Source organism: Tamandua tetradactyla, chromosome 26 (genome assembly GCF_023851605.1).
Source record: "Tamandua tetradactyla isolate mTamTet1 chromosome 26, mTamTet1.pri, whole genome shotgun sequence".
NCBI classification, from domain to species: Eukaryota; Metazoa; Chordata; class Mammalia; order Pilosa; family Myrmecophagidae; genus Tamandua; species Tamandua tetradactyla.
In genome coordinates this window covers 15,981,795-16,053,883 of record NC_135352.1, presented here as the reverse complement: position 1 = coordinate 16,053,883, position 72,089 = coordinate 15,981,795, and the positions used below count along the sequence as shown (strand labels likewise).

Genomic DNA, 72,089 nt, shown 5'->3' with positions numbered 1-72,089 from the left:
GAAGGAAAACGCCCCGGGGGGAGCGTCGTGAAACAAGAAGCCTGGACAGAAAGCTAGCAGACGTCACCATGTTCACCATGAGCCTTTCCAGTTGAGAGAGAAACCCTGAACTTCACAGGACTTTCTTGACCCAAGTTATCTTTCCCTGATGCCTTAGATTGGACATTTCTATAGCCTTGCTCGAATTTGGACATCATCACAGTCTTAGAACTGTAAACCTGCAAATTAACAAATTCCCCCTTTTAAAAAACCTTCTGTTTCTGATATATTACATTCCAGTTAGCAAACTCGAACAGCTGCTATAAAAACCTGATGGATCACCATTAACAACAGCTGTTTCACCACCTGGAGCCGAGCAAATCTTCACCACCAATACTTCCTCCACCTTCACTGTCATCGATATCATCTCAGGGTAGGACAGATGTGGTCATTCTTTCTTCCTCGTGAGAACATAGGTTTTATGATTTGCTTTGTGGTAAATGCTATTATCCTTGCCCATTCAAACATCAAGTTTGAATTTAAAATTAAACATGACTTTGACAGGAAACAGACTTTTTAAAACAGTTTTTATGCAAAAAAAAAAAAAAACCCACAGTAAATCTCAAAGCATATTTTAACAAGTAGTTATAGAACAGATTTCAGAGTTTGGTATGGGTTATAGTTCCACAATTTTAGTTTTTTCCAAGATACTGGAGACTAAACAACTAAAAGAAATATCAATATAATGATTCGGGAGTCACTATCTCCTTTGATCTTCTTTTCTAATTTTATTTCTTCTTGATAGATATTATATATTCATGTACCATGCAATCATCCAAAGTGTACAATCAATGATTCACAAGGTCAGATAGCGATGCATTTTTCATCACAATCGGCTTCTTTTTTCTTTTCTCTGAAAAACAACATCTATTTAAAAAAAGCAACAAATTCCAAAGCCCATCACAACAATTAGTTGTAGAGCCAATTGCAGAGTTTGGTATGTGTAACAGTTCCACAATTTCAGGTTTTTCCTTCTAGCTGCTCCAAGACACTGAAAACTACAAAAAAAAATCAATGTAATGATTCAGTAATCATACTCATTTGTTAAATCCTAACTTCTCTGTTACAACTCCTTCTTCTCCTTTGATCCTTCTCTCAATCTTTAGGGGTATTTGGGTTATGCCCATTCTAACTTTTTTCATGTTATAAAGAGGTATTGACAATATGGGACAGGAGGATGGATATGGAGAGGTATGTAAAGAGGTATTGACAATATGGGTTAGGAGAGTGGATATGTTCTTGGAGAGACTGAAACCTCTCGGTTTCAGGGCCTATCTGGCCTAAGAATCATCTAAAGGTTTTAGGTCCCTGAAAAGTAAACTTTTATAGGATCTCAGCTAGAGCCCTGAGTGTTCTGTAAGGGTTAGCAGGAATGGTGTTGGTTGAGGGGTTGGCAAATTGCAACCTCTAGCTGAAGCTTGCATAAGAGTGGCCTTCGGAATAGCCTCTCAACTCTATTTGAACTCTCTTAGCCAGGATACAGACTAGAGTAAGTAAAAACGAATTTCCAAACTGCATTCAAGACAGAGGTAGTTTACAAACTTCTCTCTTTGATCAGCCAGATTCACTTCATTGTTTATTTGGAAGTGATCAACCTTCAAAAATGTCTTTGAAGTGAGTTTGAATATAAGGTTTTCCTGACTTACTCCCCCCACACCTCCCAAAACATCCATACACGCACTTGTTTCTATAACGTTTAGCTCCTTCTCACAGATTTGTGTTATTTAAACACAAATGTATTCTCTGGTTGCCTGTCTCTCAAGGTCTCAGCCTTATCCACTGTTGGAGAACAAACTGGTGATCAGACTTTGCTCTCTAAAGATACAGTGGTTCTAATCTAATAATGACCTGTAATATAAACACAATCTTTGCTTTTAAAGATTATTACCATTAGGTATGACTATGAAGATTAATTTTCTTAATTAACATGTTAGATATTGAGCCTAGCAACACATATTGTCCTTTTCTGAATATCAGTATTAGAAGACTTTAAAAATCCTTCTGAAATTGCCCTCAAAGCCTATAACATCTCTTATTCTATGGTGGCAAACTCTTCCTATTCAAAATGGGCTTGATTTTTCAAATAGGCCTTGGTTAGAGGCAGGCTGTTGAGTAAAGTGAAAAATGAATATTGAACTGCTTTTTTGGTCAAAAACAAACTTAGACTATAATGGAATGCTGTCATCCTCAGTGGGTATATTAAAATTCTGGGAATGACGTGCTGGTGGTGTATTTTGAAAATATATTCACAGTTGGAAAATGGAAAAATAGCCTTGTTTTCATTAAATAACAAACAAGAAATAAATTTCACGTTTAAATTTAAACTTTCTTATGTGACAGGGATTTACTTATCAGTGATTGAGGGTTTAGAGAGTAGCTGAGGGTTTGTGTGTGTGTGTGTGGATAAAAGATATGGAATTTTGAAAGTTAAAAATATTGTTGTAAGAAGATTTTTTCTTATGTGGGCCTTAATCTGAAACAATTCACAAAACAGGACTCTAGAAATATTTTGAGAAATGGCAGGTGCGTTGGAATGTAGGCACAGCCTTCTTACATGACTATTTTGAAAGTTTAATGCTCATTTTAATGTCAAAGCTTTAGTATATTTAGTTAAAAATTAAGTTACTATTTGATAACCATAACTCCCCTATGCTGCTTTTGCTTCCAACTTTTGAAGGGCTGTGGCAATTTTAGAATAAATATGTCTACAATCCTTATGAAAAAAGAACAAGTTATATAATGTGTCTTTATATGGGTTCTAAAGTTCTCTGAAATTTCAGGTGCTAGAGAAATGCCAAATGTTATTATTTACTGCCTGTTCTAGTTTGCTAGCTGCTGGAATGCAATATACCAGAAACAGAATGACTTTCAAAAAGGGGAATTTAATAAGTTACTAGTTTACAGTTCTAAGGCCGAGAAAATGTCCCAATTAAATCAAGTCTATAGAAATGTCCAATCTAAGGCATCCAGGGAAAGATACCTTGGTTCAAGAAGGCCGATGAAGTTCAGGGTTTCTCTCTCAAGTGGAAGGGCACATGGTGAGCACAGAGTCATCTGCTAACTTCTTCTGCTGGCTTCCTGTTTCGTGAAGCTCCCCTGAAGGCATTTTCCTTCTTCATCTCCAAAGGTCGCTGGCTGGTGGACTCTGCTTCTCATGGCTGTGTCATTCTGCTCTACTCTCTCTGAATCGCTTTCACTGTCCAAAATGTTTCCTCTTTTACAGGACTCCAGAAACTTATCAAGACCCACCCAAATGGGTGGAGACATGTCATCACCTAATCCAGCTAAACAGCCACTCTTGATTAAAACATTTCCAGGGACATGATCTGATTACAGTTTCAAGCATACAGTATTGAATAGGGATTATTCTGCCTTTATGAAATGGGATGTAGATTAAAACATGGCTTTTCTAGGGGACACACATCCTTTCAAACCAGCACACTGCTGTTTAGTTTAGATTTTTAATTTAAGCCAAAGCACAGTCCCGGGTTGTTATGCTTATGAAGCTGTGTTCCTGCAACCTCTGTTGATATATGAGTGCCTCTGTGATTTCTTCTGAAGGAAAATGGGGCAGGGAGCCACCTCCCCAGGCTTTTCTGACCCAGACAGAATCACCTGTTATTATCAACCATTATTAAAAAAAAAAAATGGTAGAATTGTGATAAAGGAAGACTCCTATCTGAGTCCATGTCCTCTACTATCTCTACCATCTAATCTGAGAGACAGGGTATGCACTCAAGGGTATATCACTATACCCAAAGCAAAAACAGACATGCATTTCCTGACCTCTTCTGGACCTATAGACTTTGCCTATGTCCAGTTTCTGAGACAAGAAAATAGCAGGAAGTAGTGAAATGTGGGGTTACTGATGATCAGTGTTTCTTAAATGTAAGTCTTTGCTTCATTGCTGTGCAGAGGTTTTGCATCATGCTGGCAGCTGTGAGTTCATGACACTCCATTGATGCTAAATGTTGGAGAGGAATTCCCTGATCTGGCCAGGAACATGATTCAGCTATTTTTAGGGTTTCAGCTGGTGTCCTTATCAAGTTGCACATGATTTAGAAGTAGCTCCACTTTTTTTCTATTGAGATAATTTGGGAAATGAGTGCTAGATGGAATTTTAGTTTCTGTATATATCACCATTCCTGCTTTAATATAAAATGAGTTCATTAAAGTCTCTCTACCCATCCAATATAATCCAGTTGCCGCCTCAGGTTTGGGGGGCTTAAGAAATTATGAAAGAATCAATGAAAGAGATTAGGAATTTTGAATTGCCTTATTAGTCACTCAAAGAATGAACTGAACTTTGGGCCCCCTTGCATGATAGCTTTCAAATCACTGCAGAGGACAGCTGCAGGCCACTTGCCTCTACATCTCCTGAGACACTTGTTAAAATTCAGAATCCCAGTCCCTGCCCAGACCTTCTAAAGAGAATCTCCATAGAGGTAGACCAGATATCCTGCATTTTTAATGTATTCCGAAGTGATTCTTATATATAATAAAGTTGAAGAATCGATGCTGACTAGGGATCCATAGAACTAGGGGTTGGGAACTGAGGTTCTGGACTGTTCCCACCTACAAATCACTCCACATTCATCTATTTTACATATTGGATTTCTCTCTAAGCTTTCATCTAGGAAAAAAAAAACTGTTCTGTGGCAAAAACAAAGACAAACAAGCAAAAATTTAGAAACAGCTACTGCAGCATAAACCTTTGAAGGGGACCTCCTTGTACACACCTTCACTGATGACTTCCTTATGACTACCTGGTTAGAATGCAAACAAATTCATAGGAAATGATTTTGTCCAGGTAACTTCAGGACATAGAAACTCAGTTACTTTGTCTGCTGCTCGGACACGGTTCAGCACCTCCAGCTGCAGCTGATTTGCATAACGTGGTGGGACCAGGAAAGACCCCATGAGTGTTGGCTTGGGTGTCTGGAATTAATGTTCCAGACCCAGTTGCATCCCCAGGACCTATCCCCTAAATAATACTCAAATATGGCTTACAGTCCAGAAGTCCCTCATTTGACACAAAGTTCAGTAATGTGGCCTCAACAAACATCATCACAGGATACATTCCATATGCTAGCTTTTGTTCATAGAATCAAGATACTAAAAGAATGTAAAATGATGATGTGATGGTTAGGTTCTGGTGTCAACTTGGCCATTGATTATGCCCAGTTGTCTGGTCAGGCAAGCACTGGCCTGGCCATTGTGGCAAGGCTATTTCCAGGCTGATCGATAAACTGGAAGGCTGGTGTGGTAGTTAGATTCCGTTGTCAACTTGGCCAGGTGAAGGCACCTAGTTCTGTTGCTGTGGACATGAGCCAATGGTACATGAACCACATCTGTTGCTGGTTACATCTGCAGTTGGCTAGGAGGCGTGCCTGCTGCAATGAATGATGTTTGACTTAATTGGCTGGTGTTTAAATGAGAGAGCACAACATAGCACAGCCCAAGAAGCTCAGTATACCTCATCTCAGCACTCACAGCTCAGCCCAGGCCTTTGAAGGTGCAGAAAGAAATCACCCAGAGGAAAGTTGTTGGAACCCAGAGGCCTGGAGAGAAGGCCAACAGAGACCACCCTGTGCCTTCCCATGTAAGAAATAACCTCAGTTGAAAGTTAGCTACCTTTCCTCTGAAGAACTGACAAAATAAATCCCCTTTTATTAAAAGCCAATCCGTCTCTGGTGTGTTGCATTCTGGCAGCTAGCAAACTAGAACAGCTGGTGTAATTAAATCCTCAGTCAGTTCATTTCATTTGTCGCTGATCACCTCTGTGATCAACTAAGGTGTGTTTCCCACAATGAGATAATCCAAGCAGTTGGAGGCTTTTAAGGAAGAAGAGAGCCTCTTTCAATGCTTTTTCAGTCAGCAAAACTCTCCTGTGGAGTTCAACCAAACCCTTTATTGGAGATGCCAGCTTCACTGCCTGCCCTATGGATTTTGGACTCTTCCATTCCCATAGTTGCATGAGACACCTTTATAAATCTCATATTTACAGATCTCCCCTGTTGGTTCTGTTTCTCTAGACAACCATGACTAACAAGATTATAAGACAATTTTGTGTTGTTTCTGCTTTCCTAAATGCTTTAAATAAGTCTTCCCTATGGTGTCAAATCTAGAAGGTGAATGAAACTAGTGAACTTAAAGACCTTAAAACTATCTAAAACTCATAGAATGTCACATTATAAAAACTCATTAATATGATTCAGATGCATTTGGCAGCTAAAAATTTGAAACCCGAGAAACATGATCTGTTATATGGTGGCTTGGTGTTATGTACACCAGGAAAACATGTTCTTAAACTTAATCTGTCCGGTGGGTGTGAATCCATTGTAAACAGGACCTTTTTATGAGGTTGCTTTAGTTAAGGTGTGGCCCAGCTGAACCAGGTTGGATCTTAATTCTATTACTGGAGGACTTATAGAGGGGGCCACAAAGAGAGAAGCCACTGGAGCAGCCAGAAGCTGGAAGTCAATGGAACCCAACAGAGAAAGGAGAAGATGCCGCCATGTTGCATTTCCATGTGACAGAAAAGCCAAGGAATCCTAAAGCTTGCCAGCCAGCCAGAAAACACCAATCCCAGGAGTGGGCATGCCTTCTAGCCTCTGAAACCATGAGCCGATACATTCCTGTTGTTAAGCCAACTCATTGAATGGTATTTGTCTCAGTAGCCGAGAGACCGAAACACATAGTATTTCACAAACATTAAGTATTTATTAAACATCTACTATATACAATACTTTATATTATATCCTGTGAAAACTATAAAGGAAATAATATACTTGAGTTAGGCCTTTAAGAAATGTACATTCTAACAAGGTGTGGGAGAAGGAATGATTCTCATACCATTTATAACAGTAAGTCCACATATTAGTGCTTCTGTCATTTTATATGAAGAGATGGGAAAGTCAGAGTGCCTCTCTCAGCTCCTTTACTTATACAAAGGTGAGGAGCACTATTTAAACATGCTTCATTTTGCCTGGGGTTTCCTGATGCATGTGTAGTCATGTATACATGTGAGCCTTTCTATTCTCTGGATGTTCTGTATGTTTTGGCTCCTATTTTAATTTTTATCAATTTTTTAAGCTTGTTTTTGGTTTACTGAAGCTGCTGGAATGCAATATATCAGAAATGGAATGGCTTTTAAAAAGGGAATTTATTTCATTACAAGTTGGCAGTTCTCAGGCCTTAAAAGTGTCCAGACTAAGGCATCCATAGAAAGATATTTTGACTCAAGGAAAGCCGATGGCTGTCACAGGGGAAGGCACGTGGCTGGCATTTTTTGCTTGGACAGGCACTGGGAATCGAACTCAGGTCTCTGGAGAATTCTGCCACTGAGCCACTGTTGCACCACCCTTTTTTTGTTTTTGAGTGAATGTCTGGGAATTGAACCCGGGTCTTCCACATGGAAGGTGAGCATTCTACCACCGCACCACCGTGCGTGCACCCCTATGAATGCTTGTTTTGAAGTTTCTTTAGTGAGGGTATTTATTTAAAATGCTGTTAGTTTTTATTTGTCTTAAAATGTCTTTCATATTCTAATAATAGTTTTGTGAGTATGAAATTCTAGTTTTCAAATTATTTTTACTCAACATCTTGAAAATGTTATTTCATGTCTGATGACCTCTATACTGGTTTTGGGTCAAATTCTTACACCTCTGTAGATGGGATTAGTTTCTTTCCAACAACTTTTAAAAAATTATTTTCTTCATTTTTTAAATTATTCAAAAAAGCCACTCCCCATTTAAACATCTCAATACTCTCCTTTTGCAATTTATTAGGATATTTATAGTCATAGCTTTTTCAAAATTTAATTTGCTTTAATGTGTTAGGCTTTTTTACTATGAGTATTGGAAATTTTCAACTGTGATAGAAAATTCTTAGCTGTGTTCAATTGAGTATTGCCTCTTCCCCAGTCTAGTATGTCGTTCTGAAACTCTAATGGGATATATGTTATACCTACTTACCTTATCCTAAAAGATATTTAATGTTTCTTAAAAAATTATTCTATTTTATTTTCCATTTCATTTCCTCTCTGTGCTATGTTCTGGGTAATTTCTTTAGAACTATTTTCCAGTTCACTAACTGGCCTTTAGCTATGTCTGCTTATAACCCAAACATTGAGTTTTGAATCTCAATTACTATAGTTTTAGTTTTTAGATATTCTTTTTGGTTCTTTTCAATTCTTCTTGTGTGATTTTATAATCTCTCATTCATGATAGCTTGTGTTTATGTGTGTGCTTTGATTTTTGACACCAGAGTTATGTTCCTTGGAACTTTACTTATGGTGACTTGAGGCCTTGGTTGAGGTGAGTTCCTTCTACCTAAAACTAGGAAGGCACACCCAACCTGGGGCCACTTTAAAATAAAATCTAGGTTGGCCTTGAAGATTTGTGCCATGCCCCCTGTACCTTGCCAAGCTGTCAGAAGCAGTAGCTTGAAATCACCAGGTTTTTTCAGTGATTCCCTAGAGAAAACACCAGATTCAGTGCTTATTTACCTATATGCATTTCTCCTTTTGGATAACTTTTAACCTCCAGTGATTTTTCTTTTCTATCTTGCTCTTGAATGCATTTAGAAAAGTTCTTTTAAACAATTAAAGAAACAAAAAACCAGCAATTTTTGTTATTACCAAGAGAATAGTAGACTACTGTATCTCTTCAAAAATATTGCAAGTAACAGCAGCCTCTAATCTTATCAAGAGTTGAGCTGTAGTTTCTAATTCCTTCCCCCCAGACACTTCAGATTCTCACCTCTGTGAGGTGTATGCTAAAATACTAACTGAAGAGCAGTTAAAACACAGGGCAGAGAGGAAGCTGGTACTTGCCTAACAGAAAAGCAAGGGACTCCACCTCTGCTGCTGCTGCGAGGGCTGCTCTGGTCCTGCCTTCCTGTGCTTGCCTGATGCAGAGGGATATGATATGAGTCCAACATCTATGGCACTACTGAAATCACTTACCTCGTGCAATTTTATAACCACATTTAAAGAATGTATGAACTTCAAATTGAATGACTCTAAGCAAATGGAGTTAGAGTAAAGGGATAATCTGGTGAGATTTCTGAGAGCCTCATGAATTCACGTATGTGAACGCAGGGTCTTGGGGGAGTGTTACAGTAATTTGAGGCAGTGATAGCCAGTTTTAGATCTTTTGGAGCGCTTTGCCCTGATGTTTAAGTGCATGATGATGCACTAGGTCTGTGTTCTATAGCAATATGTCTGAAGTCCAAGGGGAATGGATTATCCATCAGGGGACAGAAAAAAATATTAAAGCTCTAGTTCTCACTATTGTAGCTCGACCTTTTACGCATTTTATTATTTCAAGTGCTTTGTAATATGTGGAATGTATTAGTACACTTTCCATGTGTGTTATTTATGTAATCATAAATGTACTCATAATGGGGAACATGTCCGCAGCATTTATTGGCAGGATAAGGAATCACAGAGGGTCAGAGACCCTGCAGCAGATCAAGATAGCCTTTTTCATGGTTTTGGATTTGGACATAATTAAGATCCTAAAACCTTACAGCAAGAATGTATCAAAGAAAAAAAAGTCATGAAAGAAAATGTTGAAGGAAAGGAATGAAAAGGATAAGCCCTACCACCCCAATACCAGAAGAAAGGAAAAGGGAAATGAGAAAGAACGTATGGTTACTAAGCCTCAATATCTTTCAGCTGTCTCTGCTTTGTTTGCTCTACTGGTTCTTAATAATAGCCTTGGCGGCATAAGTCCAACCAGCAGCCAATGATAATCATGTGAGTGTTTGCACTTGCAAGGTACAGTCATTTCTGGAAGAGGGCTTTTAATTGCTCATTTAGTTCACCCTGAACCATCTCTGGGTTTCCTTCAAAGAAAAATAGTATTTGGCCTTGACCCAAACATTTTCTCTGCTGTCTGCAAGAAAGCTGAGAAGCTGAGTTAACTGTACTTCCAGGACACGGTTTTTGTTTCTTTTTTTTCCATCATCAATACGTATTGAGCATTTAGTGTGTGCTAGGCACAACAGAACAGTCAGAAAACATTGTCCCAGCTCTTGAGGAGCTTACACTTTGAAAGGAAAAAAATTATACCTCTTTTAAAATGGTATTTTGCTTGGTATTTTCTGTAAGGTACTGAGGAAATTGTCTGTAGTGTGAGCTCTGGATATAACTTGGTCACATCATTATTTAGGGAAGGGAGAAAGAGGAAGGATTTAAAAGCAGACAATGATAGACCATTCAAGATACGCAGTGTTGACAGGGAGATAAACACAATCCCATCCACTCAGGAGAGATAGGATGAGAGAGGTCGTTTGTGAGATGCAAGCAAAGTAGGGTAGTATCATAGACAGTGAGTGGAAGCAGGAAGACTATGTGGGCTCTTTCTGAGTATATGACCACCTAGTAGGAATGGTGAGTGATGAGACAGAAGAAGGCTAAAAAAGAAAGGTAGTTCTGTGCACCTGGCAAACAGAAAGCACAAAGGATTAAAACTGAAGGCAATGGATATGTCCTAGAGAATATTAAGCAGATAATCAAAAAGTATTGGCAAAGTCCCCAGAGGGAAGGGAGAAAGAATATGAGACTATTAAATCTTACCATCAGGGAATCCCCTGACACTGTGCCAAACTTTTGGAACACCCAAATCAATAGACCATGTCCTTGATCATGAGGCTTACTCTTGTGAAGCTTACGTAGGTAGCAGAGAAGCTTAGACTAAAAAGATCAAAAGATTAGATTAAAAGCTTAGACTAAAAATACTATAGGCATGCCTAAGAGTTACTTCTGGAGGACCTCTTTTGTTGTTCAGATGTGGCCTCAGTCTCTCTAAGCCCAACTCTGCAAGTGAAATCATTGCCCTCTCTGCTACATGGAGCATTGCCTTCTCTGCTACATGTGAAAGTCTCACTGGCGACATGGGAGATGACTCCCAGGGATGAATCTGGCCCTGGCACTGTGGGATCAACAATTCCATCCTGACCAAAAAGGGGGAAAAGAAGTATAACTAATAAAGTATCAGTGGCAGAGAGAGTTCAAATAGAGTCGAGAGGCTACTTTGGAGGTTGCTCTTATGCAAGTTTCAGTTAGAACTTGCTACCTATCACAACCTGCCAAAGCTCAGCCAGGACCATTCCAGCCAATCCTAAAGAACACTTAGGATTCCATGAGGGTTCCATGCACTAGAGTAACTTTTCAGAAACCTGCAACCCCCAGATGGATTCCTGGTCCAGAAAAGTCCTGAAATCTAGAGGGCCCAGCCTCTCCAGAACATCAGATAGTTCCATCTTCCTACCCCATATTAGTGACAGCCTCTTCCAATATCAAAAATTTAGAAAGGCCATAGCCCAAACACCCCTCAAGAAAGGGATGGAAAGATCAAAGGCGATGGTGGAGATAGGATTTAACAAATGAATATGAGTGCTGAATCATTAAATTGATATCTTTTTTAGCCTCCAGAGTAGCTAGAAGTAAAAACTCAAAATTGTGGAATTGTAACCCATCTCAAACTCTGAAATATGTTCTACAACTAATTGTGATGCAGTACTTTGAAATTTATTGCTCTTTTGTATATATGTTATTTTCATAAAAACAGAAGGGGAAAAAAAGGTTGATTGTGATGAAAAAATATTTAAGCCTCCTAGCCTCCTATGTTCTGAAGCAGCCAGAAGGGAAAAAAATCTGAGAGGATCATATGGTAGCCCATGACAAATCTGGGATCTGTCCCTTAACTACTTGTTAAAGAGTACTTTGAAAACTACTGGTTTTTTATTTCTTTGCTTTGTATATATGTTATACTATACAATAAAAAAGTAAAAAACCAAAAAAAAAAAAAAAACAAAAACAAAAACAAAAAACTTAAGGCAGGCTACCATGGGTATCAAAAAATTCTTAAAAACCAATCGTGGAGTCACAAAACTTACAGTTAATGCTATCTATATACCACAATGAGCCAAGGACATTGTGGCTTCTGGCTTCCTAAGTTAGAAAATGCTATATATGCCAAATTTAAATGAAACACATTACTTTTATCCAATAGACAGTCACCTCTCCCCCAACAGATGATTTGGGTGGGAGGAAGGAAGAAGGGAGTGAAAGGAGAATGGGACTTAGTTGGGGTCAATTGTCACATCAGTAATATTTTTGTCGTTATGATAAACTTTGCATTTAAACTTGGTAAAAGCCATTACCTGCCAAAAGGCAATAAGGAATAAATTTCCCTAAATGTCCAATTTCTTTTAGAGAAATTTCAGAATGAAAAGACAAATTTACATGGAAAGCTTCAAAGAATGTATCTGAAAAGTCTATTAATAAAACTTTTGTTCCACTTACATCAACTTAACACACGTGTTCTTAGCAATAATGCTTGGATTGCTCATGAAAATTTCATAAGATGTTAAAGTTAGACAACATCAAGTTATTTCCCTGTTACCTGTTTTTTTTTTTTTTTATGCTGTATGGCGGAGTCACATTGATTCTTTTTCCATGTGAGTATCCTGTTATTGAAGCACCATTTGTTGAATTTTGTTTGTTCGTTTGTTTTTGTGGGTTTCTTTGTTTGTGTGGGGAAGTGCATGGGCTGGGAATCGAACATAAGTCTCCCACACGGCAGGTGAGAATTCTACCACTGAATTACCCTCACATCCCACTGTTAACTATTTTTATAGCACATGCATGTTAGGCAAGCATCAAAAAAAATTATAAAAGCAAAAACAGAAAAATACACATTTTTTTTATTTTGTTTTGTTTTACTGCTGTGCTCGATATATATGACATAATGGATATCAAGCAACTCATTTGTACTGCCTTATTACTTATACATTTGTTCTTAGGTTGCCTAAAACATTTAAATACACGTAAAATGAATGCAGCAAAAATAATGAAAGCAAACAGCAGCTGACTTTACAAATAACGGATATTTGTGGCTGGAACCAGTCAAGCCTTTTATCTCACACCAGGTCAAACCAATATGTAGGCAGTTTTCTTTGCTTAGACATGGAGCAATTTTAATATTGGCCCTTGTGAAGCCACCATGTACCCAAAGTACTATGCCAAACATTTGTAACCTGTATAAAAATTCCACATCCTTATGTTTGCCTCCTCAAGATGAAAGCAGATAACTCTCTAATTGTTAACTAGCTCTATTCCCCTACTATTTCTTTTATTTTTATTTTTTATTGTGAAAATAGCATATACACAAAAAAGCAATGCACTTCAAAACACACTGCAACAATTAGTTATAGAACAGATTTCAGAGTTTGGTATGGGTTACAATTCCACAATTTTAAGTTTTTGCTACTATCTGCTCCAAGACACTGGAAACTAAAAGAAATATCAATATAATGATTCAGCAGTCATACTCACTTGTTAAATCCTATCTTCTGTATTACAACTCCCCCTTCTCCTTTGATCTTTCTCCCTAACTTTAAGGGTGTTTGGGCTATACCTATTTTAACTTTTCCATGTTGGAAAAGACTGTTGATAATATGAGATAGGGGAATGGCACTAGTTGATGCTCTGGAGAAGCTGGCCTTTCTGGGTTTCAGGACTTATCTGGCCTAGGAACCCATCTGGAGGTTGTAGATTTCTGGAAAGCAATCATAGTACATGGAACCTTTGTAGATTCTCAGATAGACCCCTTAGGTGCTCTTTAGGGTTGACAGGAATGGTTTTGGTTGGGGTTTGACAAACCATGGTAAATAGCAATATCTAGCTTAAGCTTGCATCACAGTAGATTACAGAATAGCCTCTCAACTGTATTTGAACTCTCTCAGCCACTGATACCTTATTTTGTTATAATTCTTTTCCCTTTTTTGGTCAGGAAGGCATTGCCAGTCTCATGGTGCCAGGGTCAGGCTCATCCCTGGGAGTCATCTCCCATGTTGCCAGGGGAGGGTCATGATTTACTTGCAGAGTTGGGCATGGAGAGAGCAAGGCCCTATCTGAGCAACAAAAGAGGTCCTCTGGAGGTGACTCTTAGGCATAATTATAGGTAGGCTTAGCTTCTCCATTACACAAATGCTCAATAAACTTCACAAGAGCAAGCCTCAATATCAAGGGCTTGACCTATAGACTCAGGAGTCCCTAATTTTTGAAACAGTATCAGGGGTTTTGCTGGTGGTAAAGTTAAATAGTTCCATATTTTTTTCCCCCACCCCTCAAAAGACTTTGTCAATACTTTTTGATTATCTGCTCAACACACTCTGGGATTAATCCAGGCGTTTCATTGAGCTATACAGAATTACAAGCTTTCATTTCCACTCTGGACTCCATGTGTTTGGGTTGTTTAAATGATCTATCCAGACAAGTTGAGTTACTCCCCTAATAGTACACATAAAAAACACATAGGAAATACAGAAATTTAAATAGAAGTAATAGAAATCTGTCATAAATTGCAAACATAATCTATTTGTGGGACACCACAGATGACAAATGGTCTACTGTGTAAATTTTAGAATAAGGCAGAAAAACTTGGGAGAATTTTCCCCTCCTCCTGTTTCAGCTCTATCTCCTTGGGAATCTGATATCTTCAATGTCAAGTTGTCTCTCAGTAATTGTATTATTAGTGTGTTGTCTTTGTATGACTTTTCACTTAATGTATCAAGTTCAGCTAAGGCTTCATCAAAAGCTGTCTTTGCAAGAGAGCAGGCTTTCTCTGAGGATTTCAGAATCTTCAGAATCTCATAATTGAACACAGAGAAGTTAAGGGTTAGACCCAATCTGGCAGAATGCGTTGTCTGCATTTCCTTTTTGCTGATTTCAAATGCTTCTTGGTATTCTTGTTGTGACTGATCCACAATTCCTTTCTCGTCATCACCATCATTACCTTGGCCAAGTAAAGAGAGTAGTCTTCTTTCATTTTCAATTAGAAGACTTTGCTCTCTGCTTGTGAGGCATTGGGAAACAAGAACTTTTCTAAAAGAAACAGTACATCATTGCAGATATCTTAAGAGATATCTTAGCTTTCAATATTCTCTTTGTATTCTTGAGCTGTCTGCTGTTTTATCTCAGCAACTTCTGTCTTTTGCTCAATACTTGAGACACCAAGACACTCTTAATGTGTAGGAAAGCCCATTAATTGTTTTGCTTGAGAAGATATTTTCAAATTTGAAGTGTTAAATTCCTTTCTGAAAGGGGAAAAACCTGTCAGGGAATTGTCTCCCTGCAGTAACTGGGTGGAAAGAAGGCCTCTTTGAGCTTATAAAGAGAATAAGAGCCTCAGTCCTTTCCTGCTTGGCTCCCATGAGGAGTGCAGAATTTTAATGTGAAGCCCCTAAATTGTTCAGAAATCAGAGTGGCAGCTTCTCAGCAGTCCCTGCAAAGAGTCAGTGCTTGAAACTCAGTGGCAAACATACGGGCGCAGAGGGTTCTTTGTCACCACTAGGCATTTGCCGAGAAATGTGGGGTGAGTGAAGGGGAGGGGATGATTTTTTTGTCCCCCATGGTACCACAAGGAGACGTTATGGCTGTGCAGGATGCTGGAGAGGAAGGAGGGTGGGTGGGCCTAACCCAGTTAGTTTACTTTTGGTTAGGTCTTGAGGCTACAGAAATGAGTAAAGCGGCTTCTCTTCCTGGAAGAACACACACACACACAGTACAGAGCTCCGTGATTTCATTAAGAATTTTTGACAAATTGTAAGTGCATTTGGATGTATGTATTTTTCTTTCCTGGGGTGGTACTCGATAGATTCGAAAAGGCCTGCGACCTTCAAAAAAGGTTAAGAATTACTATTGTAGAAGAATTAGAAACCCAGAGGTGTTTCTTGGGAACTTTTTCATTCAAAAGGGACAAAAGTTCTTCCAATTAAATGGAATTGTGAAGGGCATGCAAAGTCAAATACATGGACTTGGCAGATTTTTGTAGAGGTCACGGACTCTCAGTCTTCTTAATAAAACACTCCTAGGCAGATGGAGGTAAGGGCATTGGAGGTGGTGCGGTGTGTGTGGGGGGGCGGATTCCATCTGTAAAGATTTCTAGGCTTTTTGTTTGTTTAAAGTTCATTTGATAGCTGATGATTTCTAATTAAATAAAAATTTATTAAATTCCAGCACGAGCACCATCAACAGAAAGAGAAAGCTCCATTCCAAGTGTTTTCAAACTTATCCTTTCCTACACATCTTCAAGGAAGAAGAAACCCCAATAAAAAATGACACTTGTAGAGGGAAAAAGCATTTTAGTAGTTAAGCCTGCAGACTCAGGATAGAGTATTTGGCCTCTACTTAAACTCAGTTTTCTCATCTATCAAATGGGGATAATTAAAGTCTGCCTCATGGGATTGCTGTGACTTAAATTAATGTACGTAAAGTTCTTAGGATAGTGTCTGGTTCGTTGGAAATGCTCAATAAGTGTTTTCTTGCATTTTTTAACTTTACTTCCCCCCTCAAATTCCCTTTAACTTGTTCCTTCCCTCCATTTCGTAACTACACTGTGTTTTGTGGTCGCTGACACGAGGAAGGGATGTGAGGGTAAAGATGAGAGGCAAAAAAGGAGTCTATGACTTCTGAGTTTCAAAAGATAGACACTGAGGAAATGCTGCCAGGACAGAGATGAGAGTTTGGTAGATTATCAGATGTAGAGTGGGAAAAATGCCCCCTCCCTGCACCCCACCCCCTGCACACTGGCTAGAAAGGGATGTCACAGCACATTGGATGGGGCAGTCAGGAGGACACAGATGCTGGTCGGTCCCTGAGAAAGTGGAACCTGTTTCCCATGTCAAATGTTAGGGATGCTGGAGCCAAAAAACAGTTAAACGAAAGTTAAACAGAAATGACCAAACCCAACCAAGTCTACAGAAAATTTGCAGGATCTGAGAACAGAGGGAACCCATGCTCTATCTAAATCCCTGGGGAAGAGGCAATGATGTCATGGTGTGCCTTGGCAGATATGGCCCGAGACAGCCTTCCTGAGCTCCCTGGACCAGATCACGGCCCCAACTTGATTCCTAAGTCCCCAAGAGCAGCAGAGAGAAGAAGCAAATGAGGTCCTCCTAAAGCCACCCAGGTGGACAGTGATGTTAGATGAGGGGTGACTTACCAACAGGAGCCAAAGTGAATAGATGATATTGGGGATGAGAAAAGAATCACCCTCATTCATACACTGCGAGAAACCCCTGGAGCTCAGATGCCACCCTAGGAAAAAGGGACAGCAGGGAACTTGGTTCTGCTATATCAGAAAAACAAAAAATGAAAATATTGGAGGACTTGAAATTAAACTGAGTTATGAAAAATCAAGGTGCATTTATAAATTTTGCACATGCACATCCTAGCAGACTGAGATTCATACCTGCTCTACCTGTTTCCCCCATGACTCAGTCACTGCCCGCATTCACCACTGGCAATGTACAAGTCATCGGGGCATGTCTCTGCTGCCGGGCAAGGCCCAGCAAAGATGAGAAGAGGCTGGGAACGTGGGAGCAGCTGCACCATGAGATCACAAGTGTAGCACCCTGGAGTGGGGAGGGGCAGCAAGTATGAAGGGAAAGTGGGGTGGGGGGGTACTCCTCAGGGGGCTCCCCCTTTCAGTTGCCAGACCTCCATTCAGTGCAGGAACTGCAGTAATAGCCAAGCCTAAAAGACTGAACTCCTGTATTCCTGTTCTGCTCCAGCCAATATGCAGCTAGAGAAACATTAATTGGTGTCAGCTATAAAAAGGCACTGATTGTGTCGGGTGTTGGGAACATCCCTGGGTTGAGTAAGCCATGGTCCCTGCCCTCAGAGTGTGTCCTGTCCATTCCAGGCTCGTGAAGAAATTCATTCAGTGTTAAGAGGGAAGTCACCCTGATGGCAGTATAAGAGAAGGGAGGTTAGTCATTTGTAGCACAGGAGCAATTCCTGGAAATGAGGACTCCTAAGCAGATTCTTGAAAGATGAATAAGAATTCACCCAGGGGTGCATGGGTAGGTCAGTAGGAGAATTCTCACCTGCCATGTGGGAGACCTGGGTTTGATTCCTGGCCCGTGCACTTAATCAACCAATCAATCAACCACACACATACACACACACAAAAACACTCTACAAATGGTGCTGTGATAATGGGATATAATGCAATGTGACACCCACTGCACAGCATACAAAAAAAAAAAAAAGGGAATTCATCCCACCAGGCAGAGAGGTGAGGAAATAAATTCCAGGTGGAGAACTGGCCTGAGCAAAGGCACACGTAGCCCCTGGAGCAGAGTGGGCACAGAGAACATGCGGCATCCCCCCGTGGGAATGTCAGGTAAAGAAAGTCACAGTGTAGAGAGAGGTGAGGTTGGAGGAGCAAGTTTGGGTCAAGTCTTTCATGGTTTAGGTATCAGAATTAGGATGCGGATTCTTTCCTGCAGGTAATGGGGAGCTGCTGCAAGGTTTCTGGCAAGACAGTGATGTATCAGGCTTACATTTTAGAGAGATGTATCTGGCAGCATTTGGGGGACAGCCGGAAGCAGGTGTGAGGGTTAATATGGGTCTGCAGTCTCTCACTCAGCAAGGAGCTCCTCTAAGGTCCCAGATCAGAACGAGGGCTTCGCTGACCCATACATCAAGACCGCTCATAAAAGGAGCTGGAAGGGAGGCTTCAGACTAGTCTAGGAATACTCTGGGAGCAGACATATCTGAGCGGGTCTGGTCCTTAGGCTGGCCTCTACTGACTGCCAAAAACAACACACTGCTCCCCTGGGCCTCCAGACCTCTGCCCTATTTTCACCTCTGGCAGCATCAAGATCGTAGAAATCCCTAGCTTGCCTGTGTCCTGACCTCGTGGCTATGTAGAGTTCCCAGCTTCAGTCCCTCTAGTCATCGCTGTCCAGCTGCACCCCCTCCCGGTCTACCTAGCAATGAAGTTCTTGGAACGGGTTGGCAGGTCATCTAGGTCATCAGAATGGGCAAGCCCCTGCTCTTTGCAGAGCTCCCAGCCCAAGTCCCCAGCAGGCTACAAAGTTTCATAAGGCCTTCAGAAGACTCTTACTTAGTCCGAACTACATTTGCATAATTAACATTGTACCTGAGGCTTCCGTGGATTGCAGTAACTTGATATACCGCCTCGCCTCGCCTCTTGGCTAAATGATTTGGCTTGCGGCTCAGAAATACTGTTCTCGGTTCCAACCGGCTTTAGTCTGGCTGCCTCAATTCATTCATTATTCATGCCTGCGTCTCAGATTTTCAGGTCCTCACAACAACATTGGCTGGGAAGTGAAGGGGTAGGATGGAGGGGGAGAGCGTGTGGGGGGGATCACGAAGATGATCATGTTGAGGAGGGTGTTGGGGGCACGCAGCAGTGGGGGATAGCTGGGAAAGTCGTGACGTGGGCATGGAAAGGTTGAAAAGGAATAGGAAAAGCTCTGAGAGCTGAGAGAATGGGGTGGAGAGAAGGGTGGCGTTGCCCTGGAAAAGGGAATTATGTGACATGAGTACAAGATCAAAATGCAACTGTTGTTATCAATTAAATTGGTTTATCTCTGCAGCACAGTGCTGAGCTGCAAAAGAGGAATTGGAGCTGGGTGTAAATGGGCAGATGAGCTCACTGTGCAGAAGACCTGGGAGGGAGGAGACGTGGTTTTGAAATTGTCCTGCTGTTTTCTTAGGCACCATGATGATTCCTTTTCAACAGTAGGTCCTTTCCCCTATCCCTTAACCCCACCTTGTTACTCTTTAATCTTTACTTTGGGTAGCTTGGCCAATTACGTCTATTGTTTCAGCAGATTCCACTGAAGCTGTTATCCTAATGACTTCTGCACTGGTTAGCTAGAGCTTGGCAGAGGAAGCTGGACAGTTGAGGGGACAGAGCTGACCCAAAGGGTTCTTGATCTGACAGCAGCAAATCCAGCAGTGTGGTAGGGTTCACTTGTTGGAGAAATATCTTCCCCAAGGGCTTCAGCAGGAGACTTAATTTATACGTACCATGGAATTCATATGCGTGTGCACTCCATCTCCGCTTCCTTATGTTTACAAATTTTCTTTTGATGAATGAGAGTAAGCACAGGAATGATAGGTGTAGGACCAGAAATAAAATAAAGTACCCCAGTCATGACAACCAATGCCAGCCTGTCAGGTCAGTCCTACGGACTCAAAAACAACGGCAAACATCAAATTAAGTTGGGCAGTTACCTAAGGGTAAAATTTGCAACTCCTTATCTGAAAGAGGGACACTGGAAAGTTAATTTTGTTTAAAAATAGTCATCCTGAGGGTGAATTGTTGAGATTTTTTTTATGACTTCCATGGGCAATTTCTCTACTCTCTATAAAAGTTTTCCAGGTGGAAATCCTTTCAAAGTTCTATAATAAAGGAGAGTCACATTTCAGCCCACATCTGCAAACTCTTGTGGGAACTTAGAGTCCACTCAAGAGACCTATTGTGCACTGATGCACAAAACATTACCTGAAGACTGAACAGGTATTGCTCTCCAGGTGTATTATCATTTCAGACGTGATAAATAAAAATTCCTATATCTCATCATGCATTTTATCAGCATAATGACTATCATTTAGAAGTCTGAAACATAAATATCTATATAATTTTATATACATATAAAATTTTAAAAAGGTTCTCTGTAGTTAAAGAGGCTAGGAGCCATTGGCATTGAACTTTGGGCCTTGATGACCAACAAATTTCTATTTTGGTGTATTTCTCAAACTGTTTCTGAGAAAAATCTTGGTCTTCTTCTGTGTGGATTCTTTTTTTGGGTGGGAAAGACATATATTCAGGTACACTTCTTTGTTAGACTCCTTGGTTTTCATAAGATATTGTGAAAACAATAAACTTTAATCAGTATTTCTGAGTGTCTGTATTCCACTTTTTTTTTGGCTTTTATGAAAGAGATTTATTAAGTTACAAGGCTAAAGTTCTAAGGCCATAAAAATGTCCAAACTCTGTTATTCAGAGAAAGATATCTTGACTCCAAAGAAAGATCAATGTCTGTCACATGGGAAGGCACATGGCTGGCATCCGCTGTTCCTTGTTTCTTGTTTCATTACTTCTAGCTTCCAATTCCAGTTCCTCTCTAAGCCTCTGTGGGTCCTGACTTAGCTACTCCAGGGCAAAAACTCTGGATTTCATCTCTTAGCTTAGCATCTCATGGAAAGACACATGGTGATGTCTGCTGGGCTCTGCATCATCAAACTTCTGTGTCCAGTGTTTGCTGTCGGCACTCCAAGCATCACCAAATGTCTGCGCTGGCTCTTAACTGTTTCCCTCTCCATGAGCTCTTTTAAAGACTTTAGTAAACAAATTAAGACCCACCTTGAATGGACAGAGTCACAGATCTGTTTAAATCAAAAGTTCACTGCATTCCAAGATCTTGCCTCAAGATCTCTTTCTTCCCTGTGTTGTTCACAGGAAACTTCTTACTTGACACACCCAAGCTCAGAGATGCTCTAAGCTAGACCATTTATTGTGCTTCACAGTTCCAGACCCAGTGATTGTTATAATAGGTGAGGACATGACACCAAGTGGGGACAATTTAGACCTCATCTATGGATTTTCTAAATTTGATATGGACAGTATAGCTTTCTTTCTTCTTGCCTCATAGGTTATGAGTTGTCTGGAAAGCTATCTGGCACATATTAGATAGCTGTTTCATTGTCATCAGGGTGTACCCTAAAAGCTGCTAGTAGGCATGCCTTCTCCACAAGAAGGAGCCTGAAAGAATGAAGCCAAGCAAAAATAAAAGCTGAGTTTAGAGGGGAAGAGAAAAAATGGTACCATTTAGGTGAAACTATCCTTTCTGTGATCTAATTACATGAACAAATAAATCCCCTTTTCTGGGTGTCCTAGTTTGCTAGCAGCTGAAATGCAGTATACCAGAAATGGAATGACTTTTACAAAAGGGAATTTATTAAGTTGCTAGTTTAGAGTTCTAAGGCTGAGAAAATGTCCCAGTTAAAACAAGTCTACAGAAATGTCCAATCTAAGGCATCCAGGGAAAGATACCTTGGTTCAAGAAGGCCAATGATGTTCAGTGTTTCTGTCTCAGCTGGAAGGGCACATGGCAAACATGACAGCATCTGCTGGCTTTCTCTCCAGGCCTCTTGCTTCATGAAGCTCCACCAGAGGCGTTTTTCTTTTTCATCTCTAAAAGTCGCTGGCTGGTGGACTCTCTACTTCATGGTTCTGGGGCATTCAGAAGCTTTCTCCAAAATGCTTCTTCTTTTATAGGATTCCAGTAAACCTATCAAGACCCACTTAGAATGGGTGGAGACATGTCTCCATCTAATCAAGTTTAATACCCACAATTGACTGAGTCATATCTCCATGGAGATAGCCTAATTAAGTTTCCAACCTATAGTACTGAATAGGAATTAGAAGAAACCATTGCTTCCACAAGATTGATTAGGATTAAAACATGTTTTTTTCCTAGGGTATATAAATCCTTTCAAACTGGCAAACTGGGTTAATCTAGTTTGAGTTGAGATTTGGCCATTTGTAGTCAAAAGTTCTAACAATACAGGTAACAATAATATTTGGCGAATGCTTAGGTGTGAGAAAGGGGAAAGAATGAGGGATGATGCAGGAGTTTCTAGCCATGTAGAATCAGTGACTGAGATTGAGAGAAAGAACATGGGGACACATGCTTTGGAGGTGATGATAATGAGTTTGAGGACTGTTGCAGTTTCCTAGGGCTTTTGTAACAAGGTACCACCAGTTGGTGGCTAAAAACAAGACATTTGTTGTTTCACAGTTCTAGAGGCTAGAAGCTCAAATAAAGGTATTGGTAGAGCCATGATTCCTCTGAAGCCTGGAGGGTTCTGGCAGTGGGTACTGACCTTCTTTGGCTTGTGGCATAATTCAACCTATGCCTCCATCATATGGTTGTCTTCTTTATCTGACTGTGTCCAATTCCCCACTTCTTATATTGATACCAGTCATATTAAATTATGGCACACCCTAATAATACAGTTTGACTTCAGTTTATTACATATTCAAAGATCCTATTTCCAAATAAGGTCACATTCATGGGACCCAAAGACAGAACTTGTTATAATTGAATCCATAACCAGAATGTTTGGTTTTTACCATGTAGACCTGCCCATCAGGTGCTTAGAAATATGGATCAAGAACTCAGGAGAGAATTCAGAGATGGAGGTATTAGATTTGATAATCATGGCAATCCAGCTGATGCCATGTTACTGGATAAGGTAGAAAGTGAGTCTGAAAAAAGACAAAAGACTTAGCAAGGAAAAGAAATGAGCAATAGGAGCTCAGTGAGAGAAGACAAGAGAATCAGAATATGTAATGTGACAGGAGGCAAAGGAGCATAATTCTAAGAACACTCTCAGTGACGGAACACTCTCAATGATGAAACACTCTCAGTGATGAAAAGTGATGGATGAAGATTTAGAAGATGTATTGCAATTTACAAGTAGTTTATTGGTACCCACTGAAATTAAAAACTGGATTAACAGGAGCAAAGGGAGACTGCACAGGCTTGAGTAATGGATGGACAATGAGAAAGTAGGAAGACAATAAAAAGAGGAAAAGGTGTGGAAATTCCATAGTTTCAAAGGAAGCAGATTACCCTCCCCCCTTTTTAAAAAAAGAATAATTGAGATTTAACTACATTTGTATGCTGAAGAGGAAAAGTCAAAGAACAGAAAAAATAAATGTACATCAATGGGCAATGACTGAAGAAACAAGTTAAAAGAAGAAGTGATAATGGATAAAGGAAGTAGCTATAGGGAGGAGAAAAAAACTATCTCCTTATTTAACACAAGAGGAAGAGAGAAAATGAACATGACGAGCTAGAGAATATTTGATGTAGATAAGCGAATGATAGTTGGAACTCTGTCTGATGATTTTGATCTTGGAAGGTGTTTCAGTTTGCTAAAGCTGCTGGAATGCAATATACCAGAAATGGGTTGGTTTTTACAATGGGAATTTATTAGCCTACAAATTTACAGTTATAAGGCCATGAAAACGTCAAAATTTAGACATTAAAAGAAAGATGCCTCAACTCTAAAGAAAGGCTGCTGGCATACGGGGTTCCTCTGTCACATGGACGGCACATGGTTGACATCTGCTCGTCCTTCCCTCCTGAGTTCCATTATTCTCAGCTTCCGATTCCAATGGCCTTCTCTTTGAGCATCTGTGGGTCTTTTCTTAGTGTCTCCAGGGCTTTTCTCCCTCTGTCTCCAAAATGTCTCTGGGCATTTCTTTCTCTCTTAGCTTCTCCTGAGGTGTTTTCTTCTCCCTCTAAATGTTTCTGAGCTCTTTTGGCTTTTACTGTCTTTTTATCCTCTCACAGAGGATTCCAGTAAAGATGATTAAGATCCACCTTGAATTGGTTGGGTCATATCTACATGGAAACAACCTAATAAGAAGGTCCCACCCACAGGTTTTCACTTAAAAGAATGGATTAGAAGAACATGGCTTTTCTGGTGTACATATAGTTTCAAACCAGCACAGAAAGTATATGGTAAAGTTATGTGCTGCCTGAAAGGTGGTTGAGGGAACTTAGAAAGTGTAGGAAAGATTTGGAACTGCTATGAGGAACTGATAGTTTATTTCAAAACTTTGGAGCAGGCGGGCCGCGGTGGCTCAGCGGGCAAAGTGCTTGCCTGCTATGCCGGAGGACCTCGGTTCGATTCCCGGCCCCAGCCCATGTAACAAAAACGGAGAAACAGAATACAATAAAACAAGAAAATGTTTAAAAATGTTTCCCTTTCTTCCTTCCTTCTATCCTTCCTTCCTTCTCTCTGTCTTTCCTTTAAAAAAAAAAAAAAAAAAAAAAAACAAAAAAAAAAAAACAAAACTTTGGAGCAGCCCTGTGGTTAGAAAGCATAAATTGGCAGTGGATTCAGTCAATTGCTGCTGGCAGCCAAAGAAAAGAGATGGCCAAACACCAAAGTTGCCTTTGCCCAGCCCAACGGAAGGTAAGAGAACAAGGAAATCTAGTCTGCTGATGACTCTTACTGAGTTAAGGAAGCAGATTTGTCTCATTTATCAGCTTGATGTCAGGGACTTGTTACTTTCTGTGGGTGCAATGTAACACAGTTCTGGCACAAAAGGGATATGCAATAAAGATGTAGTTCATTGATTAAAGAGGCATTCTTTGACTTTTATGGTGTACTGTTCCATCTAAGTTCAATTCTGAGACACGGGAATCACTTAATTTTCTTCTCCATATTTGTTTTGGCAGTCTAAATAAAAAGAAAAGCTTTTACTGAAATCATCGCTCTGTTGTGATAGGGCAGTGATGGAAATGGGAAAAATGTGGAGTAGAAATTCAAGAAAAATAAAAGTGTCGTAGGGAAGGAACTGGAAGAGTTTAGCATGTGTGCATGTTCTAAGTACAAGCGCTAAGATTTTGAGGTGAAGCAGTACGTGAGTCTTACAAAGAAAGAGATGGTGGTCAAGGAGATCTGGGGAATTTTCCCAGGATGGAGCTGTTTTGGGGACATGGGACTTTCAGTGCTGAAATGGGAAAGTCCAAGGCAAACCAGGGCAGTTGGTCATACTTATATGTGGGGAGAAGCATAGACAAAATATTCAATAGCCATTTCTACTTAAATCAAGTAGTTTCAGAACTTCTAAAGACTTTGTGGAAAATGGCACCTAGGGAAATCCTATGAGAAGGAACATTGATATATATTGGCAGGCTAAAAATTGCTGAACCCAGAAACTGTACATATTTTTAATTTGGGCTCTGCAGAACATTTCTAAAGCTTCCAAGTAATTGATTTGGAGCAAAGAACATAAGACTAGCTTTTATGATGACATCTTGGTTTGTGGCTATTCTATCCTATTGCCCCATTTTTCAAAGATAGTATTTTTATTAGGACCTGAAAGTGTGGATCATAAGTCTACTTATCAGCCTTCTTGCAATATGATCTACACCATATTCTCTTTTCCGATCTTTGCCCTGCTGTGCTGGTTTGAAACTGTAATGTACCCCCAGAAAAGCCATGTTCTTTAAATCCTAATCCAGTCTTGTAGGGGCAGACCTGTTGTTGGGTGGGACCTTTTGATTGGGTTGTTTCCATGGAGATGTGACCCACCCAATTGTGAGTGGTGCCTTTTGATTAGATGGGGATATGACTCCACCCATTCAAGGTGGGTCTTAATTAAGTTTCCTGGAGTCCTTAAAAGAGCCAACACAGAGAGTAGACGTTTGGAGATGCAGAAGATGCCATAAGCTCCAGGAGATGCCAGAAGCTGAAAGAGCCATTTGAAACCAGAAGCCAGGAAGAAAGGACAGCAGATGTCACCATGTGACAAAGGAACCTTGGACAGAAAAAAATCAGCCTTTCTTCAGAGTCAAGGTATCTTCTTAATGATGCCTTAATTTGGACATTTTCACTGCCTTAGAATTGTAACTTGTAACTTAATAAATCCCCTTTATAAAAGTGAATCCATTTCTGGTATATTTCAGCTTTAGCAAACCAAAACAACTCACCACATCCCATCCAGCTGAGGGAACACTGAGCTGAATTAACACCATCCTCAGGTGAAATGTTTGCAGGTTTCAAAGGACAAAAGAACTGGATAGGGGCTGATGAATATGCTGCTGTGCTGCTCTAAACCAAAAGCTGAATAATGTGCGCTAACATAATAAGATCATTGTAGACAAAATCTGTCTACAATGATAGAAATATAATTGTCTTTAATTTCCAACTTCTCATTGGTTTCTAAGCATCTGAAATGAATGAAACTTCCTCTTGGATCCTCCTTAAAATGGATCATTTAATTCAATGAGTTTAAGAATTCAGTGGTGGTGGTGAGTAAATGGGTGTTGGGGATAATTGTGTTCAGAACTTCCCTAGGGAGGTATGGAAACTACATGAAACAGCTGAAGAAGGAGTAGTGGAAAAAGAAAACTCAAAAACCATGAAAGCAAAGGAAAAGGTGGTAACTCCCAGGATTCTGAGTTGATTGTTACTCTAATGCATTGTATCATTTGCACAAATTGCATGAATTACTTATTGATTCCTTCGCATTCCTCAATCTTGCTCTGAACCAATGGGTCTTAACTTTGGCTGCACATTGAGATCACCCGGAGAGATTTTAAAAATCTTATACCTAGGTGCATTTCCTAGAAATTCTGATTTAACTGGTCCAGGCTTCTAATGTGCAGTGAAGAGGGACAGCCGCTGTGCTAAATTTTGAAGAAATGGCCTAGGTCAGTGGTTCTCAAACTTTAAAGTGCGTGAGAATCACCTTGAAGTTTTCATTCTTGATTTTTTTTGGAAGTCATGTAATTTCTATCCTGGGTGTCACACATCCCAAAAAGCATGGTGCTCTGGGGGGCGTGCCAATCAGTTTGCATAGAGTCCCTTATATCTATTTTCACTCCCAACCAGCCAGGAAGGCCTTTCCCCTCCTTTTCATTCCAACTTGGAGCACATCTGCACTCTGGTCCTCTTCTGATCCAACAATCAGAAACCATAGTGCCTTTCGAAACCTGCTTTGGATTTGAGACTCAGCTTGCTACCATTTGTGGGGCACTTAGTCTGCCAGAAATCGTGCTGGAACTTCATGCACACCATTTGATTTAATACTTATGTCAACCTGTAAAGATAAGAATTATTATGCCCATTTTAAAGATAAAGAAACGAGGTCCAAGGAGGGTGATTTGCCCCAAATGTTAGAGTCATTAAGGAGCAGAGATAGGATGTGTAACCTGGCTTGGCTCCAAAGTCCACCCCTTTCCACTCTACCATTCTGCCTCCCAGCCTCAGGTGGAATAGCATGGGGGAAAGGAAACTCTGGCCACAGCTAATAAATGATCTGGCTTCCTCTCCCATGCCAAGCTGACTGCCAGGCAGCCTTGGACACTTTGCTTGCCATACTGCATCTCCAAGCTTCAGTCTGTAGATCCTTATCTGTGAAATGAGTGGGTTTGATCAGATTGGGAAGGTCCCTTTCAACTTTAATGTTTTAACAGTCTCTCTGAGACTAGTGCAGGCTTGACCCCTTCTTGGAGACTCTCCCCTGCCTGGTAAGGATGTGACGTGTCCAACAGGTCCGTTTCCAAGGAGTGTACTCTCAGGGATAACCCAGTCAAGCTCCTGTGGCGCCATTCAGCCAAGGTAGCTGGGGGTTATGTCAACTTCTCCAAGAGTCCTTTGATTACAGTTTATAGCCCAGTTGTAAAATGTCCATCCTCTAGCATTCAGTTATTAGGGTGGCTGAGGTTTGAAAGCTGGGTCATCTGGAAACCTGAGGGAGAAGAAGATGGAAATTGGCTAAGCTCCAATTCATGGACCACCATTGGGTTTCAGTTTCAGGACAACAGCCTCAGCTTTCTGCAGCTGTCTCCCAGAGCCATCAGGGAAGGGTCCCTCAAAGAGGTTGATCTTACAGGCTTTTATTATGATTGTTAGTAGTATCTGGTTACTGCTACTAATAATACATAAAATCATGAGCTACTTTCCTCTAAGGAAACTAAATGTGACCTTAACTTAGGAACCTTGCTGTTGACACTTTGGTTCCAATGGGCCTCATTCCACCTGTGTAATGTGAGAGGAAGGGGTGAGGTGGATTCCTGATCTCTGAGCCTTTCCAGCTCTAGTATTCACATTCTCTGCGAGAACTTTATAACTCATTAGAGGGCAAGCTCAGAGGGATGGGTGCCAGGAAACCTGTTTTGAAACAGCCAAATATTATAAAGATGTTTTTAAGTGTCACTATCATCCTAAATATAATATTTCAAAAATCAATAGTTTTTTGAATTTTAAAACCTCCTTTGTAGGAATTTAAGGCATTCCACAAACATTATCTCATCTGTCCTCACAGTGACCTGATACAGAGGCAGGAGAATGAATAAGGAGTGGGGTGGTCAGAGAGAGGGCAGGAAAAAGAAGGGAAAGGAGCAATTTGGCTCAGGTTCAAAAGAACCCAGAGAGGCTTAGCAAATCACCCCAGATCACACAGTTATCGGGAGGCCAATGATGTTAGAACTCAGGATATTTGAATTTTCATTCATTTTTCAGCTTTTCAAGCAACACGGTGGTGGCACTGGGTGATTATAGCTTCAGAAAGGAAAGACTATGTTGTTAAAGTTACAGGATGGTGTGGGCTCAGCCATGCCTTGTGAGAGGCTTTTTCTCTGTGAGCGCATTGTTGGGTTGGGTGTGTCTGTCTGGGAATGGGTCCTGGAGAGGGCAGTCATGCTTTGGCGGAAGCCGGGCTGGGGTCCATTATTCTCCCAGGTTCTTGCTGTTTCTGGGCAGCTGCCAACAGGGAGCTTTGGGGCTTTAGGTTATAAGGCATGTCTCAGTGGAGAGGAGGGCTCGTAAGTGCACACTCAGAGGCAAATGGTTTCATGTTCTAGAAATTAAAGCTATCTTGGTGTAGGCTGCTTAGGTGTGTGTGTGTGTGAGAGGGAGAGAGAGAATGAGAGAGAAAGAGAGAGAGGGAGAGACGAGGGGGCAGTTGGAGAAGTTAGCAAAGTTAATAAACTGCATTTATTGATTTTTTTCCAATTTGGTGAGCCTTTTAAGAAGATGATTTTTCCTGATGGAGAGGAAAACAGAAGAAAAACGTTTTCATGTCAATTTATGCTCTGAGATTAGATTCAGCCTTTCAGCTACTGGAAAAATCCCAACAAACTCTTAGGAGGGAGAAAATGTCAGTGTTCCTGGTGTTAAGCTTGGGTCCCCAAGGCTGGGGAGCAATTATGCATAAATTGTGATTAAAAGACAGAAATGAACCTAAGAAACATTCTAACAATTAGAGCCAAGCAAGCAGGATAACTGTCACTTATAACTGGAATGTCCTTTTCAAAGCATATGGGGAGGAAGGCGCTACTTCTGAGTGAAAAGAGCGTATGATTAATTAGCCCAGCAATCTCCACTTTGTCGTTGTTTGGTCTCTCACTGAAAGCAATTGGAAACACAAGGTTGACATCAGCCTTGCTGTTGGGCTGTGGTTTCTTTGCAGTCAGCCACGTTCGGCTGGATCAACAGGAAGGCTGAGAGAAGTTGGCTCCAGATCCCCTTCCATTATTCCCTCAATTTATCAAGAATCTGCTCCGTACTAGGCGTAGTGTGGGGCCTGGTGGCGTAGAGATTTAGTCTTGGCGTTGTCATTGGTTCTGTGAAAGGAGTGCGTATGGAAAGTACAACGAAGTTAGTGACTGGTCGGTTGGCAATGTGTGTGAGGAATCAAGAAGGGCTTTGGGAAGAGGTGGCATCAAAGCTGGGTCTATAAAAGATGACTGAGAGCTCTGGGGGCAAGGCAGCTTAGAACCATTGAAGAGAATGGGGGACCTCTGAAGTGAAGGTTCAGACTCCCCACAGATTCATTACAAAATGGTTAACAGACGCAGTGAGATCACTGGGAATTTGTACTTGCTGAAGGGAAAGACTGGTGAGTTGGCCATGGATCCTCAGAAGGGAGGAGGAAGTTGAAAAAATAATGGAAAGAAAGAAAAAATGATGAAAAGAAAAAAATAAATGAGAAAAGTTGAATGGTAAAGGAGTATTATGGAAAGATTAAGAAACCCTAAAAGAACTACAAAGTGGGCAGACACCCACTAGATGCTCAACAGACAAGCTTTCCAGAGTTATGACTAGGACCACCTGGACTTTACGAAGTGGGCAGACACAGGCCAGGTGCTCAAGAGACACGCTTTCCAGAGGTACAGCTAGGACCACCTGGCCTTCATCAGATAGAAAACCTCCTAAACAGAACTAGAATAAGATGACATCATCGAGGCTGCATGGTCCGTAAAGACAAGATGTAATTTTCTTTTTATCTGTTTAGTCTGGTTCCACTGCCCAGTGGAGCTGTGTCCCCAGAAGGACAGGAGCCCCTGGATAGACCCAAGTGGTAGCAAAGTAGGCTCAGCCTCTGTCCTGTGCCTGTAACAACCCCCCACCCCCACTTCAGTGGCCACAAGCTGGCCATGATCTGGTCCCTCCTGGATGGCAGGAGTCCCAGATGACAGAGAGGCCACCAAGAATCTGCCACCATGGAAGACTCGCTGTCTGCTTTCTCTTCTCTCCCCGATCAGGTCTATCATGGAAGAATTTGTCCTAGGACATAAAACCACCAAATCAGGTGGGCCACAGTGGCTCAGCAGGCAGAGTTCTAGCCTGCCATGCCCTAGAGACCTGGGTTCGATTCCCAGTGCTTGACCATGTAAAAGAATGAAAGAATCACAGAACTTCAGCATGAGAAAGATGCATAGGAATCTCCTAATTTAGCAATCTCCAAACTGGTTTGATCACCCTAAGCAATAAAAATAATTTGAGCGTGCAGCCTTGATTTATATAAATGTATTCACTAATAAGTCACATACTTTTATTTCTGTAAGAATATTTTTATTTTAAAACATACACAGAAACTAAAATTTAGAAAGAAAAATAAATAAACAGGAGTGGTAATATTTTCTTTCTGTACCCTAATGAATTGTCTTTGCTCCCTCTGGGGTATATGGGCCCTATTATGGAAACAATTCATCTAATTCAACTGAATATGTGAACCCACTCTGTAACTCTTTTCTAAAAGGAGATCGAACCTTTCTTGGAGCACACAGAGGGACACCCATTCCATTTTTAGGACCTCTAGGACTTCCCTGGTCACTGTGCCCCAGTAGGGCAAAGAAGGGTCTTCCACATGGGGCTGCCCCCAGGGTTTGGGAATGCACCAGGGATCTAAGCATCCTCTGAGCCGCAGAGCTGTGAAGACTGCGGGAGGGTCCTCTCACTGCCACTGTAAATATTATCGTTCCCTCTGGTATGCAGAAGAACAAGAGGAGCAACTTTTGCTGCTTCCAGGTGGTAGGCAAACAAAAATGAGAACTGGGTAGGAGGAGCTGAAAGAGTGTCTGGGAAAAAAAAAAAGAGATCAATAAAACCTCACTGGTGTGCAATATTTACTCTAAACAGCTCAAGGCTGTTTGGGATAAGGAAAACCATCAACATAGATCAATTCTTTCTCAGTGACTGTGGGCACAGGTGTTCCAGAAGGAAGGGTAAAGATGGCAGATGTGGTGGGGCCAGGGATTAGATTCTGATGATGGTGAAGTCACTGTACTACACTGCCCAGGGCCCCCTGCGATTTTAAAAACACACATTTCAAAATCCTGTATTGCCACAACGCATGAATCTTTTGAGACTGTGGACTTCCTCAATTCTTCAAGAGAGTTTTTCCAAAGCACACAAATATTAGCGATGGTGCTGGTTTGGGGCCAAGAATCCTTAACTGACAAAATGCAGCAAATCCTGGTTAAGATTGAAAAAAAAAAAAAAAGAACTGATTGGAAAGATTTCTTCATTTGGCCTTTTGCCAGAGTATTTGGCTCTCTTCCAACAATTGAACCAGTTGGGGCTAGAGGAACTTTCTGGCAATTAAGGATGAACTTCTCTTCCTCCTGCCCCATCCCACCTGATTTTTTTGAATGGCAGGCTAACCTGGATTCTGATGCCAGGTTTAAACCTATTGTGTCTTTTAATTTACTCTCTTATTATTAAATAAGGAAAGAACAGCATTACTTCTGAGGTGAAGGCTTCGTGTTGGAATCTGCTCCAGGTCTGGGGAAAGGGAGACTATCCAGGATCCAGGGGAAGAGATAAAACTCAAGGGGAAAACAATGTAGGTTAGAGTTTAGGGGTTGGATTGTGGTGACTATTGTTTTTTGTCTGCCTGGAAAGCTTTTCCTAACTCTCTAATTCCAGAAACATGTCCTGCTTCCCTGACCACAGGGTAATGCGTACTGTAGATTTGTTAATCAATATATCCCATCTTCGTGGTAATAGTGATTGGCCTGAGATTGGGCCCATGACCCAAATAGGGTCTTGCCTAGGTCTGATGTCAAGTAAGCTTCTGGGGTGCTGAGTAGGAGGGTATGAATTTGGGGCTTTTGGCTACTATGTTACTTGACATGAAGAGACTTCTTTAGAATGATGTCAACAAACAGAGATGAGAGATGAAAGGATGAGTGCCTGGGAAGAGAGAATCCTGGGAGTGTGGAGTCAGCCATGACTCTTCTCTCTCCTTGCATCCCATGTAGAATCCATCTGAATCTCCTTCCATCTCCATCTTTGAAATATAACCAGCTTCTGATGATGTGATAACATCTCACTGTCTCCACCATAATGACCTGAAGCCCAAACAGCATTGTATCTTTCCTGGAAAACTACACTAGCCTTTTACTTGTCCTCCCCGCTCTGCCCCCCCACAGTCTATTTCCAATACAGCAAAAAGATCATTAGGTGATTGTGATATCCTCTCTTCTGCTCAAAATCCTCCATAGGATTACCTATTTCACTTGGTGTAAAAACTGAAGTATTACAATGGCCGATGATCCTCTGCAACTTGAAGCTCTGCTCTTCCTTGGAGCTCATGGGTCCCCTCATTGTTCCTGGAACAGAACACACACATTCAAGCTTAGGGCCTTTTTGCTGGCTGCTCCTTCTGCCTGGAACACTCCATAGCTCCTCCCTTACTCCTGACAAAACTCTGCCCAATCTCATCTCACTAGAAAGGGCTTCCCTGACCCCAGCCCTGGACTTCCTTCACCACCTCCCACCTGCTTACCATTCTCTATCCTCTGGCATGGCTATATTTTCATTTCTGCATGCTCTGTATTTACCTCTCCCTCTTTGATTGTGATTTTTATGACAGACGCTGCCTACTGAAGGGCCTCCGAGTGGGTCCTTGGAATCCTGAGGTGCTGGTTCCATCTGCCTTCCTTCCATTCTGTAGGTCATCCCAGCAGCCTCCCCAGCTGCTTGAGCTCACCAGTTCGCTTATATGCTTAAGCCAGTTTAAGTTGGCTTAGAGTGATGCCATTTTCAAGGTTGGAAACTTGTAGCAGACCTATACATCTCTCAAGATGAAATAAATTGATGTTTTGTCAAGCTTTTGATGGTGGTTCACCCGAAGTACTCTCAAGATGCCAGTAGTTACTTTTAACACAAATTTAATATTTTTCATAAAATTCTTTATTCCTGAATTGTATGCTCTTAAAATTTTTGCTACATTCTTAAGCCTGTGTTTTAGGGTCACAGTGTCCTATGGGAAGTTATCTTTGAAATTAACCCTAATTCAGTGAGCAAATGGGCTTTGATTTCAAAACTTCTGTTTAGAGTCAACTTTTCAGATGAGTAATTCCTTTGCAAAATGAGAGAAGCTCCGGTATTAACATTCCATATCACCTGACATTGTAGGGCTGAAGTAGGATGACCAACAATGAAGCATCAGGGATCATCTATTTTTTTTTTAGCAATGAGTATGCCCCATGCCCACCTCTGAGTATGGATTTCCACCTTTGCTGCACATCTGAATCATCTGGAGAGCTTTTGAAAATCCCTATATCCAGGCAGCACCCCAGATCAATTAAATCACATCTCTTGGGTTGGAACAGACACCACGACCACAACAGAATAGCAGTAGTAATGTTTATTGAACATCTTCTATTGCCAGGTTCCATGAGACATGCTTTATCTGCATTATTTCACTTAATCCTTACAACACTTCTGTGATGTGGTATCATTACTCTCATCTAAACGGATGAGGAAACAAATTCAGGCACAGAGAAAGTAAAAAATGACCCACGGTCTTATAGTGTTGAGATCCAGTTACTAACCCAGGTAGTCTGATGCCAGACCTTAAGCTCTTTCATTATTTGGTTTTTATTTTTATACAAAATTAAATACACATAGTTTAAAGAGTCAAATAGTTTTCCAAGGTACATTACTAAAAGTAACAGTCTATCAGTCTCTGTGCCAGTTTGAAACTGTTGGGTACCCCAGAAAAGCCATGTTCTTTAGTCTTGATTTAATATTGTAGAGTGGGATCTTTTGAATAAGTTATTTCCATGGAAATGGAACCCACCCAATTATGGGTGGGGCCTTTTGATTAGGTGGTTTCCATAGAGATGTGTCTCCATCCATTCAAGGTGGCGCCACTTACTGGAGCCCCTTAAGAGGGAACCATTTTGGAAAAAGCTTCAGAGCCAATAGAGACATTTGGAGACACTGAAAGAAAATGCACCTGGGGAAGGTTTTTGAAAATAGAAGCCAAAGGACCAGCAGATGTCAGCCACATGACTTCACAGCTGACAGAAGTGTTCCAGATGCCACTGGCCTTTTTTTGACTCAAGGTATCTTTTTATGGATGCCTTAGTTTGGACATTTTTATGGTCTTAGTACTGTAAATGTGCAACTTATTAAATCCTCTTTATAAAAGCTGTTCCGGGCGGGCCGCGGTGGCTCAGCGGGCAAGAGTGCTTGCCTGCCATGCCGGAGGACCCCAGTTCGATTCCCGGCCCCAGCCCATGTAAAAAAACAAACAAACAAACAAAATATAATAAAAAATAAGAAAATGTTTAAAGATGTTTCCCTTTCTTCCTCCCTTCCTTCCTTCTATCCTTCCTTCCTTCTCTGTCTTAAAAAAAAAAAAAAAAAAAAGCTGTTCCATTTCTGTATATTGCATTCTGGCAGTATTAGCAAACTAAAACAGTCCTCTAGCACTTTTTTCATAGACATATGTCTATGTCTCTATTATTATGGTATGTAATTCAACTTTTAATTTCTTAGTTTTAAAGTTCCCACATGGAAGATGAGGGCATAGTTTCCACTGCCATGTATCCGTCGCTCCTCCTGATATAGTTGCTTCATACTTTTGATTAGATGCAACTTGCAACTTGCAATGCAAATTACATTATTACAATAATTACATTATTTTGACTGTTTAATACTATTTATTATTGAGCTATGTAGTGTGCTCATTATGTGCTATTCTTTCCTTTGGTCAACAATTCTTTTCTTGTTTCAAATTTTAGTCTGTTGTTATTTCTCTGAGACTAATGATTTTTTTTAATAGGGGTGAAATTCTCATGTCCTCACATTGTTTCTGTTTTATCCATATTGCATTTCTTCTGTTTGTTCTGGAATATGCATTTTATATCTGGAACTTTCCTCAGATGTTCTGTGAGCCTTGGGCATTTGCTGATTGGGTGGTTAAGTTCAGAATGGCAACTGTGCATGTGCGGGAATACAGGGCACGTGTCTATGCTGGCTGTAGGAAGGTCTGACAGTGTTTCTATGGGGAATCATGATGGCAACATCTCTGGGTCTCTTCCCTTAGGCTGATCATGTTTCTTAAAGAAGAATCTTCCAGTCTCCTATCTGGCGGGTGTGACTCTGGAGTACAGTGGAGGGGAAAAGTTGGGAATATTTTCGCAAATCCTCCTCTTTCCAGCTAAGTACTCTAAATACACATAGCTTAAAGAATCAAATAGTTCTCCAAGGTTCATTACTAAAAGTAGTGATCTGTCAGTCTCTGTGTGTGTTTAAAACTGTTGCATACTTCAGAAAAGCCATGTTCCTCAGTCCTGATTTAATATTGTAGGGTAGGAACTTTTGATTAGGTGTTTTCTATGGCGATGTATCTCCACCCATCCAGGGTGAATCTGCTTACTGGAGCCCTTTAAGGGAGAACCATTAAGTGGGCCTGGTGTCTCCCAGTCTGTTGATCACCTTTTTACTTCTTTAAAGAATAAATCTCTGGTCTTCTGTGGGGGGGGGGGGGAGGGAGGGGGGAGAGTTGGGGTGTGGAGTTGGTGAGAGAATCTGTAAATCTGACTGCTGTGCAAGCAGACTTTTAACCAACTGTCCTCTTTTCAGCCCCTTGTTTGTTCTTATTCCCAAAGGTATCTTGTGCTACCAATTCCTAAGGCTTTTCAAGGTGCTGATTATAAATTGGAGTTATTTCTCAGCTTTCTCCCCTGCTGACTTAGAATATATCTTTCTAGCATTTGTCCTTCGGCTTTTAAAAAGTATTGTATCTATATATAACATATATATATATATATATATATATATATATATATATGCACATTTATTTGTTATATTATCTTCTGTCCTAGTGCCCTTACAGAAACCTTCTACCCTCATTTTATCAGGGTTATAAACTGGAGTGATGTTAAATGCATGTGGTCAATCGCCTCCTTAATGGAGGAGTCAGCTCTTAATCGCTGCCTCTGTGAAATGATAGGAAATCTGCTGTCTTCCCACAACTGAATTTATATATGAGCACTTTCACAGTCCTTGTTTCATGTGCTTCCCACACCCTTGTTGGATAGGTCAGGAGGCTTCCGTATGCCCACAGTGCAGGTGAAGACGACATGGCAACAGTAAGGCACTTAGCCAGGACCACACTGCGGGTCTTCTAACTTCCAAGCCTGTCTCATTTCCACACTCTCGCACTGTGAACAGGACTATAGTAAGGCAAACATCTGAGACCTGGAAGGGTGGTGGGACTGAAGCCACCAGAGATGTTGGGAAACCAAGGTTCTGCTTATCGACTTGATTCAAATTTCAGGTTCTGTAACTGAGTCTATAAAGAAGAGAAATAGAAGAGGGGAGCCTAGTATAAAACTCTTTTATTCCATTCTTACCTTTCTTTGTCTGCTCCAACTGTTAAGGTAGCTTAACGGTTGGAGCAGATAAATGAAAAGATGTCCACATTTGTTATAGCTACACAGCTTGGCTACAAAAGCAGGGTGTGGATTCCAGACACTGGAAGGATGAGTAGAACAGTGAACTTTGTTCCTGGGCTGGAGAAAGATGCTGCTTGAAAACTGAAATTGGTCCACAGGTTGGAAACTGCAGCTCTTGAGATCAGTGGGGCCAGTGGTTTCAGTTCATTGTAGAAACACTGGCCATCCCCATTGATTCAACAGTCCTTAGAATCCATGGCTTAAGAACATACATCTTGTGCAGTTGACCTTTGAAAAGAGAATTGGGCAGCTTTGGCTACCCCATGTGCCCATAGTAGCCTTGCCACACTGCTTAGGAACATCAGCCCAATCCAACTCTATGGCCTAAATGATAGAAAAAAACTAAATGATAAAAAGAAATCTTAATTATGACATTGAGTGGCTTAGGCTAGCTAAGATGCATGTAGAAAATCACCTTATTTCATCTCTCTGGTGCATTAAAACCCATTCAGTAGTTAAGTTCATCCTCTGTCACTGGATAAAAACTCATGCGGTTCAGGTAACTTATCCTTTCTGTTAGTAATAACAGTCCTTCAGGTTCTTTAAGTCCCAAGAAGAATCTCATGTCAGAAAGTAAGCATTTCAGTAATTAGAATGTCCAGTCCATTAGAATCATTGAAACTGAAACCTTCATCCAAGGGCAAAGCTTTTCTCCTTCCGTGGTTTGTACCTGCCTGTAGCTCAAGACCGGACATTAGGCCAGAGGCCATGCTGGGCTGCTCATCTGTTGCCCACCTGGGGTTTTCCTTCCTCCTGCCTCATTACACTAATCCTGGCTTCTTTGAGGTTGGAGTTGCGGGGGAGGGAGGAATCGTAAGGGACCAGAAGGTCCGTTTTGATGGGCACAGACCTCGTGTGGGCCAGATGGCCAGTTCTGCTTCTTTCTCTTTCCAGCACATTCTGATTGGGGATATTCCAAGGAAGGCAATGTGGTTTCTCAGGCTGGGTCCTTATGACAGTCCCTCCCAGAGTCTTGGGGTCTCTGGGTGTGACCCCCTCTGTAGGATCCCATTGCCCCTCAAGGAAGCCCTCTGGGCTGGGCTGGGTCTCCCTGGGCCATATGTGGCCATTGTGCAAAGAAGCTTCCCTGCTCTTGCTCCCTGCTGGGGGAAGTACATCTGGCCCTTGGGGAAGTCCCTCTTCTATCTTCTTTGGCTCTTCCTCTCCAAGTCAGTGGTCACAGCCTCTGCCTTTTGTCCTCCCCCAGCAGGAATCAGGGGCCAGTGTTTGTGCTCTTCAAACTCTAGGGGGTAGAGGTCAAAGTAGCAATTCTGTCCCCATGCTCTGCTGTATTCCCAGCAACACCTTACAAGGCCTGAGGGAAAGGAAAGGCCCCCACCCTCTTCCGTGGTGGTGGCAGGAAGCATGCATGCTGCACATGGAGAGTTCCCTACAAATAGGCCTCCTCCAAGTTCATCTTTGTGTATCTGGGTGAGTGATGGTGTCTGGCTCTTCTTTTGACCACATTGTCCCTTTATGATTCCTACACTGGCCTGGCACTTGGGGATTTGTCCTTGGCCTTTGATAGCCATAAGAGGCTGAAAAAATATACCAGATGTATTATGCTCTAATCCTCAGAACTGTGAATGTGACTTTATATGACCCCCCAAAAAGTGATTAAGTTAAGGATCTTGAGATGGGGAGATTATTCTGGATTTACCATCTGCCTAGAATGCAGCCTCAAATATCCTTCTAAAAGGGGAGCAGAGGGAGGTCTGTCATACACACAGAGGCAGAGATTGCAGCAATGTGGCCACAAGCCCAGGAATGCAGGCAGCCCCTGGAAGCTGGAAGAGGCAAGGAACCAATCCTCCCTTAGAGCCTTCTGAGAGAGCATGGCCCTGCCAACACCTTGAGCCTGGCCCAGTGATATCAGTTTTGACTTGTAGCCTCCAGAAATGTGAGATCTGTTGTTTGAAGCCACTGCATTTGGCGTAGTTTGTTACAGCAGCCACAGGAAACTAATCTGGGAGTTTCAGCCAAAAGTAAGGCAAAAAGAATCCCATTTTAAACCTTGTTTTTAAAAGCAATCATTTTCAAAAATGCATTTTTATTGACACATCTTTACACACATACAGTGCATACATGGTGCACAATCAGTGGCTTACAATATCATCATATAGTTGTGTATTCATCACCATGATCATTTTTTAGAACATTTTAAAGCAATAATATTTAAAAATATCTTGATGCCTCTTAAAAGGACTAGTTAGGGTGGTGCAATGGTGGATCAATGGCAGAATTATATTCTGCCATGCTGGAGAACTGGGTTTGATTCCTGGAGCCTGCCCATGCCAAAAAAAAAGGACTAGTTAGTTATCTCTCTTGCAATTAATAGTGATATATTTGACTTTTAATGCATGTGGATCATGCATTAAAGGAGCATGATTTGACTAGCAATAGCTCTGCATTTGTTATTGTCACAAACTGAGTGGCAGCAGGGCTTTCCTGCAGTTTCTTGGCACTTTCTGGCCCCTGTAGTTCTTTCTTTGAAAGAAACTTCTTCATGGTTCAGTTCCCATGTGGCATCCTTGACCCAGTTATGCTTATAGAACATAACTGCCTATACATGTCTTCTTCTTTCCTTAAGAGCTTCAACATTAATTTTCCTCAAGGAGCTCCCAGTGATAATAGGGCATGACCTGCCCTGTGCACCCCCTGGAAGAGAGATTCCCAGGTTATAGATAAGAGATGTGATTTGATACCTCTGATGATGAATTGGCTCCTGGTCTTATTCCCATTGACTCATAGAATCATAGAAACTTAGAGATGTATCAGAACCTGAGGCTATATCATCCCACTCTCAGAGTTTACAGATGGGGCCTCTAAGATGTATTGATTTCACTTGCTTAGTGGCAAATGAAGTCTGGGACACTCCCAGGCCTGTACTGGCTGCACTCTGTGACTCTGTCCCACTCTTCCCCTCCCTGGCCTATTGCCTCATGTCCAAGGAGGAAGGGAAACCTGGGGTGAGAGACGCATTCACTCATTTAACAAACTGTTAGGCACCCACCATGTGCAAGACCTCCTGAACTGGGTGCCAGAGTTATGAATATGAACTAAACAGGCTAGTGAACTACATGTGACCTTCAGATCCCCCTTTTTAAGTTAAGATTCCTGTGGCTTTCCACTGTATATAACAGATAAAAGCAGAACTGCTTTGGTAGCAGAAGCTCAGGGGGGCGGGAAGGGGAAGGGGTAGAGACTAGGGACCTGGATGCCCACATACTTGACACCTCTGATCCCCTGACAGCCCCTGAGGGTCCCCCCAATTCCTCAGACTCAATGGTTTATCAGCTTGGAAAACAACATCTTAGAGCCCAGCCCAGCCCAGGCGGTTAGTGCAGACTCTGGGTGAGTCTGCCTAGTTTCTAATCCTGGCTGTACTGCTTCTAAGCTCTGGGCACTTGTTCAAATAACTTAATCCCTGTTTTGGTTTGCTAAAGCTGCTGGAATGCAATACCTACAATGGGTTGGCTTTTACAATGGGGATTTATTAACTTAGAATTTGCAGTTCTCAGTGTGTGGAAATGTTCCAAGTAAGGTATCAACAGTATGATATCTGGACTCTGAGAAAGGCCACTGGTATCTGGGACACCTTTGCCACCTGGGAAGTTAAATGGCCGGCACCTGCTGGTTCTTTGCTCCCAGGTTCCATTGTTTTCAGCTTCTGATTCCAGTGACAGTTTTTTTCTGATCATCTGTGGATCCTCTCTTAGCATCTCTGGGATTTTTCTCTCTCTATGAGCTCTCTCTGGATCTTTCTGGGCTTTTTGTTTGTCCTTTACCTCTCATATAGGACTCCAGTAAAGGATTACGACCCACCTTGAATTTAATGGGTCACATCTCAATTGAAACAATCTAATCAAAAGGTCCCACCCACTATAGTTCTGCACCCACAAGAATGGATCCAAAGGACATGGCATTTTCTGGGGTATATAATAGCTTCATACCAGCACAATCCCTCTATGTCTTAATATCCGCATCAATAAAACAAGGACAGTACCTAACACTAATAGTACCTTATTCCTCGCTCATTGGAAAGATTGCATGGGTTAATTAACATAAAATACAACAGTACCTACCCAGAGTAAGCACTCAGAATTTATTGGGTAATATGGTATATATATTTGGGAATTTTCTTTCAACTCTCTATAGTCCCACATGGCTATTCTCATCCTTCAGATATGGATGGAAGATGTCAATAGGGAAGAGTTAAAGTTTAGGAAAATTCCACTCAGCTTCAAAGCCTGCTGATGAATGCATATATAATTCCTGCCTTCTAATGGACAGCACTGAGTTTTGGCAAACCCTGAGCACTGATTGGACCAAAACCCAGTCAAGGGGAACAAAAGGGAAGCCATTTGTGGCTTCACCATGCTGCTGCCAGGGAACCAACTTCTCTTTGCAAATTAATGACCAAGGAGTTAGAGGGAAATTGCTCTTATTGGGGGTTATGGCTTTGCCACCAGAAGAGTGGTTTTCCTATTTGCTGAGCCCTTAGCCAAGATCCCGCAATGACATGAATAAAAAAAAAGGGCTGGGAGTGGGTCAAAGAAAACTTTGGAGATGGGGTTTCAGTAAGGGGTTAGGGTCGAGGATGGAGAGGAAAGAAGGGAAAGAAGGAAGTCTGGGGCAAACTCTCAGGGGTAGAAGGGGAGGAGGTGAAGAAGAGTGAATGGGTCTTCTCACTAAGGATAGCTCATCTTCCAGTACAAATTTCTTGCTCGAGGCCCTGGGGACCTCTGGACAATGGCAAATAGATGCGGCTTGGAAGGCCTGCAGTTGATTCTGGGGAAGCGGCAGTTGGTGGCAGGTATAGCTCAGGGGCTGGGCACCACCTGCACTCCGGCACCCATGCAACTCACCTGGCCCCTCTACTATTACTCAATCCACCGATGATATCTGCAAAGTCCCTGGGGCTCCAGACCCAGCTGATAAGAAAGGCTGACATCAGACCCAAGGAAGAAGTGCCTCATTTTTTTCAGTTTCACCAACAAGGCAGCATGAGGCAGGCTTTCCTGAGTCATAAAAACTGTGTGGAAAGTGAGACTAGGGTGAGCATTCCCTGTCCTTGCCTGGGGATCCTAGCATCTGTCGTTCCACATCAGATGGATGAGTCCAGGCAGTGGGAGGAGGAGAAGAGGAAGTGTGGGTGCTTTGTGCTCAAATCTTTCACCTGCTAGAAAATAACCTAGTAACCCCTTGGCGAGGATAGCTGTTATGTGTAAAAGGAGAACACGAGAACAGCAGCCAGGGATGAACTAACAAGAAGGAAGCCTAGCCTAATATTAATCAGATACTTACAAAATGCCAGACATTGGATCTGGCAATTTACATATTCTTTCTAGTTTATCCTCCAAGAGGATGTTTCAAGGTTGGGGTAAACACTCATTTTACAGGTGAAGAAACTCAAGTTCGCTGAGTTTCAATCACCTGCCTAAAGCCAAATGGCTGCAATTCAAACCCAGACCCATTCTACTCCAGAGGAAGAGTTCCTTTCAAATACTGTCTTTGAACTGATGATGAGGGGCTGATTGGATTGCAGATGTCAGGTCCTGCCCCTGGAAATTTTGATTCAGAAATTCTGAGCTGAGGCTGGGGAATCAGATTTTTTTTAAAGACCCCTGGTGTGCCAGTTTGAAACTATTATGAACCCCAGAAAAGCCATGATTTAATCCTGATCCAATCTTATGGGGCCAGACCTATTGTTTAGGGTGGGAGACTTTGACTGGATTGTTTCCATGGTGATGTGACCCACCCTGTTTTGGGTGTGACATTTGGTTAGATTACTTGTATAGATCACACACAATTATGGGTGTGTTCTTTTCATTAAGTGGAGGTGTGACTTGTTTAGTGGAATCCTTTAAAAGGAGGAACATTTTGGAGAAACCTCAGATGTACATGCATACACAGATGTCTGGAAATACAGAAGCCCCTGGAGACATAGTTTCTTAAGAGCCCAGCAGACATTGCCATGTGCCTTCCTTTGAGATGCTAAGCAAGCCAGAACCCAAAGTTTGTCCCAGAGGAGCTAAGTGAAGGCCCACAGAGAGGAAGCCACTGGCATTAGAAATTGGAAGCAATGGAACCAAGGACAAGGACCAACAGATGCCAGCCACATGCCTTCCCATGTGACAGACATTGGCCTTTCTTTGGCATTAAGGTATCTTTCTCTGGATGCCTTAGTTTGGACATTTCTATGGCCTTAGAACTGTAAATTTGTAGCATCATAAATTCCTTTTATAAGAGCCATCCCATTTCCAATATATTGTATTCTGGCAGCTTTAACAAATCAAAACATTTGGTGATTCTGATGCCCAGTCTAATCAAGGACCGGAGCCTTTTCCCATGCTGTCCCCTCTCAGCAGCGCCTGTGACTGCTGGCTGAAGCAGCTTTGGTTCTTGTAAGAAGCCCTTAGACCTATGGGAAGTCCATCTTTCAAATCTGCTTTGACCCATTGTAACACCCCAGAAGTCTGGCTTTTCCATTGGAAAGACCTTGGAGATCTGGTCTACCTGCTTCCCAGGGGTCCCTTGAACAGCTTCCCTAAAAATGAGGACCCTATGTCTCCACAAACTCCATCAGGATGTCTCCATTTACCAAACACTTCTGTCCCTGGCAGGGTTTTGAGTGCTTTGCATACATGAACTCATTTAGTCCTCATAACAACCAGATAAGGTGAGCATTATTATTGCCCCTCCCCCATCATATAGCCTGTGAGAGAAGTATATTAACAAATTCCACAAATGGCACCCCCATTTTAACAGATGAAAACATGGAGCCACAGAGAAATCAAGCAGCCTGTTCAAGGTCACACAACTGTAAGTGTCCAAGTCAGGATTCTAACCTGGTATATTTGGTTCCAAAGTTAACCACTCAGCAATGTTGCCTCTTTGGTGATTGCAGGTTTCCCGCTAAGATCTGCAGAGATGGCCAAGTTCAGAGCCTGCCTACCAAAGTGGCACAGAGAGCATTAAAATATTAAGAAAAAAAAACCAAAGAATTTTGCTACTTGATATTCATTAGGCCTGTTGTCTTTGTCTCCTTAAATTTCCATTTCTCAAAGTAATTCTGAGACCATGGATTCAGAATCATTTAGAGTTATACAGATTCTCAGAAATCCTATTTTAATTTCTTGTCTGATGTGGCCCTATATTTTTAGTAAGTACCTCAAATAAATCTGATGCTTTAAGATTTGGAAAGCACTGTCCTAAAATCCAGTCCCTTGTTGAATCAAAATTATGCATCAAAATAATATTTGTTTGTGAAATTGATAGCTTTCAGAGTTCTTTTAGGGTAGCATTTTTGTTTTCTTAATTGGATGGTGGGGAAAAATGGATCCAATAAAAATTCATGGGAATTCAATTAAATATTAGAAATAATAGTTTAAAAAAAAATTGCCTCAAGATTTCCACAATGTCAAAAGCTAAAGAAAATTTGGTCTGTCCAGAAAAAATTTCATTTCCTTTAGAAGAGTGGATTCTTACCTAGTGCAAACTTATAAAACTCTTTGGCGTAGGGAGACATATTTTGTTACCCCTTCCCTGTTTATCATCTTCCCAAAGATCTATAAATTAAAAAAAAAAATTATAGGTTCATTTGAAAACAATGGAGAAACTAGATTAGCCTGTTAATGTTACTTTTAGAAATCTGAGTCTTAAAAACAATGACTAACTGGGTGATTGTTACACAAGAGGGTATGTTTGTCAAAATTCACTTACACAGTTGTGATTTGTGCACTATACTGTTTATAAATTTAACTCAGTAAAAAAGAAATATGCATGGAAAAAGCAAAAAAACCCTTAATGACTACTTTAAGATAATTCTACTACTTAAAATTTCTTCTTCCGACTTATCGTAAGAAGCAAGATATGTATGTGCACCCATTTTTTTTTCTGATTTTGTTCTCACTTGTTTAGTCCTGTGCAGAAGTCAAAGGAGTAATAGCTAGAGGGGCTGCTGAAATATTCACCAGCTTAATGTTACCTCTGGTAAGAACAGATGGGCATGGACTTGCTATGCTTTCTTTTGTGTTCCTCTTAAAAAAATGGAATGCAGTATGATTGTTTCAAAGAAACAGTTATGTACCACATCAAAGGCCCTAACTGTAAAACCAACTACCATCAAAGTTCCAGGCATCCCAAGGTAACAGAGCCTGGGTGAAGGGTAAGACTGCCTCTGTGAGATTATCTGTCCAGGGAACAACCTAACCAACCACATCTTGCTGCTTTCCATGTTCCACCAGCTCATCATCTGAGAGCTTAGACCATGAGTGGGTGAACGAACACCTTGCAATAATCCATGATCCTAAATGAAACCCAAAGGGCTCTGACTTATGGTCCTGGATGGAGCTTTCTCTTTAACAATAGTAGCTTTGAAGATCAAAAAATGGGACAAGTGTTGATTCTCATATTCAAGAAAATCTCTGACCCCTAGATTACTCATGGGGCAGGGGACCAATGCTGACTTATCCACCCCTTCCTTGACCTCCTTTCCTGGGAGGAAGCTTACAGGGTGGACAGGTGCTGCCCAGGGCTCAGGGATAAGGAGAACACAGGACTGAGGAATAGAAGGCCCAACCAGTAAGGTGCTGCTGTTTTTAATGCTTTGCTTAGGCTAAGGGATTTTTCTTGGACATTCTGAGCTAAATTGCATAACAAGGATTGCCATATGGCAATTGCAATTTCTGTTCCAACTTTGGGTTACTCCAAATCTTTAGCAATTTATGCTCCCAGTTAAAGGGGATTAAGAAGCTCAGCCCTCTGATGACCATGAACATTATTGGCCTTTCAGAATCTAACAATGATTATTAGGAACAATTTTATGCTTTTTAAAAAATCTTTTAATTCCTGGCACCTGGAAAGCAGTATGAAATTATGTCTCAAGAACTGTTCACATGCTTGATTTCAGGAGGACAGTGACCTCCTTTCAAACTCAGGTGTTCTGCACACCTGTATGATGAGATCCAGATTCTCAAAGAAACGATGTGATCCAATGTCCCTGAGGGAATTAAGAGGGACTCCAATAAAAGTAGATAATTAGCAATTTTACCAGTAGATGTCAAAACACCTGGAAGATTCTCAGTTGGTTTTGGATGCCCAAGTAGAAATCTGATTCAAACGATTTCCTTAGCACATTTGTGAATTGTGTGCACATGTGTACCAGTGTGTATTATTTGCTTGTCACTGCACTACAAGTTGTTTGGGCCCCGAATCTATCTTTTCAAGAGTAGGCAGGAGAAGAGTGCCTTTATGCAGCAGTGTGGGGCCACCCCTCAGGGTTGGTTTTCTGTTTGGTTTAGTTTTTTCCTCCTGAGGTTTTGAGGAGAAGATCAAATGGCCTCTGGATTATCTGACCTGTGAGAAAGCAGACCTGTGGCATCCAAAGGCCAGGGCTCATCTGACATCAGCTCGGCAGTCCGGACACAGAATTCTCTCTCTGTATAGCCAATCTCTCCTGAGAAATGCAAATGGCATGCAAGCCCATAGCCTCTGGAAAACTTACTGGGGCTCCTCCTAAGAAAGAAGTGACAAATGGCCCAGATTATCAATTCAAAATAAAGTCTATTAAATGACTACGCATAGGACCAAGCCAGATGGTCTACCCCAGGTATAAAAAGAGGGATTTTTTTTACCCTCCATGGATTTATAATCTAATATTTCACACATAAGGAAAGGATGAAAATATAGGACACTCATTCTTCTCTGGAGTTTAGATGTTAAATATTCCAGGCAAAAAATATGGGAAAGGAAGCAGCAACTTGGGATGTGAAAATTTGCATCCCGTCACTTAAGAACTCTGGACCTGTGTTCTGTTTAAAAGTGAGGAAGGTAATTACATGCCCACCAAGTCTCCCTTTTGGCTCTGGCCTTCTGAGTCTCATCTCTAATTTCCAATGCTGGTAACAGCATCAATTCAGAAAGCACATGGATAAATAATAGTCTAGGAAGTACTTAAGTCTTCATCACCAAAGGCATCATCTCATCAGGGGTGGAGGGAGCCCAATGGCAGACTCTAGCACTTTATGCTAGAAAAAAAAATCTAAGAGAATCCCTAGGCTTTGAAAATAAAACAGGATGATGGTACACTTGGCAGATTTTTTTCACATCTTCACCAATAGGCAAAGGAATACAGGAGGACATGTAAAGTGTCTCGCTCTTTTAATTAGGTTTCAAGGAGTTTAGCCACCAGTACCTGGTGTTCAAATTGTCCTCCCATCCTTCATCCCTCCACTTTGGTGATTGGCCTCAAATTTGTGAACTTTGAAAAGTAATAGGCAAGCATAGTAGAGAAAAAAAATCAATGTCGGGGCCAAATCAACACCTACTGTGGGTCAGTCCTTGGATAGGGACTAAGTGGTGTGAGGCGGAAACCGAGTCTCCATATCAAGTGCTACCTTGACATCTGGGTGTGGTGGTTTGAAGCCATTATGTACCCCATTCTGGCTTATATCTGTCCTGTATCCCAGAAAAGCTAAATTCTTTAATCTTCATTCAATATTGCTGGGTGAGATCTTTTTGATTGTTTCTATAGAGATGTGACCTACCCAATTGTGGGCGGTTACCTTTTGATTAGATGGTTTCCATTGAGATGTATTTCTACTCATTCAAGGTGGGGTTGCTTACTGGAGCCCTTTAAGAGGGAACCATTTTGGAAAAAAAACTTCAGAGCCCACACAGCCAGAGACCTTTGGAGATGTAGAAGGAGAATGTCCCCAGGGAGGCCTGATGAAATGAGAGGAGAAAGATAGCAGATGTTACCATCTGTCTTTCCAGCTGATAGAGATGCTCTGGACACCTTCGACGTTTCTTGAATCAAGGTAGCTTTCTCTGGATGCCTTAGTTTGGAACTTTTCATGGCCTTAGAACTATACACTTGCAGCTTAATAAATACCCCTTTTTAAAAGCCATCACATTTCTGGTATATTGCATTCTGGCAGCTTTTACAAATGAAAACAACCCCAGAAAAGGCCGTGTTCGTCTTTTTCTTTTTAACATTTTTTTTTTTTTTGGTGAAATATAACATGTACACAAAAAAAGTGATATATTTCAAAGTACCTTTAAACAAGTAGTTTTAGAACAAATTTCAAAGCATGGTATGGGTTACAGTTCTACCAGTTCAGGTGTTTCCTTCTAGCTGCTCTAAGACACTAAAGACTAAAAAGAAATGATTCTGTATTCATACTCATTTGTTAAACTGTCTTCTCTGACACAACTCTTCTTTCTCCTTTGATCTTTCTCCCACTCTTAAGAGATATTTTGGCAATAAAGCCATTGTATGCTGTATGGTGGGGTTCACATTTCATTCTTTTTGCATGTGAGTATCCCATTATTGCAGCAATATTTTTTGAAAAAAATTTTTGGGGGAAAGTGCACAGGCTGGGAATTGAACCCAGGTCTCCTGCATGGCAGGTGAGAATTCTACCACTGAACTAGCCTTGCACCCCAAGGCTATGCTCTTTGAATCAATTCCTGAGGGTACAGACCTGGTATGGTTGGGATATTTTAATTATATTATTTCAGTTGAGATGTGACCCACCCCATTCAAGATGGGTCTTGATCTCCTTACTGGAGTCCTTTATAAAAGGATAAAGGACAACTAGGAGAATCCTAGAAAACTCAGAGAAGGCTCAGAGAAGCTGAGAGACAAGGCCACACACATAGAAGCTGAGAGAGGAAGCCACTCAAGCCCGAAGCTGGAAACAATGAACCTGGGTGCAGACTCCAGCCATGTACTTTCCCATGTGATGGAGGTGTCCCAGATGCCAGCAGCCTTTCTTCAGAGTCCAGGTATCATCCTGCTGATCCCTTAAGCTGGACATTTTCACAACCCAACTACTGTATATTTATAAGGTAATAAACCCCCATTGTAAAAGCCAATCCATTTCATCAGCTTGAGCAAACCAAGAGGTCTGGTATCATTGCAAAGACCTCCATTGGCCTAACTGCAAGTTCCCCTCCCCGTTTTCCTCTGCAGATAAGGTCCCCTCCCCAAACAATCCTCCTTATCAAGCAGACCAGGTACAGTGCCCGCTTATCCCCTAAGAGAGGGCTTGAGTTTCCTGCCAGCCCCCAAAATTATTCAAACACACCAATGACGTTTCTCTGCGGGAATCAGGGGCACCTCTACCTCTTGTTACTACAGGGTCCGCTTCCCACAGACCCTGGTTGTCCACTCTGTTCCCGAGTTCAACCCCCATGTGGTCTTGCATGGCACAGCGCCCTCTTCCCTGGACTGAGTGTATGTGACTAACCAGCTGCTGTCAAGCCCATCTGCCCAGTGCAGGGGTCATGTCTTCAGCCATCCTCATAACCTAAGGGCAGGAAGCCTTGCCTCACCAATGGGGTGCAGAGGAGGCAAACAAAACAACTAGGAAAATGTGTGTCTATGTTCTCAAAGAAGTAAACTAAGATTCTCCTCCCAATAAAAAGGCTTCACAAAAGAAATCTCTCTCACTTTCTACCATAGCATCTCTTTGTGAAATGCAGTTAGAGCTCAGTTCACATTGAAAGTGCCTTCACAACCACGTAGGACTATTTTTGCCCATTCCTAAAAAGACCATATGCTCTGGATTATAATTTGTAAATCATTAATAAATGACTAGTGTACTTATTACTCAGGAATAAGTGTTTATTATAATACATATTACTATTCATTTAGAATTTATTGCTATTTTTTACTTATTACCTAGTAATGAACATGTAGTAATAAATACTTAATACTTTTACTTCATACTTAATATTAAGTAGTAATACTCATAATAACAGTAGTCATAACGAGTAATACATAACAATAGATACTTGAGTAGAGACTTAAGAATAATAATAAATACCTAATATTTAATAAGTAATAAATACTTAGTCATTTATTAATGATTTAAGTATTTGCTACTTGGAATAAATAGCTTCCAAATAAATTTTCTTCATGTCATCATACATTTTAATTCTATTTACAAATGAAACCCATGAATTTAAATAAAACATGATTAAATGAATTTTGTCTGGTATATTGTATTTAGACTAGACAGTGACCACTAGAATCACTCCCAACCCTGAGATTCTATGCTTCCAACTTATATATCATTATTTTAGAAATATTTGATTTTTTATTAAACTTGTTATTTTGAGTTAATTATAGATCATATGCAACTGTAAGAAGAGATGCTTTAGAGAATTGTCACATGATCTTTTTCTTTTTGCTCTGGAAACATCTTTCTTCCTGTCCAGTTGGGGTACAGAAGTCGGAATTTCTAAGAACTATTTCTGCTCAGCCTTGTTGTTAGAAGAAAGTGCCATACCAGGCTCTATACACCTACCGCTTCTAAGGGAATGGAGGATCTCCACCAGACAGAGGTAGGTGATTACAATTCTGAGAAGTACAGCTTCATACCTAAAAAGGAAAAGACCTGGAGAAAGGAAGAATTTGACCACAAGGGAGTGAAGTGTCCAGACAGCAAACCACTCCTGGACACACTGTAGATCCATTTTAGACATACCAGAAATGTTGTTGACTGGCATGGCCAAGGGCTGGTACCATGTCTGGACCTGTCACATAATTGGGTCAGAAACTGGTTCCAAAGGAAGATTTTCTTATATAAAAAATGTTTCCAGAGGCAGAAAACATCAACTGGATATATATTGGACCTACCACAGCAGCTGTAGCAATGCCAGCTTAAATTCCGTCATGGAACAAAAGCCCAGAGTTTCACATTTCATAAGACACAACGGAAGCAAAGTCTGAGGAATTCTTGCTGATATCCTTCTCTACATTAAAAGACTTTCTAATTAACTTCTCCAGGGACTTACTCATTAGAAATTGCTCCAATGTCTTCAGCTATCAACTTTTAATTTTTTCTTACTCAGTTTTACATATATGTAATTATCAGCCAACCTAAAACACAAACAAACAAAAAAATCTCCCAATTGCTCTCCATCCTTCTAAAAGTCAAATTTCTTGAAAGAGTCATCTCCATTTCTTACTGCTACTTTCATATTTTAATTCACTCTATTCACAGTGAAAAGACCTTACTGCAAATCATTACTTTTTGTGGAAAAACATCTTTTTATAAAATAGTGCTAGGAATAGTTGGTGGTTGACTTTGTTTTAATGTCATAATTTGGCAAAATTAGGAGTTGTGGATTTTTTATCTGCCCCTCCCCACCTGCACATTTGATATTGAATATGAGTTTCTGTTGTTTTATTTTGAGAACTTAGTGGTCTATAAAATAATATATATTTTAAAAATCTTATCTGTTCATTAATTACAGGTCCACATTATATATTTTTCCTTATATATTTAATATATTTATATGTATTAATATTAATACTTATTGATAAGGCATTTGTAATAAAATTACCTACACAATGTTAAAAAGAAACAATACAGAGAGACCCCACATACCCTTTATCCAGTTTTTCCCAATGCTAATATCTTGCAAAACTATAGTACAATAGCATAACCAGGAAATTGGCCTTGATCCAGTACAGATTCAGAATGTTTCATCACTGCAAGGATCCTTCATGTGGCCCCACTATAGCCACACCCACTTTCCTGTTGAATTGCTAATACATTCTCCACTTCTATAATTTTGTCATGTGAAGGCTGTTACTTAAATGGAATCATCCAGGAAGTAACATTTGGTGACTTTTTCACTCAGCCCAATCCTCTGGAGATTATTCCAGATTTTTGCCTGTATCAGTATTTTAGTGCTTTATGTAACTGAGTAGAATTTCATGGTATGGATGTACTACATTTTGTTTAACCAATCATCTACTGCAGGACATCTGAGTGCTACAGTTTTGGGCTATTACAAATAATGCTGCTCCAAACACTCATGTAGAAGCTTTTGCATGAACAGATGTCTTCATTTCTTTAGGGTAAACATCCAGGAGTGCAACTGCTAGGTTATATGGCAGTTGTATGCTTAGATTTTTAAAAAACTGTCAAACTGTTTTCATGAGTGGCTGTAACATCTTATATTCCCACTAGGAATGTAGGAGTGATCCAGTTGGGTAGTGTCACTGTCTTTTTATTTTAGCCATTCTGTGCTAAAATGAAAGGCATGCAGTGATATCTCGTTGTGGTTTTAATTTCCATTTTCCTAGTGACTTAAGGAGATTGAACATTTTTTCAGGTGATTATTTGCCATCTGCATGTCCTCTTCAGTGAAAGGTCAGTTTATGTCTTTTGCCCTTTTTCTAATTGGATGGTTTGTTTTTTAGTGGTTAGTTTTGAGAATTCTTTATCTATCTAGATTTGAGTCCATTGTTGGATATGTGGTGTTTTGGTTTGCTAAAGCTTCCAGAATGCAGTATAGCAAAAATGGTTGGCTTTTAAAAAGGGAATTTAGTTAAGTTACACATTTACAGTTTAAGGCCAATATAATGTCCAAACTAAGGCATCCAGGGAAAGATACCTTGACTTAAGAAAGGCCAATGGGTCCAGAAAATTCACCTCTGTCAGCTGGGATGGCACATGGCTGGCATCTGCTGGACCTTTGGTTTTTGGTTTCAAAAAGTTTCTTCTGGGCCATTTTCATTCTGCATCTCCAAACATGTGGGTCTCCTGTTGGCTCTCAAGAGACTGTTCTCCATGTGTCTAAGTTTCCTCCAAAATGTTCTCCCTTTTAAAGGACTCCAGTAAGCTAATTAAGACCCACCTGGAATGGGTGGAGTTACATCTCCATCTAATCAAAAAGTTAATACCCACAATTGGGTGTTGTCACATCTCCATGGAAACAGTCCAATCAAAGCTTTCACCCTAAACAGTAGTTTTGCTCCACAAGATTGGATCAGGATTAAAACATTGCTCTTCTGGGGTGCATAATAGTTTCAAAATGGCACATGCAGTTTGCAGATATTTCCTGTCAGTGGCACATGCAGTTTGCAGATATTTCCTGTCAGCTTGCTCATTAATCCTCTTAATGAGATATTATTGTCTTAGAAAGCAAAAGTTTTTAATTTTCATGAATTCTTATGTATCTATTTTTACTTGGCCTAATTCTAGATCAACATAGGTTGTCCCCTATTTTTTCCTAAAGTTTTATGGTTTTACATTTTATATTTAAGTCCATGATACATCTGAGTTAATTTTTGGATAAAGTGTAAGACTTAGGTCAAGGTTCATATTTTGCCTAAGAGAATTGTGGTAGGCAAATAGGAGTCTCTTTACTGACAGGTGGAGGTAGAATTCCTGGTATCTCACTCACCCTCCATTGACACATGGAGGTATGAGTGTGTATGCGCGGGGTTCCTCATTACTGTTGGGTGGAGTTGAGAATTCCAGCTCCCCAGGTTTCTTCCACTGATACCATGTTAGGAGTGGCCTCATTATTGTTGGGCAATCTTGAAAGTTCTTAATCTCTACCAGCTTCCTTTGATACCAGCCCAGCATGTAGAAGGAGGAGAACCTCACCTCTGCCAGGTGAGAAGCAAGGCTTGGTTCTCCACTACGTCTTTCTTGACACCACAAGGGTCTTCATTATTGGCTCTTCACTTTGTCTTCTCTGACTACTGACTTGAAGAGTGCTGGGATGCCTTATTACCTAGAAGCTCTAGATTCCCACTCAGCTGTGGCTGGCACAGGTGGGGGTAGGATCTGTTTTCTTTGTGGTATTTGACTGGAGTAAAGCAGTTATTGTCTAAAAGTTTTCTATCTTGCTGGACTGCCTCTTTCCTGGTACTTTAGCTAGAGAAAGCAGGGTTTTGTTCAGGAGCTCTTTTGCCTGTGCCTGATGGAATTTCCAGGTTGCTAGCTTTTTCAGCAACTCATCTGGAATAGATGAGGTCAAAAGAATACCCAAGGGGGTGGGCCACGGTGGCTCAGCAGGCAAAGTTCTCACCTGCCATGCCAGAGACCAGGGTTCAATTCCCGGTACCTGCCTACACACACACACACACACACACACACACACACACACACACACACACAGAAAACCCAGGGAGCTCACCATCTTTTCATTCCTTTGAATCTGAGTTCCCCAGCCTATCTGCCTTGTTTGTTCTCTCTTTCAGAGTCCTCTTGTGTTTGGTTTACATATAATGTCCAGGGCTTTCCAGTTATACTTAGTGGAAATTATAGGGAAAAGACATCTATTTTATCTTCCCAGAAGTGGAAGTCTCTATGATGATTTGTCTTTTAAGTAGTCAAAACTGGAACAACGCTTTCAAGGTGTCTCTAAATCTTGATCTTTTATTCATTTATTTACTGAAATATTTGTTGAGCACCAGTTATATACCAAGCACTGAACAAGACAAATAAGATCCTTGCCTCCATGGAGTTTACATCTTAGCGGTGAGGCGGACACTAAACAAGTAATTACACAAACAATTATTCTAATATGGTCTGGAATATAAAGGTCAGTTTATCATTCATGATTCTCAGCATTGCTGTGATGAAAAAGCATTCATTAGGTGCCTCATTTCTCTGAGCTGTACAAAGATAATGCTACCAAATGTGTGAGCCTAGTAACTTACTTAAGAAACAATTTTAGTCTCGGTCATGTTCAGGAAGGTAGCTTTCTTTACACATTTAAATATCACGTCAATGAAAGAAGCTGCTGCCAATGTGTTATGACAAAACTATGTTTAGTTACTTAGTATTTACCCCTTAGAACAAGCATATGATTCCCAACTCTCCACTCCCTCCACTCAAACTGCCGCACCCCAGCCACTAAAGAAGCTGATGTCCTTTCACTCTTCCCCATTTCTAAGAATAGCATGCCTCGCTACCTTGCCATTCCGAGTTCCAAATTCAAAGTTATTTTTCTCCTTCTCTTGCATCCACCTTCTTCCATCCAGGCCAGAGGCAAAACTGGTGAGCTCTACTCCCCAAATATCCTGAATCTGAGCCCTTCTCCCCATCTCACTGTTGCAACCCTGGCTTAAACTACCACCCTCACTGGTCAGGACCGCCACCCCCAACAGCCCTGAATTTGTCTCCTGCTTTAGCCCCTGACCCCCACAATCCTTCTCCACAGCAGCTGAGTGCTCCTTTCAAATCTCAAGCCACGTCATGCCTCACCCCTGTTATAAGTCCTCTGATGCTTTCCCATCACCCTTAGAATAAGAATCAAGTGTCCTACTCTGGATTTAAAAGTCTGACTTGAACCAAGCTCTGGTTCTCTTTGGTTCCACTTTCATCACGAACCACAGTCCCCTTTGTTCACCATAATCCATTCATTGCAGCCGTTTTCAAACACCCTATGCTTCCTCCACTGTAGGGCCTTTGTACTGCCTGGTTCCCCTGCCTGGAATGTTCTTTCCTGCTAACCTTTGATGGCTGGCTCCTTTTGTTTTTTAGATCTCAGCCTAAATGTTACCTCATCAGGGAGACCTTTCCTGACCATCAAACCTAAGGTAACCCCTCAGCTACTCTCCATCAGGTCACTTAAAAAAAAAATTCTCTGCATGACATCTATCATTGTACAGCCTTTTTCTTGCTTATTTGTTTGCACTGTACTCCACCCAAGTAAAATATAAACTCCGTAAGAGAAGAGGCACATTCTCTTTCTTGTTCGTTGTCCATAGTGGGTACTCAATAAACATTTATGGAACTGATGAATGGGAAGTCCTGAGCCCTTTTGTCATTGCTGTGGAATATCAGGTGATGGAGAATAGGCTCAAATGGCCAAGAAAAAAAAATCAGAATCAGTAATGGTTAGAATTTACTAAAAGCAACGTTCTGAGACAGTAAACTATCACGGAAGGAAATGGAATCTCTTTGTGTAGTGATTTTAGCAGGGTCAATGTCTGTACCTTGTACCAAAGCTGAGCATGGATAATTTCAGAGTTGAGAAGGGAATGTTTCACAGGAAAATAGTTGCCAGGATCTGGCAAATAGTCTCTTAACAGAAACTGAGTAGGCTATTTCCTCAGAAAGGCCCGTCTGCCATGATAAAATACAGTACCAGGAACAAAAATTAGCCAAAATTATCCAAATCAGCGTGGCCAGCATTGTTAGGTCATGGGTCATATATTTAGCAATGAGTTTAGCAAAAGCCTCTTTCAACAAATCAACACTCTTCAGGGATGTTGAGAGGTGAAGGACAACAAAAGAAAACATTATCAATGTCTAGCATTTAATGAGCATTACTTGGACCAGTCACCCTTTCTAAGGACTTCATTATGATTAATAATATAATGCCCTCACAGTCACTGTTGTGTACATGACACTGTTCCAAGTACTAGGAGGTGAGGGAAGGATAAGACCTAACCCATTCTCTCAAAACATGAGCAAGGTCATGGGCTATTTGAGAGAAGATTCAAGTCACACTTGTAGACATTGTATGATTAAATTCCAAAATGAAAAAAGAAGCATGGACCAAGGGTTCCCATCTTTGGGGTCCCAAGAACATTTAAGACTCCCAAAGAACATTTAAATGTAGTTAGGAAGCGGTACCAACAATTACCCATTAGCTGAATAAATAATGTCTCATTCATACTTGTACTACTCTTTTCAAATGTATACAAAAGATGTGATTATGAAAATAAATAATTATTAAAAGTAGCTACTCAATTCAGAGAATAAGAATAAGAACTGGAATTAGAATAAAAGAACAAGAATAAGAAGACAAAGAAGAAGAGGAGGAAGGGGATTGCTCAGGTTTTAATAAGCATTTTAAAAAGAATAAACATTTTTTTAAAAATGTTTATTAGAAAGTAAGTCTTTCAGAGAAGCCTTTAAAATATTTAATTCATTTAAAAATAATAAACCCATTGCATGTTAACATAACATATATTTTTAATGAAAAATAACTATATTTTGCAATCTAAACGATTAGGAAGAATGTCATTATTTTGCAGTTTTGCAAATCTCTGTAATGCACTTATTAGAAGACAGATAGATTTTCATAAGCTTCTCCATTAGTCTTACATAATCTGTTATTTTGGATGAAGTGGATAAAGAAAATTCAGCATCACACAGATACGTTGTTGGAAAATAGAGGAGATTTCAATAGTCATTTCAAATAATTGCATATATTCTTCTTTTATACCAAACTCAACAAGAGCTGTTTTCTTAAGGGATACTTGCAATGAGGAATCTGACTTAAAGCAACAATTGTTTTTGTACTCAGTAATCATGGGATAATGAGAGTATAAAATGCAAATAATGTTTTAGTATTGTTATGGAAATCAACTAATAGATTTTAAAAGTACATCACTAAGGCATATGTAAAATTTTTGTCATGGGAACAAAGGTTGGGAACCCCTGGCTTCGTGGTGTACAGGAAAGCAAGAAGTTGATGTGAGCTGAAGTAGTTAAGAAGTAGTTCTTCATAGAAGAAGTAGATATTGAGCTGTGATTTATGTCAGTTAGCTAATATTGTTTAATAAACCACCCCTAAACCTCAGATGTGTATCATAATAAACATCCTTGTTTATTCATTACTCAGGGTTGCTTGGCAGTTCTGCAGATCTGAGTTGGTCCCATCCAGGCTCACTTCTGCATCTGAGGAAGGCTGTGGCCATCTAGATAATTTCAATGATCTGGTCTTGGTTGGGCTTCCTTTGAAGTCTGGAGTCTTGGCGGGAACCACTGGGCTGACTGGGCTCTGCTCCATTGTCTTGTCCTGTCCTTCAGCAGGCTAGCCTGGGCGTGTTCTTATGATGAGGGAAGAGGAGCAAGAGGCAGAGTGGAAGACTGCAAGGCTCCTGGAGGCCTAAACTAGCACCTGGTGCATCATTACTTCCCCTGTGGTCTATTGGTCAAAGCAAGTCACAGCACCAGGCTACATTCAAAGAGTAATGAAATGCCCTCATTACTTGATGTGGGATATGGCAAAGTCACATTGCAGAGAGTGTGGCTATAGAGGGGGTAAAGAATTGGAACTATTTTTGAAACAGTCAGTCTACTACATTATTAAACCAAGTAGCTGACTTGATCATACAAGGTTTACAGTCACTTCTAGTCTAGCAAGAATAATATGTTTTCTTGGTTGCACTTAACAAACAGCAGTGTAACATGGGTGAGGTTTTCTATTCTACAGTGAGACCCTTTCAGGTATCTTAGAACAAAATGGGTAGCAATGTGGGGATTTTGAGGCATCATTTGGCATAACCAGAAGGAGGTCCTTGGTTCCATAACAGTGTTGGATATTGCAAGGAAGTGGGAAGGGGAGCCAGCAGTTGTCTCATACATTGCCACATCTTTGCCACTATTATGGGACAAAGGCTGTGGATTCTTTCGCCTGATGCACTCAATAACCAACTCCTGAGACACTGGGGTTTCAAAGAGAGAAAGAGTTTATTACTAGATGCACAGTAGGAAAACAGATGGCCTATTGGCCCCAAATCTGTCTCTCTAAACTGCAGTAATCCTGATAGTTTTATCAGAGAAAAAGATGGGCAGTGTTTAGGATAATGAGCACAGTGGCCCCAGATGATGTAATTAGAGGTGATCTAATTACTGAGCATGCACAGAGGGATGACACGCTTGGTCATTGGTAAGAAAATGGCAGAGTATTATAATGAGGTCTAGGTGATTTGTATGTTAAAGTCTAAGCTACTGCACATGTCAGGTGGGCCTATTTTGGTTAGAGTCAGCTCATTTATCAAGATAACTTTGACTTGGGGTGGGTGGGCTCTGGGCTGACCCAAGACCATTCATTAATAAACATTAGGGACTGCCTTTAGTGATTACGAGACTCTAAAGTTGAAAAACTAGATAAATGAGTATAAGGGAAGGTTAGCCAAAAGGTTTTTTTTGCAATCACAGGGGTAGAAGATAAGGACTATATAATCTTTATCAGAGATCAAGTCAGTTGTATTACAATTTAGAGATTTAAGGTATTTCCCTCTGTCTACTCCAATACACACGAAAGCAAAGAAGAATATTATAAAGTGATTCAGTGTCAAAATCATCCCTTAAATCCTGATTTCTCCGTTACACCACCCCCACCATAGAACATCTTTCACTGTTTGGAGTTCTGTCTTCTGCCCACTCCTCAGGAAGGAGTGACTATTTCCATGTGAAGCAAAATGCCACGGAAGCAAGAGCACAAGTTCTCAGATTAGAACAGAACTAAAGGAACAAAGATTTTTGTGAGTATGTTTTGGTCATCATCTGAAACACCCACATACAGTGATCATATTGTTCATAGCAAATTTCATTACCCACAGTCCCAGTCATGGATTGCCTTTTCAGAATCTTCTTTGTTTCAGATTTGCTGAGTTATTCAGACTGTTAAAAAGCTGAGTGCATGTATAAGCCTTAAATCAAATCATGTGTCTAGAATATTTCCTTTGAGGAAAGTTCCTTTTCTCATTATTTCCTCATCTCCCCACCCCCTCTTTTTTTTTTTTTTAAGTGAAAAGACTTCAAAGGGAAAATTGCCTTATTTTTTCATCTAATGGTATACTGGAAGGAAAAGGCAGTCTTTTGAAATACATGTCTCTCTGTGAATGCCAGAAAAAAAAAATGTGCACAGTTTTTTATTAGCAACTGCCATCAAAAGTCTTTTCAAAAATATTCAGCTGTCTGAAATCAGGGTACACACTAGGGTTATATATTTTGTGAGTGGTATGTCTTGTGATATAAAACAGCATTTTAGCACTGATATTGCAATGCAGAATGGGAAAAAAGAAGCCAGTTAAGAGTAGAAGAGACCATGAGGTGGGAGAGAGGAGAGGGTGCATGCTCTCATATGTAGAAACTGGATGGGTTGGAAGAGGGAGGAACTGCCCACAGAAGCAGCAAGCCTGTGAATCACATTTCAGATGAGTCAGGGAGCCACTGATGAGTCAGCAAGCCACTGCTGCCTCTTCCTGTAGATTTTGCTACAGGTGTCTAGAAGTAGAGGTGCTTTAAGCTTTTCCAAGAGCCCATCAACTAGGAAACTATGTAACCCCTTCCACCCAGACTATTGCTCTAGCTTTTCCCTCTAGCGACTACTCTCACATATGGTTCCTTATCCCCTTTGACATTTGTGGACTGGATTAGTCTATGTTGCAGTGGTGAAGAGGAGCGTTTTGTGTATTGTAGAATGGAGATTCTGCTCAATAGTATCCTTGGCCTCTGCCCAGTAGACTCTAGCAGCACGCCCATTTCCCTGTTGTGTCAACCAAAAATGTCTCCCTATATCGCAAGCATCCTCTGAGAGACAAAATTGCCCCCAGTTGAGAACCAACTACCCTCTGAATGGTTAACCGCTGAGAAAATCACAAATCACTAGGGAAAATAAATAGGCAGGTGGAAATCATTGCTGCCATTTTTTTAACCCACCCAAAGGAGGAAAATTACCCCAATCTCCAGCTAGAAACAGGTAATTCCTTCCATTAAAACACAAGAATTACAAAAATAAATAAATAAATAAAAAGCAGAGCTTATCCCTTTAAGAACTGTTGTGAGCTCTGTTTCAGCCTTACGATATGAAATAAATGAATAGCAGCCAGCTACAACTGGTCAGTTTTTGGAAAGAGCCTCAATTGCAAAAGAGAAATTTAGGGCAGTAGCTAGTGCCCACTCTGCACTTTACTTCAGGGGTTAACGTTAAATAGGTTCCATGTATGGCTTGCCTTTACAATTCCGGGTCAGAGTACCACTTTGTTTGACCCAATGGGGGATTTGCTTAGAGGGACACAGCAGGAGAATGAAGCTTCCTCTTTCAACTTTGCATAGACTAAGGAACTCTGTCCTTTGTGGCCCCATTGTGCTTGGAATACATGTCTACTTCTCGCAGCACCTCTAGGAGTTTACGCCTCCCGCCCCCCTTTCTAAAACAGACTTTCCTTCTATTTAACCTTAATCTCACAGCCGGGGATTATGTCTTATATTACTAGGACAGTGCCTCAAAGCTCTTTAATATTAATTTCTTGGGCCCTTATAAAATCACTGTAGGTAAATTCAAGTGTCTAAAGAGGTGCTAGATTTGTATGAAGTTAATTCTGATAGTAAATACTGCACAGCTGATGTTGTCTCAAATATGTTAGGAATTATAGAAATACAGATAACTTACTGTTCTTGGTAGATGTTTGTAAATATACACAAAATAAGTGAAGCAGCTCTGAACTTTATCTATGGCCAGACCTAAAATAATGATATGACATACATATGTGAATTGTTATATTTGTGGCTACATATATATTGTGAGTTTATTGCATAATTGGTGAGGGTGATTTATGTTTGAGCACTGTTCCTTTCTTTCCTCTAATCATTATGCTTTGAAATGATCTTCTTATGAATAATAAGATGACAATGCAATGAATAACCATCTTTTTAAGCAAGAAAAGACGGTCTCGTAGCATCAAATAAACGTGCTTTGGCAAAAATATACATTTATTACCCACATCTGGCATTTGCTGACATCGCACATAAACCCAGAGACATGAAGTATTAGACTACTTGGAAATCTCTGATGCTTTGTTAGAAATCTCAGAAGAAAAGGCTCTAGCAAACTGTAAATATGACAGCTCATTTCAACAGCTACTGTCAGCTATGATGCGTGTTTCATTAAACACAAGGCACGTGCTGGGATCAGCGGGACTGTCCCTGAATTAATAAGCCAGGCTTCTTTTCACGAGGCTAGCTCCTCCTGGCCGTGCTAATAATGGGCTTCCTTGTTCTATTTCAGATACGGAATGTCAGTACAACAGTTATAATAAGACCTAAGACGTGCAACGGCCTATGTGCTTTCAGGTTTTGCAGCAAGCTCTTGGTGTGTTTTAGGATCCGATTATTCCACTGAAGCATTTAATGAAATACAGGGTCAGAGGGACCCTGGGGGAGCTCGCTGGACCCTATTCCCCACCTCCACCACCACCCCCAGCCCTCCTCCTAGAGACTGAAGAAAGAGTGATACATTCACTTCCAGAATAACCCATGCTTTGAAACTGTGCTTTTTGGAGAATGGGCTTATCATACAACGGCAGAAAAGCTCAGTTTGCTATTTGGCTTGTATCTCGTGGTCTGCACTGAATCATAAAGAGTTTTCAGTAGTGGCGGGCTGGTAAATGCGTGAATGGTGAGCCCGTCCCAGGGCAAGTGGATGTCCAGCCCCACAGCGTGAAATGGAAACAAAAACAAAGGCAGTTGCATGAGGAAGAACAAAGGAATGTCATTACTGAAGGGTGCTGAAAATAGATGGTAATTAATATTTTAAAACTTCAAAAAAACAAAAAACAAAAAACAAACAAAAAAGCAGTTCATGGGTGCAGTAGGAGGTGGCAGTAGGGAGAAGCCGTGGCCTTAAAGCCCAAGGGGGCTCCAGAAACGTTGGCTGAGGGAATGGTTGGATATATTCAGGGAGACACCTCTGAATCCTGTTTAGAGTAAATTCATTACATGAAAAGCCAAGCTAGCAGAGCAAACATCTATATTACAAAAAGATTCTTCATATGATTCTCTAAGGGTTGTGTTTTCCCCAGGACATTAAAAAAGCTAAAAAGGCTGCACCCAAAGCAGTGCAGCACATTTCCTCCCCTTGCTTCTCTTTTTCATATTTGTTTGGAAATAAATATATATTGCTTGTTTAAAAGGAAAAAAAAAGAAGTTATTTTAAAAATGTAATTCAGTTGACAAAAACTGTACTTTCACAAAAAATGTTCTGAAATAAATGTATTCACAGAGTGGCGTTACTGGTGTGGAGTCCACTAGGCTTGAGTGTGCACCCTTTGGGTGGGATGAGAAAGCTGAGGTCCAGGAAAGGTCAGGGATGTCCTCAGTGGCATGACATCTAGCTGGTAGAGGCAGAGTCTAGAACTTCCCTGCACAGAGAGAGTAACCTAAATGAAAATGGTGACAAGAATGGATGCAAAGGAAATGTGGTCATATTACGCTAACCGGAGATATTGGATTCTAGAACATTCCCATTGTTACAAGGTAAATTATTCCACCTGTTCAGCCTCTGTCACCTGGACACAGATCCATCCACCTAACATGTATGACACCAAATAGGAAATAATAGTACTTTCACCATCACCTTCGTCAGCACGTACCTGACTTGAATGCCTGAAATAATTATAATCGAGTTTTTCCTGGGGAAAAATTTCAATATTGTGTTCAGTTTTCTGTATTATGAATGCATGCCAAAGCGGAGTTTGCAGTGTATTATCTAGTACAAATCAATTCACTGTCACCTCCAGCATCCATTTTCACACGGAAGAAAGCAATTAAGATTTAGAGCAGGTGCTGCTTTGATTATTAATGATAAACCCTGTGAAACACATTGAAATGTGTGTGGTATCATTCAGAGAAACATCTCACTTTAAATTGGAAAATGTTTCCTGGCTTTTTTAAGGAGAAAATCACAAGCAGTTCAAAGTGCAAATATTTTAATGTAGGCAATACAAATTTCTGGCTCTCTGAAACTTGGGTTCTGCAAGGAATCAATTCTATCAAATGAGTGGGAATGAGGCAAATGATTGTAAACTATTCTTAGCCAGCAAATTTTTTTTGGAACGATTTTTTAAATTAATAAAACCAACCAACATACAACACGAACATTCTTAACGTATGAACATTACATACTTTGTGTGCAATCAATGGCTCACAGTATCATCGCATAGTTGTATATTCATCACTATGATTACCTCTCAGAACATTTACATCACTCTGGGAAAAGAAATAAAAAGAAAAAAGAAAAAACTCATAGATACCATACCCCTGACCCCTCCCTCTCATTGACCACTAGTATTTACCTCTACCCAATTTATTTTAACATTTGTTTCCCCATTATTTATTTATTTTTAATCCATATTTTTTACTCATCTGTCCAAACCATAGATAAAAGGAGCATCAGAACAAGGTTTTCACAATCACACAGTCACTTCGTGAAAGCTATATCATTATACAATCATCTTAAAGAAACATGGCTACTGGAACACAGCTCTACAGTTTCAGGCACTTCCCTCTGGCCTCTCTAATGCACCTTAAACTAAACAGGGGTTATCTATATGACATGTAAGAATAACCTCCAGGATAACCTCTCAACTCTATTTGAAATCTCTCAGCCACTGACACTTTATTTGTCTCATTTCTCTCTTCCCCCTTTTGGTCGAGAAGGTTTTCTCAATCCCTTGATGTTGAGTCCCAGCTCATTCTAGGATTTCTGTTCCACGTTGCCAGGGAGGTTTACACCCCTGGGAGTCATGTCCCATTTAGAGAGGGGGAGGGCAGTGAGTTTGCTTGTCGTGTTGGCTGAGACAGAGAGGCCACATCTGAGCAACAAAAGAGGGTCTCTGGGGGTGACTCTTAGGCTTAATTTTAAGTTGGCTTAGCCTATCCTTTGCAAGGATAAGTTTCTTATGAACAAACCCCGAGATTGAGGGCTTGGCCTATTGATTTTGTTGTCTCCACTGCTTGTGAGAATATCAAGCCTCCTCCAAACGGGGAAGTTGAATTTTCCCTCTTTTTTACTATTCCCCCAAGGGGACTTTGCAAATGCTTTTTTTTTCACTGTTCAAATCCCTCTGGGATTTATCGAGGCATCACTCTGGACAAACCTACAAAATCTCATGCCCTACTCAAGGTTCCTTGTACTTATGGTGTTCAGTTATATTAGGAGATCCACTAGTCAAAACATAAATTTTGTACCAAATAAGCATTTTTTGCTATAGTTTCACACACAAGTTAAAGTTATAAAATATGAATTACCATCTATTTTCAATACCCTGAAATACTGACATTCCTTCATTCTTCCTCATGCAAAAACATTTTTTAATTTGTACATTTAGTCACTATCATTGTACACTCTAGGTATTTCCTAGAATATACCATCTCAGTCTTTATCCTCTATCTTTCCTTCTGATTTCATTTGTGCCCCCAGTCCTCCTCCTTCTATCATTCTCACATTCAGCTTCATTCTGTGTACTAATATTATTGTACTACAGTTGGGGAGTATTGTGCTATCCATTTCTGAATTTTTTACAATCAGTCCTGTTGCACAATCCGTGTCCCTTCAGCTCCAACTGCCCAATATCTACCTTGTTTCTATCTCCTGATAGTCTCTGTTCTTAACTGAAATTCTCCGAGTTCATTCATTAATGTTAGTTCATATCAGTGAGACCATACAGTATTTGTCCTTTTGATTCTGTTAGCCAGCAAATTTTAAAAATTGATATTCATAATAATATTTAGGATGGTTTGCTGACTACATATTCCAGCCTACCTCTTCCATCCTAAATTCCAATATACATATCTATATATATATATAGGAAAGATATATATTCTTAAAATATAAAAGACCTGAGAAATAAGAAAGATAACCCTTGTAAATAAGGAGACACATGGCATCCCAGAAATGGAGAAAAGTCCCGAATTCAGAGAGCAGGGGCCTGCTGTCCAGGGTGGGGTGGCTCTGGGGTGCCCCAGCTCTGAAGGGGTTCCGGGAACAATGGCATGAGAAGGTGGGGTTCTGCAATGTGGCAGACAGGGCTGCTCCCCTACAGTCCAGTGAGTGTGGGCCCTTGAGAGGTGAGGCTACACCTCAGGAGACAGACCAGAGCCAGGGAACGTGGAAAGGCCAGTCCAGAGACCAGATCTGGGTTAATCCAATGCTTTGACAGCTCATCTGTCTCTTTCTGTCTTCTCTAGGGTAAACCATGTTAGGAAGCATCCACAGACAGATGAGAACGTCAAATGCAAATATGAGCCAATAGCCAGAATGACTTGTTATTTTAGGTAAGTAAGCAATCAGAGAGAGACATCAAAACTTGTAAACAAAAGAACTGAAATAAAAGGAAACAGAGTTAATAGAGGACAGAGATGGAGACATTGCAAAATTATTATGGTGAATGATATCTCAGAGGTTATAGAGTATCAGACGTCATTGAGGCAAAAACAAGTTGTATGAATAACAGAGAACCTGAAAATGAAAACTGTGACTATTAAACAGAAGATGAAAAAAAATACAAAACAAAACAAAACAAAAATGAACCAAAAAAACTATGACTATTGAAATGATAATTTCAATAAGTAGACTAATAGAAATAGATCAACTTTAAAGGGAATGCCCTGGAGAACTTAACCTAGAAATTCTCTGAGAAGACAGTACAAAAGGACAAAAAGATGGGAAATGTGAAAAGGAAATGAAAGACTTTAGAAAATATCTCCAAAAATGTCTACCCAAAGGAAGAAAACAGAAAGAAGGGAAGGAAGAAAAAAAAAAATCCAAAAAACAGTGTGACTCTTTCCCAGGGTGGAACTATAATTCCAATTGGTTAGATTTTATTTATGCTCTCAGAAACTAAATGTATCAGTGATTACAATAAAAATAAGTTGGTTAATTCATCTGCTATACACTCTCAGATTGGGTAAAAAACAAAAACAAGAAAATTTGACTATGTACTGCTTACAAGAGACACAATCATGAACCAGAAATGTTGAAAAAGATTTGGAAACTAGATGCTAACAAAAACCTCTCAAGTAGGGTAACGTACAGACAAAATAGAATTCATGGTGGAAAAAAAAGGCATGAAAAGGAATAAAGAGTGTTATTTCTAAATTCTGAGATACTGAGCTATTTGTATATAAACTGGTTGTTCCCAGAAATTTAGATTATTTATGTGACACCTGAAACCCAGAGTAAGAGTTCTGAAGCTATGAAAGTTAGCAGTATCCTGTAAAGGAACTGTTCAAAAAGTTGGAAAAAGGATCAAACTTCAGCTAGAGACATGGATGAAACGGATGTGGATAGGGTCAGGGTAGATCAGAATATAGGATACAGGATGATATTGTCCATATTTTAAAATTTCAACTTCTGTGTGAGACCAAAGGAAGACATGTTTATTTGGTGCAAAATTTATATTTTGGGTAGCACATGATCTAATTTAATTTGTATGGTCAGTTTAGTTGAACCTACCATAGGTATGTGGAATCTTGAACAAGACATGAGATCTTGTTGGTTTGCCCAGGTTAGTATGATGCCCTGATATATCTCAGAATAATTTGGGCAGTGAATAAGGAAATATTTTCAAAGTCCCCTTAGGGGACTGGGGAGAAAGGGGGAAATATTCAACTTGCCCATTTGGAGAATTCCAGATATTCTCACAAGCAGTGGGGACAACCAAATCAATAAGGTGAACCCTTGATCTTGGAGTTTACACCTATAAAGCTTATTCCTGCAAAGGATAGGCTAAGCCTACTTAAAATTAGGCCTAAGAATCACCTCCAGAGAACCTCTTTTGTTGCTCAGATGTGGCCTCTCTCTCTAAGTCAACTTGACAGGTGAAACTCACTGTACCTCCACCCCTTACTTGGGACATGACTCTCAGGGGTGTAAATCTCCCTGGCAATGTGGGACAGAAATCCCAGGATGAGCCAGGACTGGGCATCATGGGAATGAGAAAGCCTTCTTGACCAAAAGGGGGAAGAGAGAAGTGAGACAAAATAAAGTTTCAGTGGCTGAGAGGTTTCAAACAGAGTTAAGAGGTTATTTTGGAGGTTACCCTTATTCATTATATAGATATCCCTTTTCAGTTTATGATGTATTGGAGTGGCTGGAGGGTAGTACCTGAAATTGTTGAGCTGTGGTCCAGTAGCTTTGATTCTTGAAAATGATTGTATAAAATATAGCTTTTATAATGTGACTTTGTGATTGTGAAAACCTTGTGTCTGATGCTCCTTTTACCCAGGGTATGGAGTAAAAAATACGGATAAAAATAAATAAATAATGGGGGGTGAGGATAAGGGGTAAAATAAATTGTGTAGATTGAAATACTAGTGGTCAATGAGAGTATGGGTTGTATGAGTTTCTTCTGTTTTCTGGAGTGATGCAAATGTTCTAAAAATGATCATGGTGATGAATACACAACTATCTGATGATATTGTGAGCCACTGATTGTATACCATGTATGGACTGTATGTATGTGAAGATTTGTCAATAAAAATATTTTTTAAAAAATAAATAAAGAGGATTTGTTTCATATTGTGAAGAGGGAATTGTAACACAAACCATAATGTAACCAACAAATTGCCTGAGGTATATAAAGCAAGAACTGATAGACTTGTAAAGGAAGAAGTTCACAATCTTAAAGGGATATTTGAACATATTTTCCACTAAAATGGATAGGTAAATTCAGACACACAGAATTTGAATGACAATTCATAAACTTAATCTAATATGCATATACTGTGATTACAAAATAATATATAAATGCAATATAAAATTGTATGTGTGTGGATATACTACATATACTTTAAACATACATAGAACATTCCTAAAACTGTTCATATAGCAATACAAAGAAAATTTTAACAAATTCTGAAATTCCAAATAAAGCAGAAAATTAACAGGCCATATTCACACACCATATGCAATAAAATTAACAATGAAGAGATAGAAGCAATATACAAATCAAAAAACTGTCCGACTGTAATTAGAGACTAAATTCTTTCAAGTTAAAGGGAAAAATAGAAACTATTATTTAGAAATAAACTACGTGAACACAATATATTATTAAAGCCCATGGCATAGAGGCAAAGCTCATAAAGTTTAGAGGATAATTCATTATCCTTTAGTTTACAAAGTCCTGAAAACCCAATGGAAACTGGCTTAAGCAAATGAAAGAACATGTGGCATATGTAATTTAAAAATCCGGTGTAACCTTCAGACACAGTTAGTTCAGGGGCTTAAACAGTGTTATCAGTTCCTCTTTCCTCAAGATAGACTTCATTCTCAAGATAGATTTTCCCCATGGGTATCAAAATGGTGGCCCTTGCAATGCCAGATTTGAAAGTTTAGTTCAGCAGCCTCAAGAGAAAGAGAACCTTTTTGCCAAGAGATTTAGCAATAGCAATAGTTCAGAGGCTGACTTCACTGTGACATTTTGAACTAGGAGTAGGTCTGCCCTACTCAAAACACACATAGTGCAGAGTGTGTAGGCAAAATAAAGTCTAATTCAATTAGGAAAGTCAGAAAATAAATAAACTAAGCTTAAAACTCAAAGACTTAAAAAGATAAAGTAAATCCTGAGAAATAAGGCAAAATTAACATAGCAACATTTCCTTAACTTTTGCAGTGGAATCAATGGACAAAACAAAATCCTGGTACTTTGCAAAAGACTAATAAAATAGAAAAATCCTTGGCAAGCCTGAGGAAGAACAAGGATGAAAACACAAGCAAAATTAGGATTGAGAAAAAGCAGAAATCAAGACACACAAGTTTTTAAAACCGTAAGAGTACTATTTGTGACTTCATTCAAAATAAAATAGAATATTAATGAAAGAGATGATTTTCTGGGAAAAGATAAGTGTATCAAAATTTGGCTAAGGAAGAAGACCCAAAATCCTAAAATATACACACACAGGAAAACTGAAAGATATATTTCTAATAAACGCCACCAACATCAGACATTTGATAAGTACACTCAATCAAACTTCCCAGAAGAGTTACCTCCAATAGCATATAAACTATTGTGTACCCTAGAAAGTTATGACATCCTTCCTAAATTATTTTATGAGTTTGGCATGAATCTGGTAGCAAAATTACAAAATTATAAAAATAGCATGGGAAAACAATAGGCAAATACCACATATGAACAAAGGTGCAAAAATAAAAAGAAATAAATTAACTACAAATTGACTTCAGCAATTAGTAAAAAAGTTCAGCAAGATATATAGATTCCAGATTTACATATAAGAGTACATAACAATATACAACTAATAGAAAATCACAATAAAGGATTCCTGTATACAGTAGAAACAAAAAATAAAATGTTTAGAAATAGCCTAATAAGAAATTTGCTAGAGCCAAATGTAATAATCTATGACATTTACAGAAAAGGCATATAATTATGATGGGAGAGAGAGTACAAGTCCTTGCACAAGACAGGAACTTTTCATCTCCTCCTTCCTTCTATCCTTTCCCCCTTTTTAACCTCTAGCACATCTTATTAAAAATAGCTGCCTAGCAGCAATATTCACAATTTGTGATGGATGGAGGTGGCCAAAGGGAACATCAACTAATGTACAGAAGGAGAAATTGTGATGTATACATACAATGGAATATTGAACAGCTGTAAGGAAGAATGAAGTTGTAAGGCATGCAAGTAGGTGAATGGACCTTGAGAACAGCAAATTGAGTGAAATAAGCCAGAAAAGAGAAGACAAATATTTGACACCTCAACTAAAATGGACTAATCATAATGTGCAAACTCTGAGCATAGGTTATCAGGGGAAGGCTTATTGTACAGTTTTCTAGATTGTAGTCTTACAGCAGTCACATCTATTCCTGAGTTGTAATGATTATTCCTAAATTCTGAAATGCTGAGAGCTCTTTGTGTATAACCTGGTTGGTCCCTGGAACTTTGGGTGTCTGTGTGATCCCTGAGACTTAGAGCTCAAATTCTATAGCTATGAAAGTCAACATAAAGTCAACAACAGTTTAAGCAACTGTTTAAAAAGCTGAAAAGGGGATCAGACTTCAATTACAGATATGAATGAAACAGATCTGCTTAGGACTAAGGTAAAGCAGAATACAGGCTGAAGTATGATATTGACTGTGTTTTAAAACTTCAACTTCTATGTGGGGACCAAATGAAGAGATGTTTATTTGGTGCAAAATTGATCTCTTCTGCAGCACACCAATTTAAGTCGTATGGCCAGTTTATTCAAATACAATAATTACATGGAAACTTGAATAGGGAGTGAGATCTTGTTGGTTTGTACAGGTGTGTATGATGCCCTGATACATCCCAGAGTAATTTAGGCAGAGAATAAAAAAAGTATTTGCAAAGTCCCATTGAGGGACTGAGGAAAAATGTGGAAATATTAAATTTCCCCACCTGGGGAATTCCTGATATTCTCACAAGCACTGGGGACTACCAATTTAATAGAGCAAGCCCTTGATCTTGGGATTTGCACTTATGAAACTTATTCCTGCAAAGGGGAAGCTTGCCTACCTATAATTATGCTTAAGAGTCACCCCCAGAGAACCTCTTTTGTTGCTCAGACATGGTCTCTCTCTCTAAGCCAACTCGGCGGGTAAATTTACTGCCCTCCCCACTACTTGGGCCATGACACCCAGGGGTGTAAATCTCCCTGGCAATGTGGGACAGAACTCCCAGACATGAGCCTGGACCCAGCATTCTGGGATTGAGAAAGCCTTCTTGACCAAAAGGGGGAAGAGAAATGAAACAAAAAGTTTCAGTGGCTGAGAGATTTCAAATAGTGAACAGGTCATTCTGGAGATTATTCTTACACGTTATGTAGATATTCCTTTTTGTTTTCGAATAGTTAGAAGGAAATACCTGAAACCGTTGAACGGCATTCCAGTAGCCTTCATTCTTGAAGATGACTGCATAATGACATAGCTTTTACAACATGACTGTGTGATTGTGAGAACCTTGTGAATGACACTCCTTTTATCCAGGGTATGCACAGATGAGTAAGAAAATATGTACAAAAAGAAAATTAAAAATGGGGGCAGGGAATAAGTAGTATTAGATGTTTTGGATGCTCTTTTTCATTTGTATTCTTATATCTATTTTGGGGGGAGTAATGAAAATGTTCAAAAATTGAATGTGGCGGTATATGCACAACTATTTGATGGTACTGTGAACCGTTTATTGTACATTTTGAATGTTTTTACAGCATGTGAATATATATTAATAAAATTGCATTAAAAAAATAGCTGCCTATGATGAAGGCATTACCTCTTCCTTGAGTCGGATGGTCTACAGCCTAAATAATTTGGGAACAAGGAGA

General features: G+C 40.3%; 1 long non-coding RNA gene across 1 annotated transcript; it reads right to left on the bottom strand.

Annotated features, from left to right (window-relative positions):
- Positions 1-27,947: 27,947 nt before the first annotated feature.
- On the bottom strand, positions 27,948-65,747 carry LOC143669757 (uncharacterized). Its single transcript, XR_013169046.1, has 3 exons — positions 65,652-65,747; positions 33,202-33,303; positions 27,948-28,154 (listed from the first exon to the last, which is right to left on the bottom strand). It is a non-coding gene; the product is annotated as an uncharacterized LOC143669757 (long non-coding RNA).
- Between the last annotated feature and the right edge of the window lie 6,342 nt (positions 65,748-72,089).